General features: G+C 36.5%; 2 protein-coding genes across 5 annotated transcripts in view; both read right to left on the reverse strand.

Moving 5' to 3' along the window:
- Positions 1 to 24936: 24936 nt before the first annotated feature.
- Positions 24937 to 57178, reverse strand: LOC121415836 (ceramide transfer protein-like). The gene is made up of 9 exons (XM_041609192.1): positions 56646 to 57178; positions 51701 to 51913; positions 50593 to 50728; positions 46482 to 46595; positions 34931 to 35088; positions 32613 to 32705; positions 30724 to 30819; positions 28611 to 28691; positions 24937 to 25367 (listed from the first exon to the last, which is right to left on the reverse strand). Exons 1-9 carry the CDS (start codon positions 56967 to 56969, stop codon positions 24945 to 24947), a joined length of 1638 nt encoding a protein of 545 aa, XP_041465126.1. The 5' UTR covers positions 56970 to 57178; the 3' UTR covers positions 24937 to 24944.
- Positions 57179 to 63702: 6524 nt separating this feature from the next.
- LOC121415837 (NLR family CARD domain-containing protein 4-like) overlaps positions 63703 to 72089 on the reverse strand; it is a 21595-nt gene continuing 13208 nt past the window's right edge. For all 4 annotated transcript variants that reach the window (XM_041609196.1, XM_041609193.1, XM_041609197.1 and 1 more), the window contains exons 6-8: positions 66210 to 66309; positions 65440 to 65524; positions 63703 to 64873 (exon numbers count right to left, since the gene is read on the reverse strand). In XM_041609196.1, coding sequence (XP_041465130.1) covers positions 64767 to 64873; positions 65440 to 65524; positions 66210 to 66309 — 292 coding nt within the window. In that variant the 3' untranslated portion in view covers positions 63703 to 64766. The remainder of the gene's footprint in view (positions 64874 to 65439; positions 65525 to 66209; positions 66310 to 72089) is intronic.

Raw genomic sequence — 72089 nt, forward strand, 5'->3', positions numbered from 1 at the left:
AAATGTACGATGGAACTAAACTGTAAGCCGAATGCAAGGCAGGAACAAAAATTCCAATTGTAAACATGATTTTGAATCTTTTTCATTTTTAACATCCAATCTTAATTTATTATTTGATTGATTACCCTTTATTTTTATGTCAAAGTTTCATGAACTACGTCCATATAATTTTGAAAGTTACGTTAGGCGGTGCTGAACCAGCCCAAGTTTGCTCAATCTCAAGATTTTAGCCCGATCAGCCCTCTTTCGTGATGAATCTCGAGATTCAAGAAACCCCGTCTCCACCATCGCAAGAATAATTCGTAAAATAGCACGCTATTTTGCAAATATTCCCAAGTTGACTTGGGATTGCAATCTCGAGATTAATCCTACGAACTAGCACGATAATTGCATCTCCATTACAAAAATCTCAAACTGTTCAGATCTGGATAATTTGCCGGATCAGAAATAGCGCGCTAATTTGAAAACTTGGGCTGGTGCAGACGTTGGCATTTCAAAAACTTAACATCCGTTAAGATTCCAATGTTAGCGATGCTGCCGTCGCAGCCGCCATCGTAGTCAGAAAAGCCTTGTCTATGGTCCTGCTCTGCTATGCAAGCAAGACAAAAAATCGTTTTTGTTACAAATATCAGATTGAAACTGAAAGTTAGTACTGAAATAAAAGATAAAAACAAGTCCTTTTAAAAAATACATAACCACAAATTTTACTGTGGGTAAAAAAAAAGGAAGTAAAAAAATATTCTGTTTCTGATACTAGATGCTGAAATTCAAATGCAGTTGACTTAGATGGTATCGGGTTGGTGTATAAAATGGGTTGATGTCACTTTTAAGGGTAACTTTGCTTTCATTTTTGAAAGGAAGGAAGGTGTTATCGAGGTGCCCTGTTAATGTATGTGCTCAGCAATGTTGTTAAACAGAGCATGCAATCAAAATGGTGTTTACATATAAACTAGTGTATTGGGAGTCCAACACTCAAACCTTCCAAACAACAACTATAAAAAGAAATAGGCTAGAATATCAATATGTACCATTATGAATGGAGCCCCCATGAGCAAGAATATATGTAAAAAGTTCGTATTACACTTTTTTGTTATATTGATATAAAGGTCAGGGGATCAAATGAACACTAAGGTTAAAAACCACAAAGAAAATGGGCTCAAAGATTATTTGTCAAAATTCCACAATTCTCATAAGTTTCAGCACCAATGGAGTAATAGAAAGGCAAGAGAGAGAGAGCGAGAGAGAAAGGGAGAGAGAACAATAAATTAAGTGGAAAATCTTGGAAGCTTTTCAGGCTCCAGATTATGGAGAGGTGGAGCTTCACTGGCAAAGCAGGCCACACCTCCAAACTGTTACTGGGGAGGAGTGATGAATATTGATAACTTCAGTGCTAAGGTAATGAATATTCATGAAGGGTGGGGAACTCTTTTTTGAATGATGTGATATAATATAGGCCACAACTTATCCTGAGAGCTGAATGTGGTAATGAAGCAAGGATCCTGTATGTGACAATGGCAGCAATGTGGAATAATATTCATTGAACAATAGTTGTTTAAACTCCAAAAAAAATTTGGGTTTTCCCTGATAGTGGTTTTAGGCCCCTCCAAGTGAGTATCCTACTTCATTCCCATCAGTAAGAAATATGTAGATCAGGGTCCTGTAACACAAAGATTAGCAATTGATCGTACGCTGGATATTCACGATCGATTGTACATTGTAGTCAATGCAATCAATCGTAGAAAAATGTTCTACGATCATTGCTAAACTTTGTATCGCGGGCCCCAGATTTTTCCATCCTGTGTCATGTTCAGACAGTTGTAAGTAATGTCATGCTTTTTATGCTATTTAAAATGTGATTACTGATGGATTTGAGGCCTGGGGAAGGGGGGGGGCAGCTCATATCATAATTTGTGTACCTCAAAAATTCTTGAAATACGGGTCTACGTGTAAAAAAAGGAACTAAGTAGGTGTAAAATATAAGGTACTGGGAACTTATGGCACAGTCACATTTTCCCTGTGGCGGCCGTACGGAGAGTCGAAAGTGGCCATTTTAACATTTTTTGCAAAAGCTTCATATAGGTGGTTTGAATAATAATTAATAAAACAGCTATTTTTGACTCACCGTAAGGCTGCCGTAGCGGGGAAATGTGACTGCAGCGAAAAGTCTATTGGGCAGAGTAAAAATACGGTCTGAGGAACTGCGTGTGTTCCCTGTGGTGCTACGTACATGGTCATTGCCCGCTATCGAAGTAGGCACGATTACTGCCTGCACGCTCCCTATTGCACCAAAGCAGATATATTTTGTAACAGGGCTCTTCAGGGTGGGGTCGTATTTGTACAGCTTCTGAGAAATTTAATGGTGAATTTTAGTCATATACTTAAATATTTATGATATATCCCCCCTCCCTGAGCCTATAATCTGGGAGGCTGTAGCTTTTGTCTTTGCGTTACGCAAAACATAACAAAAGTATTTTCATTCATTATGTTTTGTTTTAGAAATAGAAATGATGGAATTTATATTTCATGATATGAGGCTTGCATATGACATCAAAAATTTAAGAAAAAATCAATTCCTCTCGTATTCTTTGATAGATTTTCATCAAACCTTCGCCATTACTTTTTTTTCAAATTATTCTGCTTTTATCAAAACCAATGAACTTCCCCTTTAAAAAGTCAAGATTAAAGGACAAGTCCACCCCAACAAAAACTTGATTAGAATAAAAAGAGAAAAATTCAACAGGCATAACACTGAAAATTTCATCAAAACGGATGTAAAATAAGAAAGTTATGACATTTTGATGAAATCTTCAGCATTGTGCTTGTCTGATTTTTCTCTATTGATTCAAATCAACATTTTTCTGAGGTGGACTTGACCTTTAATAACAATAATAATATAAATTTATAGAGCACAGAAGCTATCATATAAAGTACATTCTACTGTGCTTTATGGGAATCCTAAAATGCTTGTTATAAATTGAAATGATTACTAAGCCTATGGGAACGCATAAATTAGCTGCATATGGTAATGTTCTTGTGATGTTGGACAAGTAACCAAATGACTAAAATAACATCTTTTTCTAAACTTTTATTCCCAATGATATTTTTGTTCATGAGGCAATACCAAAAAAAAAGTTATCTATGTTATCAAACATTTCTTCCAATGTATCTGTTGCCTAGTAAAAAGAGTAATCCTGTACGAACTGATTCATCACCATCCATGTGTCATAACATTAACAATGATATTCATTGCTAAAGACTAAGTGCATTGTGTGTGATATTAAAGCATTCCAATATATTAAATCAAATAAATTCCCCCTTGTTCAGTTCCATACAGAGAGGATGTTTCCCAGGTGGGGGACTAAACTACATTAAATCCACCCTTTTCAAAATGAGCTAACAATAAATGGTTCAAGCATGCATGCATGAGCAGGGCCTTTTTATGTACATGTACTTTTCTGTGTACATCATGAAAGCGACCGAGGGGGAGGGGGGGGGGGGGGCAAAGTGCCTTTAATAATAGTTTTGATAACTATTTCAAGGGGGGGGTGAACTGTGTGTGGTCTCTCATTGGCTGTGTGTTATAGTCTTAAAATATATGTTTTAAGATGTCTACTAATACTACAGAGAATAAATTGACCTATAATTGTATTTGTCTAGAGAAACTAAAATGTTTTGAGAGGAAAAATAATTGTTTCGCTACTTGGTAACATAATTATTGTGGTATAAAATATTGAGTAGTTACTTAGCATGTTATCATTCAAGTGGGTCTATGCATTCCTGGAAAACACCAGCATTATGGGTCAGGAAACGGGCCAGGTATGAGTAGTTGATGACTCAAGATGGCGCTATTGGTTTGTATCTGCTTTAAAGTTGTTTGGAAATTTTGACAGGAAAATGTTTCTTTATAAAATAGAGGTAACCTCTGATGTCCTGTCAGGGATTTCCAGGGACACCACCGTGTACAATGATATTGTTAAGAAGCCCCCCCCCCCAACTTTTCTTCTTCCCCCAAACCAATTTGATGTATCATAACAAGTTATGTGCAATAGACATATGTATAGCTCAGAAACATTAGAATCGCGTTCATATATGGTAGGATAAACTACTTTAATCAAATGCATTATAACATTCATTTGCAAAAAGTCCCTAACTATATTAATGACGAAGTTCCAAAATGCACAAACTTAAGCACTCTAACCATTTCATTATGTCAAGAGTTTGTAGGGTAACTTTGGGTGTTATGTCATCACAATCATTTTGGACCCACATCCCCCCCCAAAAAAAAAAAAAATATATATATAATACGAATAATTGAACAAAATCAATAATCCCAGAACTAAATGAATAAAGAAAATATATCAGAATAAAAAAAAATTGAATAAGTAAATAATGAAAGTAATCAAAATGAAAAACAATAATACAAATAATAACATAACATCATAGCTGAGTAACAAAATTTACTTTTTCATTAGGAGTCTTAGGATATATTCTATGCCAGATAAAGTAATTATAGAAGTGGAAAAATTGAATATGCATGTATTATCCTGCATACTGGTGGCATAATTGGATGCAAACATTATTCACATTACTGTTTAATGCATTAAGTTACATATCCATTAACTTTTATTATGGGATATAATGTTGGACCAGTTTTACCTTTAATACAATCTAATGTAAAATGATTTTAAAAAGTCAGAAATAAAGTGCTTCATATCACATTTTCATCATATGAAAATGATACATAATACTTAAAACTGCAATAACTAATGAAATGAGACATTCGAAAAGACCTGGTACTTCCTTGTTTTCCAGACACATTCAGCTTTGGTGGTAGAGATACACCATGTAAAGTTAAGGGCGGGCCGAATGATAAAACGCTTGGTTCCCGGACGCGATTGGCGCACTCAGGAAGGAAAACCCAAATTCCTGTTTATTTGCCTAAACTTAACTAACACCTAAAAAGAGAGTGAAACTTGCACCACTGACGAGGACCCCTGATTACCAAGCATCTATTTCCTGCCTCAGTTCTTTATTAAAGGCCAAGTCCACCCAAACACACAGATTATTTGAATAAAACACATAAAACCAAACAAGCTTGACACTGAAAATTTCATCAAAATCGGATGCGAAACAAGAGAATTATGAAATTGTAAAGTTTTTCTTAATTCCACAAATAGTCATTCTGGGTTGTATGTTAATGAGAAAACCAATGTCTTCACTTACTCTTTCTTTTGTATCCATCGTAAGAATGAAATACTTCATTTGTTCCACATCCGATTTGATACATTTCATTGTTCTCTGAACGGATGAAATTGTCATTGTTTAATTCAATGAAGGGTTTCCTTATAATCCAATCTTGAAAAATCGCACAATTCATATTGCAAAATACAAAAGGAATAATGAGCATGTGATCTATAAATTTCTATCTTCAAGCACAGGCCTTTTTATGGTAAAACAAGAAGTAATTCTGAAAGTGGATGACAGAGTTAAAGGAGGCACTTCTCCACTTTGACATATATTATTCTTTGTTTTTCTGCAACTTCTAGTAAGCATTGCTTAGTCATTTATATCAATAGTAAGTATTACAAATGATGCATAAAAGCAAAATATTTTGTATCAAAGAACAAATCTTTATAATTTTGTTTGATGAAACCGAAGATATAGCTGAATATTTTCTTCTAGATGAAACAAATGTTATAGTGCAATATTCAAAGTGACATTCCAAATGGTCAAGAGGTGTACAGAAATACAATATCATTGCAATTTGAAATAATATTCACAGCCTCCTATGTTTCTATGTAAATTAAAAAGAGGTACTACAGGTTGAAAATGCTGCAATTAGACCAGATTAAAATCAGAATTAAAAACTTAAAACTATCACTGAAGGTGATTAATACCCCCACTCTACCAAGGCAACAGTTTCCAACACATGGAAAAAAAATGTCTTGCCCATCTTTACCCCGAGACCTACAGTATGTGTGACTTGAAAATTGGTTTAAACTGATCAATGAAGTAGTTTGAACTGCAAGATTTTTGCCTAACTATTGACAGATATATGTTCAATATTCAAAGTGACATTCCAAATGTTACCATGGCAACACAATTTCAGACACATGCAAAAATATGTCCTGCACATCTTTACTTCAAGACCAATGTGTGAGCTAAATTTCATGAAAATTGGTTGAAAACTAATCAAGTAGTTCAAACCCGAAGGAGTAGTTTGAACTGCCAGATTTTTACCTTATTTTTGCCAAAATATACCATTACCATGGCAACACAATTTCCAACACATGCAGAAAATGTGTCTTGCACATCTTCACTCCAACACCATCATGTGTTCCAAGTTTCATGAGAATTGGTAGAAAACTGAGGAAGTAATTCGATGTGTAAGATCTGCAATGGACCAACCGCCCGACCAACATGACATAATCAGCCCAGATTTTGCATATTACTAACATACATACATTACTGATTTGAAAAAATATTAATGAAATTTTCATCATTTTGCTTGTTGAATTATGTGTACTCTGTGTAGGAACCATTTATTATGTTCTCTCTTGTATCAAGAGTACATGTATATACACGGTTGCTATGTGTCTGTAGTATGAATAGTGTAGGAGTAGTATGGTGGTACTCCTAGATTGGGGCCCTGTTTAGTCTGTGTCAAACAATTAAAATAAAATGGTATTTCCAAACAGAGAGATGAGACAGAGCAAATCTATACTGCACTCAAACTATACTTAATTCAGCTAAACAGCAAAATAAAAGGTGTAGAGAACGTCCTTGACTATTCAATAAAAATTGTGATGTATTGTGATTTGCCCTATGTCCTGTTTCTCTGGTAGTGGTACACAAAAAAACATTAAAGCAGATAGCTCCATCCGTTCCATTGTGGTTTGTTCAGGTTCATAAAATTCAGAATTTACCCATGTCATGACTGTAAAGAATGACCTAACAGGGATAATTGGAGGGGGAAAGGGGGGGGGGGGGGAGAACGAGGTGCTGGGAAAGGAGAGAGGGGGTACAGAGAAGGGGGAGGATGAGAGATTGAAGTGGGGTGGGGTGGGAGAAAGATAGGGAGGAGAGAGATGAAAGAGAGGGGTAGGAGAGAGGAGAAAAAGGATGAAAAAAGTGGAAGGTGGAAATAAGATAGGCAGAAAGGGGGGGGGGTGAAAACTACAGAAAATGAAGGTGGGTGTTTCATGAAGCTGTTTGTAAGTCAAGAGCGACTTTAAGAATGACTGGTGATCCTTCTTAAGTGCTAGATAGTCACCAATGAACATTTTGATGTATACCAATTACCACAAGAAAGAATCACCACTTGTACTTAAAGTCACTCTTAACTTACGAACAGCTATATGAAACGCCCCCCCCCCCCCCCAGTGTGAGGGTTTGAACGAATGGCTAGTGTAAAACGCAGGAAGGTACAGAGCCATAGGAACCATGAAGAGAGATCAGATATCTTCCTGTCAGAAAATACTTTTGTCCTTTTATTCTCTCTATATGGGATAATCTAAAGCTTATAAACTGTAAGAGGATTGGTAAACAAGAGGGGGCTTCTCACATTGTAACTCTTTTTTTCTCTCTCTCCTCTAAAAGTTTTAGGAATTGGGTAACCACTGTATTGTCACTGTCATCAAGGGATCATCTGAACAATGCATGAGCCAGAATGAGATCAAACACCAGAGGGAGCTATTTCACTTTTTACAATGGGACACAGTATTGTTGTAAGTTGATCCCTTCTACTCGATATTATTTTCACATTGTTACAATAAAAATGATATCTCTACATGCAGATAGTTAGATATAGGGCCTCCATATATTTCATCAACAATCTAATTTTAGAGTTTTGGCTGCTACCGTCAGGAACATACAGAAATTGGCAGCATAATATCATGATTTTGTTGTCGAACACCTATGAATTTCTTCCCAAGCATTATGCAACTCATAAAGCAATTTACCAAACAAAATGATTGTCAATATGTTTATTACTTAAGTACTTAATGAAGGTCTATGACAAGTAGTACAATAAAGATTTCATTGCTTTGTATGGATGACCCTTCTTCAATTCAATGTGGTTGAGTATTCCACATATCTATCGGGAAATTACTATTGACCTGTCAGGTTGAGATTGAGATTACACAATCATGTAACAGTCATTAGTAAAAAAATGAACAAAAATTAGAATGCGGTGAAAAATGAAGAAGCAGTTTCATAAGAGACATGGAGATTAATAATGTGTTTGATAAACCTGCAATTGATATGAGTCCATAAGACAATCCCTGGAATATGTGAAAGTGATTATCATTATTGGCAGCTTCACATATTTTGTTTTAATTTTGTCTCAAATAGTTTAGAACCACATGACTGGATATGTCGATAGGATTTTCTTAATTTCTAAATCAATTTAGATTAATGAAATAATATGTACCCCCCCCATGATAAACATTCTTGAGGTGACATTCTTCTGTGAGAGCGGTGCAAAATGAGTTGGGCTATTCTGTTTTGTATATTGATTGAATCCGATCATTGGTAGTTGCACACTTGGGCAATGAAAAAAAAACTTTGTCATTGTCATTATATAATTAGAGAACTACATCTTGTAGAGTTCTGGGCCCCGGCTTACAAAAGGGCCGTCTGCACCATCCCGAGTTTTCAAATTAGCGCGCTATTTCTGATCCGGCAAATTATCCCGATCTGAAAAATCTCGAGATTGTTTGTAATGCAGACGCAATTATCGCGCTAGTTCGTAGGATTAATCTCGAGATTGCAATCCCAAGTCAACTCGGGTTTATTTGCAAAATAGCGCGCTATTTACGAATTATCGCGCTAATTCGTAGGTGCAGACGCACTCGGGTTTGGACTCGGGTTAATTTATTCATGACCTTCAGTCCATAATGCAATTCGCGTTCCATTTCCGCCTTGGTAAAAACATAAACAGCGATTATACCGAACGCATGCGAAAGTCAACTTTATCATAGCGTTCATCAATTCCCCAATCAGCAACGATGGTGTCAAGCCCCCCGTGAATGGATTTTGGGAGAGACCAGACCGATGGGGGAGGCGCTCATTATCGACGATGGTCATAGTCAATAACAATACTGACAGCATTGCCCGACAGCATTGTCGTCTTATTCCTTCGCAAAATGTGAGCAAATACGTTTTCTTTCCTCCCCTCTCTCTCTCTCCCCCTCTGTCGTTGCCTCGGAGTCCGCCATCATATTAAACGAAGAATACTTCACTCGCTTATAATTATAGCGCGGCTGAGCTGAGAGGATTGTTGCATAACAACGGTCGAATTCGGCGAAACAGTACATGTACTTGATTGCATATCGCGGGAAGTTATTCAAAAGCGCGGGCCGTTGAAACTCCAAGATCGAAAGTGCGCATGCTCGGAATATCGGGCTTGTTGCCTCGCTCGAGCAAGAATCGCTCTTCGTGCGATGGTGGAGACGGGGTTTCTTGAATCTCGAGATTAATCGCGAAGAGGGCTGATCGGGCTAAAATCTCGAGATTGAGCAAACTCGGGATGGTGCAGCACCGCCTATAGAGTTGCGATTGACCCAATCAACCACAACTATGGATGGCCGGCAACAACATCTAAAATGCAAATTTGTTCAAAATATTTTCTAGATATGATGTATATTCATACATTCATCGTTCTTTTGAAGAATCAGTGTGATTCTCTTTGATTAATAAGGAGAAAAATTATGGTATGGATGGATTTCCATACAGTTGAGATTTATTGGACCAATCGCAACTCTTTGTAAGACGGGGCCCTGGTATGAATAATCGTAATGAAAAATAAAAACTAGCTAACAGTAAATTCTCATCAACACAGATAGATTCACAAGGGCAAGTGTAAATCTATAATGGATTTGAGAAATTCCCATCTCCTAAACCATGGATTAGGACAGTACATGTAGGTCCATTTCTGAACCTACCATAATCTGTGATAGTTTCTACAGCTTGAATCAATTTCCACAGACATTTTTAAAAGGATCTTTGAAACATTGTTCACTGATTTAACTTCTAATTGGTATAACTTCTAACTTAATTTTAACATTGAATAAATACACAGAATATTAATTCAACAGTATGAAACTTTGAAACATGTGGGTGTCATGTACAAAAAAAAGTACCATTGATTTGGACCTAATATCCTTTTGATGATCAAGGGCAATTTAAATGGTTAAATGGTTTCCTTTCTACCTTGTTTACTTCTAGGAATGACAGCATATTTCAATGCATCAGAAATCCTCAAAACCACGCCAAGCATCCGCTCACATGCACGATCATTTCCTCATTTTTTTTTAAACAACATCATAAAAAAACAAGCTATACAATATATGAGGAAAGCAGAGGCATAAAGTCTATAAGGCTGGTAATAAATGAGTTACATAAATATGAATGTAGCTGGAGGGACATGCATGATTTCAGCAAATGAATTAAAAATACAAACCCTGATTGTAAGGTCACTCACATGAAAACCTTGAAAGTCATCAAAATATTAACATAATTCTATTCCTAAATACACAAGTTATTTGTTTCTGAAATTCTCACTTTGTACTTTGATAGCTAATGAACATTGTTGTGACCCCCCCCCCCTCATACACTGCCTACAAATTGAAATGCGCAAGTATTATGAGGGGGGGGGGATGTCTGCACACCTTAAATTTAACTTTAAAGGTAAATTCCAGTTCTGGTAATGATCTCAAAATGACTTTTTACAGAATCCAATATAATGACCACCCAAGTGTCTGTTTGTATGAATGAAAAATATGTGCCAAAGGATTCTGGAAGAAATTGTGTAATTGCTGAGAAAAAAGCAAAATAAGCGCGGATTTGGTCACTTCCATCGGGTCTTTATTCCAGCAATAATAATACACTATCCCACATGTGACTATCTGTGTTGCACATCTTCAGTGTGATCGTATTTCAGCTTAGATTTCATGATTTCACAAAGTTCAGTTTATGTAACTGTACCAGATCTAGATCCACGATGATATAGTCATACTTAACCTTGGTTTTACAGACTTTCTCACGAAATTAATGTTTTACTGCAATTACTATCATTTAGCTTTAAGATTAAACCTGAATTTCTTTTTATTCCACAAAAAACAGTTGATAATGTTCCTTATATTCTGATGAGTACGTGCGCCAAAATATTTCACAGAAATTGGAGAGAGATACATGATTATCTTGGAAAAACCTCGGCCAGTCATTTTCAGATTGAACAAAAAGATAATGCCCCTGGCAGGTGTTTCATAAAGCTGTTCGTATTGAAGTTAAAAGCAACTTTACCAACGACTGGTGATCCTTTTTAATGCGCTAAACTATCGCTTATAGTGTATACCATTTATTAAAAGAAAGGATCACCAGTCGTTCTTAAAGTCTTATCTTATGAACAGCTTTATGAAATGTAATACCCACCAGGCATGCACACCTATTAACTTTTACACATGATTCTGAGATTTTGATGAGGAGGGCTGCATTTTGAGGCAGTCGCATGAAATGCCTGAAATTCATTATTTTCCCACCATTTTTAATTCAGATTTTTGAATGAATATCTGTCTATGTATTGCACATGTACAGTCTGTCAGTCATCACATATCTTCTTTTGGTAGAATCACGCAGATATGTGTATGCGCAGACAAGGGGCCGTGCGCAGACTAAGGGTACCTTACATAGAGTATGTTGATTATCACCATTCACGTAGTATTCATATCTTGTTGTAGCTAATTATTAAGATTCATCTTTGCGTGACAATGGTCGATATAAATCAAAAGAAATACTTGATTCGCTGTTATTCTTTATCTCTCACTATAACTTGACACTCCAAACATTATTGAAACTGAGAGCTTCCAAGTACCTATAATACAGGATATGATTCTTTAAATACAGCCATGATTTTGTTTTGTTTAGAATGATTGGAGGACTGTTTTAAGAACACATTCTCATCTACTTTCTAAAACCAGTTTAGTGAGGACCTGTTTAATGGTGAAAGTGGTCTCAGAAGTGGTCTTGAGTAATCTTGAAAATCAGTTAGGAGACAGGGCACTGGGAACAGATTTTTGTTTACATGGGGTGCTGATGTAAATTTGAAAAGCCAAAAGAAAAAAGAGAATTCAATACAAAATGGTCATTTTGGTCCTAATAAAAATCCAGGGGAAAAAGGATTTCACTACAAAATGGACATTTTGGTCTAGAGAAATTTGACAAGCAAAAAAAAAGGATTCACTACAAAATAGAGAAATTTGACAAGAAAAAAAATAAGAATTTCACTACAAAATGAAGGTCATTTTGGTCCAGAGAATTTTGACAAGCAAAAAAAAGGGGGACCTATGAAAAAAGTAGGTAATTTTGGTTACATTTCACTATTTTGTCAAACCTACCAGGATTCAATGGGGTGATGTCTGTGGAGAATAATATATGCAGCACCCCCGCTTTCCAGGGCCAAGTTAGGAGATCCACCTTGCAGTGTAGTAAATGACAACAGAACTCTTCTTCAGGAAGCAGACTTCAGCCAGAAGTGCACTGCCAATTTCAGATTTTGCACAAACATTTGACCCCTCTATAAAGTGTTCCCATTTAAAAAAAAATGCTTTTTTAAACCAGTTTATAAGAGATTGTGATAAGAACACTAACAAAGCAGTCTTCTCAACTGGTTTTGAAGTTTAGATGAAACTACATGTAGTTCAGGGAATTAGATGAGAACATGACCTAAAATATGAGTTTCAGAGGTATTAAACCAAAATAATGAATGTATTTTTACTTCAATGAGAGCTCTACATCCCTAATGCATTTGAGCTCTGTTCCCTCTGATGTGAACAAAAAGTACTATGAACTCAACAAACACACCAAATTACAATGAAATATTTAAAAATGCATCCTTACGGGGGGGGGGGGGGTAACAGATTCGAATCAGGCTGATTTTCTATTTCATTTGAGGGTACCCTTTTTAGTGCAAATGGCTGTAATCCACTGTACCGTTGCCATCATTTTATCATTTTTTTCATTCAATTTACACGCATCTTTCACTTTATACGATTTCAAATCTGTTCATATTTCTTTATTAGGGTATAACCCCTGCATGATGCTTACCGAGCTTGTCAGAGAACAATATAAATCCTTAAAACCTTCAAATGATATTGTTCTCTTTCATTGTTGAGTTGTCAAGGACAGTGGTCATTTGTTGTATGCATTACCTCACAAAAGGAGGATTGTAGCATCGAAATATAGGCCTTGAATAACTTGAGGCACAAGCCCTTGGTTTGTAAACAGTAGAACACACCAATGTGTTTTCAAGCCTTGCTGGGGCTGCATGGGTTGGCATTTAGAATTCTTGTATTGCAATGCATTGCGGAACAGAATTAAAGTGGCATTCTGTCATTACTGTGATAAACAAAACAATTTTTATCATTGTTTTGATCAATTCATCATGTTTCTCATATGATTATTGTCTTAAATTGTGAATATGCAGGGCTCTACATTAGCAGTGGCCCGGTTGCCCAGGGCAACCAAAAATCAGTCGGGCCACAAAAATTCTGTAAAAGCCAACACTTGTTTGCCCATTTGGGCTCCCCAAAGTTTTGATAAATTCTGTTGTTTTCTATTGTTTTAGGGCCATTAAATTTGCATTTCGGGCCACCAAGAATATAAAATTGATGATATTGGTGGACCAATCATGCCACCAAGAAAAAAAGTTAGTGTGGAGCCTTGGAATATGAAATTCTTTTATTTCTGTACCGGTACTTAGAAGAGCAGTAATGTCACAACACCAACACCAGATTTCAACACCATACTTGAAATCACCCATTGAGTATCACGTGCCATGACTTGCGAGAGCAAATCATTAGTTTTGGCTAGACTTGTCTTCGGACGCACACACTGGTTGAAGCATCTACACTGGTCTGTGCCTTAGGACTATGCCTCAATCAAAAGTCCAGAGATTTGTGTCACAATAAATTTAGTGTTTACACCAATATCTCAAGGATCAAAATATAAAGCTATGGTCACTCATGCATGTGTCTGTGCCATGATCCAATACTAAATAATACACAATCTCCCTCTTTAAACACACAATAACCTTGGCACCATACAGCCCATATTTTGACTGAACAAAAAAAATTGTATAATGTGTAGTTGTCAACTGCCTAATATATTTATAGTTGCCAAATGCCTCTTTCACACACCCCACACGATATGAATAGGCCCCACTAATAGGCCCCACATATTACTACACTACACTTAAATAGACTAGCTTAAATTCTCACAACTTAAATAGGTTTTGAGGGTTCATCTTATTCCCTGAGCAGCACAACTCATATGATATAAGGCGTACAATCCAAAGTCTCAATTGTAAATTTATTTTGAATAATTTTGTGAATCAAACCTGCATAACCATTAGAGTAATGACAAAATTGTGCAAAATAGATGTTCCTGAATTAAATACAACTTTGTAAAAGGTAATTCCTTTTTTTTTATTCTTTGGTCCTTTTCTACTGCTTACCTGACTTTTCTGCTCTCTTTTATTGCAGGTCAGTCTCAATTTAGTAATGTCATATATAAAAATAGACTACTGCCTCATAAACAGAGAGGTTCTTTCATTGTAAGACTATAAGAGGTCCTTATAGATAAAGTATGAATTGTCCTTTACCTACAGTAGGCTACAAAAACACTTTTAGACTCTTATGACTCTTAACAGAACACAAACCAAACTTGGTGTGTGGTAATGACACTGCATGTTGACATGTTAAGAATCAAACCTCAACGACTCATCAAGCGGTAGACCAATAAACATTAAAAATTACTATATTATTGTTAAACCAACTTTACTGTGTGGTCTAGTGTTTGACAAGCAATTAAATTTGGATTCAGTAGTAGTTCATTTCCGCATACTTATTACAATGCAATATTTACAAGGTAGTGATTACCAAAATTTGTATTAAAATCATGGAGCTAGTGCCAATATTCAATTAAAATCCAAATCAGAAAAATCAATATTGCAATCAATATTTCACTTTGATGATATAAAACCGTAATAGTTAACTTTGGTACTCAAATTCATAAGTATTTTCTAACCTTGTACATTGTATTTCAGTTTCCTCTAGAGGAAACTTAATATTTTGGATGTATTTGTAGGAGTAGGTTTTTACACGAATACCCTGAACTGCACAAAATTAAAATGTAACATTTTTGGTACTAATATGTATATTTTGTTTCACTTTCTTTTGCCATGACAATTTGACTTTACAAGGCTTTTCAAGATGAACTTTTGGTTTGAAATTGGCCTACCAAACTAAAACAACTTATTATTGATATTATTGAAGTAATTCAGTGAAGATGTTTAATACTTGAAGCATTGAATCAAACTCTTAATTACAAGTTTACAATCAGACAAATCATTGTTTGATGTTTAGACACTTTTTATGAAAGCACTATTATCATCTGTCTTGCTAATCATTTGTCTTCAACATAAATCAATATCAATATCATTCAAGGGGAAGGGATATTTATTGTAAAAGAAGTAGATTTACATGTATTCTGCTCTTTCTATATATTTGTCTTCTGACTATCTACCGGGTAAGAATCTGAACTTTTAAAGGGAGAGTGAACTGTGTATGGTCTCTCATTGACTGTGTGTTATAAATACATAGTCTTAAAATATGTTTTCAGATATCATACTAAAGAGAATAAATTGACCAATAATTGTATTTGTACAGAGAAACTAAAATGTTTTGAGAGGAAAATTAGTTGTTTTGCTACTTGTTAACATAATTATTGTGGTATACAAATGTATTGAGTAATTAATTAGCATGTTATCATTTAAGTGGGTCTACATCACGAGACTACACTAGCTTTAAGGGTCAGGAAAGTGGCCATGTATGAGTAGTGAAGACTTGAGATGGCACTATTGTTTCGTATCTGCTTTAAGAACATACTAATTATAATTTGTGTTTAGGACATTGCACTATTCATGTATTAACTGTTTCGATCACTCAATTCATCATGGATAGTTGTGGTAGTCTTGCACAATGCAACATGGAATGAGGGCTGGTTGAGGAAACTTTAAAGCAGCATGTCACAAGAGGTTTATTAGAGGAGTCAACAGGACAATCCTCCATTTATTTCTCGTGCTATGATCCCTCATACAAAGTGATTAATTTATTATGTCTATATATCTGTATTTCTTGGCATGTGATTCTGATTCAACATTTTATATAAAAGCTCTTTTTTTATATCATCCAAGGTTTAGGAGCTTTTGCTTGAAAGCGCAGCTGGAAAACCTTTTATCTTATCCTGTACTTTGTTCACACTCTCTCTGCAAGGCCATCCTGTAGGGTTCACATCGATCTAGGGTGTTCATAACAGTACCATACCAGTACAAAGTCAAAGTGACACTTCTTTGTTTATCTTACACAAAGCTTTATAAAAGTCATGCATGACATAACAATCGGCATATCATGGTGACATGTGTGAAAGTTTATCTTTTTACAAAAGTTTGATTGTACTAAAGAAAATGTTCCCAAAATCCTCCAAAAGGTAATAGTGTGTCAATTGATAAAAATCATAAGTTTTTAAATATGTTAATATGCCAAAGTTCATACTTCTAACGATATGCTTTGTGTAATTGCATAGATCCTACCAGTAAGATCCATAGTAATTCCAACAAATATATCAAGTATTGTAAAGTTGTGCTACATGTAGTAGCTTGCTCAAAAGCTGGCTCCCTTTGAGCACAAGATGGCGCTAGAGCACTCAAGTCATCAGATAATCTGACACATGCATGCATACGGAATGAGCCATTCCAACACTAAATTAAGATAACAGATACATGTATATCAAAAGTTGTGTCTTTTAAAAGGATTTCCGTATGTCTCTAATCTTATCCTCCGACCTTAGTTTAGAATATCCTTTTTCTCTTAAGGTTGATTGTACTCTTTCAAACTTGGGGAATTGAACCTTTTAAAGGTAAAAGAAAGCAGTTGCAGAAAACAATCATTTCATAAGAATTTTTTTTAATATCAAGGTTAAGTGCCAAACAAATTTATCCTCCCTCTAGTTCTGGTACACTGAAATAAACTAATATCGTTCTGAAATAATGAAATCGTTGCTAAAAAACTGATAATTCTGATGATCACTAACACAAAAAGACATATGTGGGACTGACAATGTATTAATATTGTTTGGAAAAATACCTGACATTTTATGGAATTCCAGACTTCTTTTGCTCATTTTTCAGCAAATTACTTTTCTTCTTCCAGAGCAATTTGGCACATATTTTTTTATTTATACATACAAACACTTTGGTATGGAAGCTTAAAAGTACCACCGAGATGTTGAGATAATTATCTCGGGAAGTCGACATCTTGATAGCAAAAGTTAAGATGACGAGATCCTGGATCTCATCATGTCAACATCTTTTAGAAGAGATGTTGAGATGACAAGATCCCGGATCTCATCATGTTGACATCTTTTAGAAGAGATGATGAGATGACAAGATCCTGGATCTCATCATGTTGACATCTTTTAGAAGAGATGATGAGATGACAAGATCCCGGATCTCATCATGTTGACATCTTGTAGAAGAGATGTTGAGATGACAAGATCCCGGATCTCATCATGTTGACATCTTTTAGAAGAGATGATGAGATGACAAGATCCTGGATCTCATCATGTTGACATCTTTTGGAAGAGATGATGAGATGACAAGATCCCGGATCTCGTCATGACGACATCTTTTAGAAGAGATGATGAGATGACAAGATCCCGGATCTCGTCATGACGACATCTTTTAGAAGAGATGACAAGATCCCGGATCTCATCATGTCAACATCTTTTAGAAGAGATGTTGAGATGACAAGATCCCGGATCTCATCATGTTGACATCTTTTAGAAGAGATGATGAGATGACAAGATCCCGGATCTCATCATGTTGACATCTTGTAGAAGAGATGTTGAGATGACAAGATCCCGGATCTCATCATGTTGACATCTTGTAGAAGAGATGATGAGATGACAAGGGCCTGGATCTCATCATGTTGACATCTTTTGGAAAAGATGATGAGATGACAAGATCCCGGATCTCATCATGTTGACATCTTGTAGAAGAGATGATGAGATGACAAGATCCCGGATCTCATCATGTTGACATCTTGTAGAAGAGATGATGAGATGACAAGATCCCGGATCTCGTCATGACGACATCTTTTAGAAGAGATGATGAGATGACAAGATCCCGGATCTCGTCATGTCGACATCTTTTAGATGAGATGATCTGACAAGATGCTTGCACCTGCACGCATTAACACCGACAGGAAGTTGGTTGATATTCGATTTTCGATATTCAAACTGTGAAGTTGGTTCGATATTCAAACGCGTGTGAATTTGGTTGATTTTCGAAATTCAAAATTAGGGGCTTTCAAAGCTAAATAGGGGAGTTTAACAGGTGCAGCACATCTCGGGCAACCATAAATACACTGGCTTGCCCTAGTACGAGGACATTTAGGGGACAAGGTCAGTGAAGAAAAGTGCATGAGATTTTTGATTTTTTTTTTCGAGGGACCCCTAGAGATATCCCGACGGCTTAGCCAGGGTAACCACGTATCTGAACTTGTAGAACTCGACTCGGGCAACCAGATAAACACTACCTTGACCCGGTGCATGCACATTTAGGGGGCTCAAATTAACAAAATTAAAGGGAATAAAGGGCTATTTAGAGCATTTTTTAACTAAAAAAAGTATTTTTTCAAGAGGCCGGCCCCAGGGATATCCCGACGGCCTAGCCATGGTAGCCACGTATCCTAACTTGTAGAATTCGACTCGGGCAACCAGATAAACACTAGCTTGACTAGCTTGACCCGGTGCATGCACATTAAGGGGGCAACTCGGTAAAGCATCTCATGAGCAGATCTTAATCTATTATACTCAGTCCTCATTCCTCCGCCAATAAAATATTCCGAAAGCTGAGTGACACATGTATTTTTCTTTTATTTGCACAAAATATGTTTAGTGGTTGCCCATTCTTTGTTTTTAGAATCAGTCTAATCATTACACATACTCTTCATTGTAATCAGTTTACAAAATTAAAAAAAAATGAGAATTGGTTGGGTCGAATGAATATATTTAACCTTTTGTTGTAGATCGTCATATCTTGGAGAAAAGATGTCGACGTATATCGATAGAAAACGTATTGTCAAAATATAAAATATGAGTATAAAGCTCCTCTAATCTTTGAATGATTGTCATGAGACATTTTCTTTTGCATGTATCTTTCAATTCAATTAACCAGCAAGGAGTAATACCCCTCCAATAAAACTTTCATGAACGAAAATGTCTCTTTTAGACAATATCGCGTGACTAATTTCAAAGCTCTTGATTGATTGATCGACTAAATTTCCAAAGCGACTATCACATAATTAGAATTTAATTTCAAAATCATTTTAAAAGGCCAAAATTTTCTAGCTCGCTTCGCTCGCTTGCGACTTTTTCAAATTATTCCACATTTGCTATGTTGTCGTGCCTTAGCATATTTCGTTTATTATCCGCAACTGCGTTGAACTTAATATAAGTGTGGTGTATGTACCCGCGATATGATAAAAAAATTGGCCATCTGCAATATTTAAAAATATCACGAGGTTCCGGGGGCTCCGCCCCAGACCAGTGGCGCCACCGAATGGGGAGGCCCCAGTGAGTTCCCCCCCCCGAAATTTGAAGAAAAAAGTGTGTTGTAAACGTCATAATTCTCAAAAATGTTTTTTGTTCTTTAAATTTTATTTTTTTTCCTCCATTCAAAATGTTGCTCGCGCTACACGCTCGCAGTTATTAATGATTGAGATAAGTAAATTATCTGTTCACATGGGGCTTAAAAATCATACGTTATTAGAGTTTTCATTATTCGTTTTAGCGAGATACATATCCTGCGTATTCATAATTTTCATAAATGAAATATTTTCAGCTAATTAGATAGCCATTCAGTTCATGATTAGTATTACAAAAAGTGCTTAGAACGTCCAGGTATCATCCCGGATATCAAAAATTTTCAGCTCGCGCTTCGCGCTTGCATTATTTATTTGGTGAGATATCATCTTTATGACCCGATCAATGCAAACAGCTAATCCTTAACAGGTCCCTTTTCAATTCAGTATAGGGACTACATTTTCGAGCTCCTCACTCGATTTTTAAAAAATTGTGTGTCACACCCCCGGCCCCAAAATGTTTGTTTTTCCTCCTCCTAGGTTAAAAAACTTGGTGCCATCATTGCCCCGGACCCGATCCGCATAGCACTCCCCCTCCAAAAAAAAATATGATGTCATTTTCTGCATACCATGTCAAAATCAATCTCAAAGTTAAAGGTGACTTTTTTGTCTCGCTCACTTCGCTCGCCTGAGATTTATTATGAAGCAAATTTTTGCTGCGTGCGCCATGGTGTGTCCTCTCTTTTTTGTCCTTATCACGCATTGAGCTTCGCCCTTATGCTCGGGGCATGATTATAAAATATCCTGTTCATACAATGATACGATCAACCCATCAGTTCTCCCTTTCCTTTCTCTCCCTCCCCCCCTTTCTTTCCTATTTCCCCTTTCGCTTCTTTCTCTTTTTTTCTATCTTTCCTTGTTTTTTTACTGTACCCATTGGCGGTACCAAGGGATGGGGAAAAAGTCAGGACCGTGGTTCCCCATGCTTGAAATAGCCCTATATTCCTTTAATTTTGTTAATTTGAGCCCCCAAAATTTGCATGCGTCAGATGAAGCTAGTGCAAATCTGGTTGCCCGGGTCAAGATCTTCAAGTTAGGATACCTGGTTGTCCCGGCTATAGGCCGTTTGTATATCTTGGGGGGCCACTTAAAAAAATCACTTTATTAATATAAAAAATGCTTGATATAGCCCAATATTCCTTTATTTTAGTTAATTTTAGCCCCTCAAAATGCGCATGCACCTGATCAAGCTAGTGTTTATCTGGTTGCACGGGTCACGTTCAACAAGTTAGGATGCCTGTTTGCCCCGGCTAGGCCGTTGGATATCTCTGGGGGCCCCTTGAAAAAAATATACTTTTTTAAATTAAAAAAGATGCTCTAAATAGCCCTTTATTCCCTTTAATTTTGTTAATTTGAGCCCCCTAAATGTGCATGCGCCGGGTAAAGCTAGTGTTTATCTGGTTGCCCGAGTCGAGTTCTACAAGTCAAGATACGTGGTTACCCTGGCTAAGCCGTCGGGATATCCCTAGGGGTCCCTCGAAAAAAAAATTAAAAATCTCATGCACTTTTCTTCACTGACCTTGTCCCCTAAATGTCCTCGTACTAGGGCAAGCCAGTGTATTTATGGTTGCCCGAGATGTGCTGCACCTGTTAAACTCCCCTATTTAGCTTTGAAAGCCCCTAATTTTGAATTTCGAAAATCAACCAAATTCACACGCGTTTGAATATCGACCCAACTTCACAGTTTGAATATCGAAAATCGAATATCAACCAACTTCCTGTCGGTGTTAATGCGTGCAGGTGCAAGCATCTTGTCAGATCATCTCATCTAAAAGATGTCGACATGACGAGATCATGGATCTTGTCATCTCATCATCTCTTCTAAAAGATGTCGTCATGACGAGATCCGGGATCTTGTCATCTCATCATCTCTTCTACAAGATGTCAACATGATGAGATCCGGGATCTTGTCATCTCATCATCTCTTCTACAAGATGTCAACATGATGAGATCCAGGATCTTGTCATCTCATCATCTCTTCTACAAGATGTCAACATGATGAGATCCGGGATCTTGTCATCTCAACATCTCTTCTAAAAGATGTTGACATGATGAGATCCGGGATCTTGTCATCTCATCATCTCTTCTAAAAGATGTCGTCATGACGAGATCCGGGATCTTGTCATCTCATCATCTCTTCTACAAGATGTCAACATGATGAGATCCGGGATCTTGTCATCTCATCATCTCTTCCAAAAGATGTCAACATGATGAGATCCAGGCCCTTGTCATCTCATCATCTCTTCTACAAGATGTCAACATGATGAGATCCGGGATCTTGTCATCTCAACATCTCTTCTAAAGATGTTGACATGATGAGATCCGGGATCTTGTCATCTCATCATCTCTTCTAAAAGATGTCAACATGATGAGATCCAGGATCTTGTCATCTCATCATCTCTTCTACAAGATGTCAACATGATGAGATCCAGGATCTTGTCATCCCATCATCTCTTCTACAAGATGTCAACATGATGAGATCCGGGATCTTGTCATCTCATCATCTCTTCCAAAAGATGTCAACATGATGAGATCCAGGATCTTGTCATCTCATCATCTCTTCTTAAAGATGTCAACATGATGAGATCCGGGATCTTGTCATCTCATCATCTCTTCTAAAAGATGTCGACATGATGAGATCCAAGATCTCGTCATCTTATCTTTTGCTATCAAGATGTCGACTTCCCGAGATAATTATCTCAACATCTCGGTGGCACTTTTAAGCTTCCATACTTTGGTGATCATTTTATTGGATAGGGGAAGGCGGGGTAAGTTGTGACAGTTTTTGCTTTTTGCATGTTAGAATTGATATGATTAATAATCTTGTCGAAATAAGTACCTTGCTTTGAAATTTCATTCTTCTGAAATATTTTCCACCTATATATAAATTTCTACCCAACACTGAAAGTCATCGTGACCTTTGAAAAAACCGATGTCAAATGGCTCAACTTGCCCCATATATGGGGTAAGTTTGAGCCACCTTCTGGGGTAAGTTGAGCCACAAAAACTATGTACAAAATGTATGGGGGAGAACCAGCATGTCAATTTTTTGTTTAAAGTCTTTTCACTTGCTAATTCTCTATAAATACTAACATCCTGTAAAAGGAAAAGAGCAGTCATGTAAATTTGCTCCTTTCAGCCTGCATTTCAATCGATTTTTATGGTTTGATTGTTTTTTAAGATACATTACCATAGGAATTACCATGGCTCAACTTGCCCCATGCTGTTTGGCTCAACTTACCCCAGTCCGAACTTAGTGCGATAATTTTTTATCCACACATTTATTAAGCATCCATCATATAAAAGACTATGACAAGAATGAAGATCCATACCTGGACTAATAATGTTGTTATCATGTCTTTATTATATTTAAAGACGTGTGTGTTTATAAAGCACTTATATATTTTACACTCTTTTTTACTTTTTTGGCTGAAATTCACATTTTCCCCTCTAAAAAACTACTTTTTGTTTCAAAGTTGGAAACAATGTGGTGGGGTTAGTGGTTATGCTATGGGTCATCAATACATGACACCACCACAATGTCTGACTCATTCATTATTGGCCTGGGGCTGGTGGCTCAACTTGCCCCTATGCTCAACTTACCCCGCCTTCCCCTACTGTTCGAACTCATTTTGAGACCATTTTACCACAACTGGTATAATGTAAGAAATAATCTGAGATATCATCAGGTTTCATCTTTGTTGTGGGGATGGTTTATGTAATGACATTCAGTAATATCCTCACAGTCAATGTCCAAACAAGGCATTTAATCTAATTTGATGCTCCTAACCCCGGTGTAGAAATTGATACCATGTGTGGTTCAATTGAGAGATCTCTAGACTGCGTCTCACTGATTAAGCCTTAGCATTCTTGGCAAAATAATTTCCATATAAGATCGCATTGTAGCCCAGAGGATTACTCCCTGGACTTGTAAATAGAAAGTCATAGGTTCCAATGCAAGACATGGCATTATTTCCTTCAGCAAGAAATTGAGCAACATTGTGCTGCACTCAACCCAGGAGGGGTGAATGGGTACCCGGTAGGATTAATCCTTTGAATGTAATGACTGTTGCTGATGATACAGCAGCTCCAGCTAGAGCAGGGTAATAAAATTTTTGTTTTGTATCCTCTGGCAAAAAGCCGTATTTAATCCATATATTAATATTTATTATTAGCCACTTTGCATATTATGATATAAAGTAGTCATGGACTGGAAGAGTGACCAATATCATTGATTTTTTTACTTATTTTTTTTTTTTTTGAGGGGGGGGGTTACAATACTACAGAGAGGCAGAGCCTAAATGATATAGATATGCTTTTTACAAATAATGTAATAATGATTATAATAATCCGCTTTATATAGCGCTTAATACATGTACATTGAAACGACATGTGTCTAAGGGCTTTACAGATATATTATTACCCCTGTCATCGGATTCAATCAGTCATTACCACACACAATGTATGCACATCCTCCACTCCCTTGGGAGTATTCCAGTCAGTCGCAAGTAAACTACACACAGTACTGGACAAGCTACAATGACTTTTACATCCTACCGGGTACCCATTTAGCACCTGGGTCGAGAGTGGCAAAAGGAGGACGCACGCCTTGCCAAAGGACGCCAGACCGTGGTGGGATTCAAACACACGACCCTCTGTTTACAAGTCGAGAGTCCGAACCACTACACCACAGCTCCTCCACAATGTAAATGAGGAGGTAATGATGTAATCTTACCAGGATTGATATGCACATCAAAAATGTAAAATGAGAAATGAATGTTGGTAAAATGAATACCCAATAAATAATGGTTTCTTGAAGTGCTAGAGTACTGTGTTAGTATGGATGTTAGTACTGGTTGTAGAATGCATGAAGTATCATATCTAGCAGAGCAGAACCCTATATAATTATCATTATCATCATCATCATCATCACCATCATCACCATCATCATCATCATCATCATCATGAGGCGCGATAGCTCAGTCGGTAGAGCGGGGGATTCGTATTCCAGTGACCCGGGTTCAATTCCCACTTGGTGCGCTAATGCCCTTTGGTAAGGCATTAATCCTCATTACCAGGTCCTTCGGAGAGGACCTTAAGCTGCGGTCCTCTGGTTGCTTGCTTACAAGCATTCATGCTTTCTTAGCAATCAGGTAAAAAATCCCCACCAATCAATCATCATCATTATAATTCATTCAATACCGAATGAAAAATACTTCCCCCCTCCTTTCCTCCATTTCCTTTCTTCCACTTCCTCCCTCCCCCCATCTCTCTCTCTCCTTCCTCCCATCTTCCTCCTTCCTCCCATTCCTTACACTCCCTGCATCCTTCTTTATTTCTCCCTGCCCCTGCATCCTTGTCCATACGAACAAGTGCACATCCCTCACCACATCCTTGAATGAATTCTCCCTCTTCCTCTCGCCGAAACCACTTCCAGATCCTGAACCCTTTCCAAATGCTCATCAAATCAAAATATTTCCCCCAAAAGGGGATAAAATGAATGATCAAACCACTTACCTTCATCTCGCCCTCTTGGTGTATCAGATCCCATGTACTCTCAATGTTTGAAAATGCATACTTGATATTCTCTTCCACCTTCTCATTGCACTGAAAAATCAAATCAACAGTTGAAATGGCATAATTTACTTAAGACATCACAAAATACATTTTCCTTCCTCTTCAAAAAAATGTGCATAAACGGCATGTGTCCAGAGGTAAAAGCCAAATGGCAGATAATTGTAGAATCTGCACAACAAGGTTGGGTAACGGGATGAGTGACAACACTGTGAGTGTACTTGTACAGCGTAAATCTGGGTTTATATACAGGAGGCGTCTATCAGTCACATGACTATGGCTGAGAACCATTCAACCATCTTCATCTGAAAAACTAATTTCATGATCTTAAAATTACTTGCTAAATAATTCTGATAGAAAAATTGTAAAAGCTAAGAAGTTTGCAAAGTAAGCATGCCTTCCTTCCAGCTGTCAGGCCTTTTTCTAAGTAATAATAATACACGGTCCTATACGTGCTTATTTGTGTGAGCGATTTTAAGTGTGCTCACTGTTTTCTCACGAGTTGAAAAATGCAGATTTATGTAATATATTAGATCTAGATTCACAATGATGTGGTCACAATTAACCTTGATTTTAAAGACTGCTGAAATAATCATTTTCCGTGATTACTTGAGTCTAGCTTTAACCCTAACAAGACTGGGGGGAGGGGCTAGTTCAGCATTTTAGGGGCCTTATTTAGTTAATCAGAGCAAAGTTTTGAGTTTGCACATAAATTAGAAATTATATTTTTCGAAGAATTCAATTGTACAATTTTTAAAGATTATGCCATGGGCAATGCGCATGCGATTTTTATCGTGAACGCACGATAGATCGTCTAGATCATAAGGGGGGCTGATTCAGCCCCCTCCAGTCTGCTTAGGTGTCGAAATTGTCCAGTCTTTTTAAGGTTAAGCATTAAAAGAATATTTGTCTGTGAATATATTTCACTTCGAGTAGAAGCACATCTATAGTACTTTCCGATTTTGTCTAAAGCCTTGTGATTAAGTCTGGTTTTGGTCTTATTCAATTTCTTTCATAAACAGTCCACTTTCTATTAACACTTTGTGATCTTTTTGCCACTATTGCCTAATGATCATTTTGTCTAACACCTACTTGGTTTTACACCAAATAGTCCATATGAATTGAAGTACAGCAAATAAACAACAGATGACATAATGATTACCAAGTTACAAATTGGCCATTAGCTCAATAGAGAAAATTACCATTAGTTTCAGTAATTGCACCAAATGTAAATTCAGACTAAATGATATCAGACAAACTTGGTTTAGATATCTGGGAATCACACCAACTTCTTTTCAGACCAAGCACATATGAATCATTATATTAAACCTGGGCTATTTTTTAAAAAAATATTAGTTACCCACAAGTTTATCCAGGACTGCAAAATGCTATTTATATATTTTTTTTTTTATCTTGGGGGGTTTGTTAACCCGGGGTACCCCCATCAGTGAATTAAACATGGGTCAACGAGGGGGCCCTGCACATGAAAATGTTTTTAGATGCCAACTCCGATTTTCATTGTCAATTTTGTTGACAGTGGCTAAGATGAAATATGATCTTGTATATCAACTTTTGTTGTTTTTAGCAAGCATATAAATGTGAAGTTTATCATTTACATCCCTATTTTTAGGTTGTTAAATGCTCTTTATTCTCAAGGCAGAGTATCAGAAGAGATAATTGTTGAGTCATTTCACCCATTTTTACTCTGAAAAGTAACTGTACATTCATATGAATCCAAATCCTAAATTTTCTTTTGAATGTCAATTCATAAGGTCTATTCGACATTAAAAAATGCCCACAAAAAAACCCTGTATCTTCCTTTTCTTGGGGGGGGGGGTCAGATATGGTATCCTGCTTTTATCCCATCACATTTCGGATGAAAAATAATTGCATTGGAGAGGTTCCTCTGTCTGGGTGAATATTACAATGAAATTTCTTCTTTGCACAATAAACAAGAAAAGATGATTGCCTCTAGAGACTTGTGCCTACTATGTTGCTGTAAGCTTCTTCAGACAGCAACTTCAGTAATTAGCCAAAGATGAGTTTGCAGCACTAGCAAATTGAAAGCCCTAGAAATCACTAATACCCTTTTTCATAAACCCATCCTCCAATTAGCCGCCTAAGAGTAATGCGGATAATTCAATAAAAATTGCATTCACAAACTCCGAAAATAATCTCCACTATTTTTACGAGCGCCCGTCCTGAAAAAGGTGGATAATCGTCATGACAACTGCACACGGCCCCCTCCGATGCGGTTGTGTTGGAAAAGGGTGACCTTGTGACCGCACCATGGCAATTATCCGCTGCCATGATGCTATTATGCGGATAATAGCAGCATCAAAATAATGCGGATAACTCTGGTCCTCCTCCAATTTTACGACCAAATTATGCTGCTATTTGCCGCATAATTGGGTTTATGAAAGGGGTATAATATTGATAGACGAATAGTGCAGTGGGTTCTTAACGTGCAAACGTGGTGACTCTCCTCTACACGGGACCTCCATTATACGTCCTATCGAGGGACGGAGTGTTTTCCATTGTGAAATAGCCTGCATCTATGAGACATGGGAGAGACGTTTACACAAACGCACTGACTTCAGTCATCCGACTGGGGTGGACTCGAACCCACGATCTTTGGTTCGACGCGTTACCGACTGAGCCAATGCTCTCTCATTGTAGTAAAGAGTAGGATTGGTGTGAGAAACAACAATAAATTCACTCATTGGATCAGAGTCAATACACATCAAAAGTAGTCTGGAAATTCTACGAATCATGGCATGGACCAAGACAATTTATCAGCAAGGTACAATCCTCTTCACCTGTCAATCTGCTAGTGCCGCAACCTCATACCTGAACAATCACCTCAGTCGTTGTCTGAAAAATCCAACAGCAAGATAGTTGTTAAACTTTTCATGAAGGAATTACCAAACTTACTTGGTTTTTTAAGGAAGAAAGTTTATATATCAAATAACATCACTGTTCACAATTGTGCTGAGAAAAGATATGGCATCAAAGTTTGTGCTACTTTTAACAGAATAGGAACGATGAACAGCTTTTTGTAGCCAGGTAGCAAAAATGTCTCCCATTTCGTCAATATTTTTTCTGCCAACTCATACCCACAGATTATGTGCACAATCATATTGCACAGATTTGTTGAGGGGATGGGATATGGAATGTCTGTGGAAGTCTTTCAGAGTAGGTTTCATCCAGGATGGTGGTTCTTGGAGGTGGTCTTTGGTCCAAGGGAATGGCCATTCTGGTACCAAGTGAACCTACCTGCTGTGATAGTTTGTGTTCTGCTGGAGGCTTGTCTGCACATATCGTCCTGGCATACAACGTATCTGGATTATCTCTCACCTAAGAATCAGAAGCAGAAAATTCACTAAGGATCATCAATTGGTTATATTATATTATCATCAAATGAAAAGCACTCAACTTTCCTTTTTTTCAGATTTTTTATCAGATACAAATCCCTACCCTATCCCCGCTATTTTTATAAGATATGATTTGGAAATTCATTTTCTGAGAGTTCATTCTTTTATTGCAAATGTTCAAGTGAATCCCCTTATAGAGTGCAACAGATCCTCTCAATTCAATTTAAAAAAGAAAAAAAAGACCTTTTTTATCATGACTTTGGTTAACTTTTTCCAATGCTTAATATTGAATATATTACATTTTACAAATTGTCCTACGTCTCACAACATCCAAAGTGACATCTAAACCCACACGTAACCCTCATCAAGATCCTATTCCTAATTTGGGAGCCCCACCGTGAAACCAACAGCCTAAATTACCCATCAGTCATTATGATTTTACAGCAGGCATTTTGGGGTCAGGAATCCACAGCACTTAGCTTTGCACAGCTAAATAATATTAGCTAAGTTATACAATTAATGAATGTTCATTTATGAAGTTTACTCATCTGGTATGAGAATATGGGGCTGACTAACAAATGAATGTGTTGCTTCTTATCTCCCAGGGTATTTTGATTGTCATTCCCGGGGGGGGGCCATTATGGCCCCCCCTTAAGATCTCGGCTGCCGATCGCGCGAGCGACGCAAAAATTTGCATACTGGTAGTGTGCGATGTAATCTACAAGGCTGTATGGTAAAATTTTCCAAAATAATGAGATTTTATTTCATATGAATTAATTATGCTAATTTATGCATAAATCATACTGTTTGCTCTAATTCACTAAATAAAGCTCCTAGAATGCTAATTTTTTGTAAAAATTTTCTTTGTAGCATTCTTAACAATCGTAATTCAAAAAAACTTTGGTTTGGAAATAAATTTCTTATGTATTTTATTGTTTTATGAATTTCTTATGTATTTCTTTGTTTTTTTACTTTTTGTTTTTTATTATTTTTCAATGGAAATTGTTCCAGACATAATTCTGATCATAAACAAGGCAAAATTAATTAAGTTTAATCAGTAAAAGTAATGATACATTTATGAATTTTGGCTAAATACGCAATTTGCATTGGATTTGTACATGAGCAATTTTGGGTCTGACATGCACTTGCATAATGTTGCGTAATGTCGTAACCGCGTACCCGGGCGTCACAACTTTGGTCTCAAAATTTGTGAATGTAAAAAGTCAGTGAGCTGCGAGGTGAAAAAATTTCGCGGAGCAGATATATCGCGAAAATTGTTGAGGGGGGGGCCATTATGACCCCCCCCCCGGGAGAATTAGGGTTAAGAAAATCAAAGCCTAACACAGAAGACATTCGAATCATAGCATGATTACATATATCACATGGTTCATGCTCTTAGCTCATGCCTGCACAAAGAGCATGAGTAGAGGATACATTCCATCCATGTTTTTTTTTTCGTTTGATCTATCAAATTTGGTGATAATCAGGTGATGATACTGATAGTATTAACACTAATTTGACATAGCACATAGTGCAATTTCTACTCAAGAGCATGTTGTGCTAAACCCTACAGGTTCATGTGCATTGAAGGTATCCTCCAGACCTCATCATCAAGATGTGTCAATGTTTTAATACACTTCTTCAGCAACTATTTAAAATTAAACTCACATTCTGGGAGAGGAGACAACTAATTGTGAGCTTTTAAATTCTCATCAAACAACCAAACAGGAATAACATTACAGCAAAAAGATCCGCTCCCCAGGATAACTCTCTAATTATTTAAACATCACCATAAAAACAACTGGAATAAATAGTTGCACTGAACTATCTGTAATCCCATACATGCATTTTGGTGTGCAGCACAAATGATCCTAAAATGAAATTTTTTCTGATAATTTTGGCAATTCTAAATTCTAAGACCAGATGCATTTTAATCAGCAATGCCAATCTACTTGAGAAAGTTTCTTCCAAAATTGGATCTCATTGCAATAGCTTATCTTGAACACACAACTCACTGTGTTTCTCTCCGAGTCCTGTTCATCATGGATGTCTAAGGCAGCTTCGATGGCATCAAAGAACTCCTCTTCTTTCATGATACTGTGGGGCCCTTCCTGTAAATGCAGAGGAAAAGAGAAGGTAAAAAAAAACCTTTAAAGCAAATCAATGTAACAAAGTAGCTTAGAATATGACTCCATTGAAAGGGATTAAGCGTGATGACTGGAATACATGAGTAATTAATACAGCCAGTATGACTGACAGATGAAGCAGAACTTGATAATTCCTGTATCAAGTAAATGAGAATGAAAAGATTTTGGTGGTGAAAGGGTTAAGATTAGCTACTGAATCACAGGGAATATACTGGGAATTACTGAGAGTTAATAATGATAGATTTCAGTTTCAGTTTGGTTTATTTTTCATATATCTCATAAAATATCAAATACATTGTACAAGAAAAGACAGTAAATCATTGATAATAATATAATACAATACATCACCATAATTCATTAAAAAAAACAGACAAAATGTTATACAATTGAATGTTTGGATTGGAGACAGATATATCAATAAGATGAGAATATGAAGGGCGAACTATTTAAAAAGCAGAGCTTGTAATCTATAGTTTCCCTATAAATAAAATCATAAGTAATTGTCAACTTGTTTTAATATCAATATGTTACAAGAAAAGAAAAAGATGGTGTTTAGAGTTCTAAAGGCACATCGCGAGAACTTTGCGATCAATTGTAAGTCAATTTTAGGTCCCAAGTGATGCAATTATTTCAAAAATCATGATTGCTGGGTTTTTCTTGAAATAAGAATAATGATTTCTTTTTGTAGCTGAAATTGATTCATCAATCAAACTTTGTACTTAAGATTTAAATTTTTTTTTTCTTTTCCTTTGCAAACAAGTTTCTTGCAGATTCCGTCATTATTACTGGTAAGATAAAAAGGACCCAATGTTTAACTTGCGGACTACTGGAACTTGGGTATCTTTACATCAGTCTTATGGGAATAAGAGATACATTTATTAATAAAGTTAATAAGTTAATAAAGTTGATAAATAATAGCAGAAAAATAATTAAAATTATTGGTGAGGATTTGAGGAAAATCCATTAAATATCAAGTAAGCTATTAGAATTTTAAGTTTTGGATTTGTGACATCATAAACAAGCAGCTGCCCCATATGTATTATAAGATGCATATATTTTAATTTTTTAATGGTTCGTGATGACTTATTTTTGTTTTCATTTTAGAAACTGGTGTGAAAAAATTTGTCTATTGATATACTGAAGGTACAGTAAAAAACCATTTGCAATTTTTTGAGAAAACGACATTTCAATGATTTTTTTACCATTCAATATGTTGGAAAGCTGCTCGCAAATGACGTCACAAATCTAAAAATCAAAATTCTAATAACTTTTTTATTCTTTGATAGATTTTTCTCAAACCTTCACCAATATTTTTAATTATTTTTTCTGCTATTTTTACAATCAACTTTTTGTCAGAGTGAACTACCCTTTTAATTTATCATGTACATTGAGATCGAGTCCTTTGATGCTACACATATTTGTTACAGCTGACATTATTCATGTTATAGCTTGCGTCTACTTTTCATGAAAATCAATCAACGATGATGTTAATACCATTGCAACAAGCGTTAATCAATTTTTCTGTGACAAAGTGTACATTCATTATGGATTATCTTTCAATATAAAAACTATTGATGAAGAATAATGAATGCATGAAATCTGCATGAAATAAGTAATAAGTTTAAACCACAGACTTAAAAACCACCTTTGTGAATTTGGGCCAATGAATAAAATAAGACTGGCGTACCATCTGACAATTATATCATTTGGTAGAGACCAAGCGGTAACAAACAATAATAAGACCTCACAGATCTCACCTCGTAATCAGGGCCCCCTATCCTGGCTTGGTGTTTGCGTTCTGCAAGGACCTGTTTGTACGCCTCTACAGCTCTCTTTCTCCTGTCTTGCTCCTGCGTTCGGATTTAAAAAAAAAAGTTGAAGCATTTTTAAAAATGATTCTCAAAATTCAAATTGTAATTGTAAAATACTTTAAAATTCAAATATTTGCAGTGAGCAATACCTTTGATATAAATTCAATTTACGCATCATCACAGATCCAGGTCTATAATGCAGCAAGTATTGACACAGTATGAATTAATGAAAACTAGATACAATAGAGAATGCTGATAATGGCCAAACAGATAAGCACACATGGGTGTATGTACTTCCACAGCTTGGAAAATAAAACCTCATGGCATGCTTACTTTGTTCGTATTCAGAGCAACTATTCCTTTCTACCTGAATCACATCATACATGATTTCTTATTTATCAAGGAACTTTGTGGAGGTTGGAGGCTTGATCCAAAACACAATTGGATCATGGTGTTTTTGTTTAAAGATGATGAATGAATTATCAGCAATATTAAGCGCTATATATTCAGTCAAGGAATGCACTGTGAATGCCTCTTTATCATCAAGGTAGCTTTATTAAAAACAAAAAGTGAGTTTTGCTGGTTTTCTCTGATTCTGCAAGGTCCAGGGCAGCGTTTCATGAAAGGACTTATGAGACGATTTATGTCTCATAAAATCCAATTTTATCAAACAGGTACTAAAATAAAAGTGCTTCTCAGCCAATCAAAATCAAGGAAAGTTGTCAGATCTGACAACTTGTTGGACAAAAATGTTGATGAAACGCTCCCAAGAATCAAGTTGTCTATGCTGAAACAGAAAGGCAAGGGGAAAGATGCGACGAGCTTAGATGCCTCTGTGATCAAGTGTGGCATAGGGGTGCACCTTTTGAAAGGAATGTTGGCTGTTTTCTCAGACAAAGTCTGTTTGATCTGACAGTCACCATTGAACAGTCAGAACAGCAAGGCAAGGGGAAAGATGCGATGAGCTATTAAAGATGCCTCTGTGATCAAGTGTGGCATAGGGGTGCACCTTTTGAAAAGAATGTTGGCTGTTTTCTCAGACAGTCTGTTTGATCTGACAGTCACCACTGAACAGTCAGAACAGCAAGGCAAGGGGAAAGATGCGATGAGCTAAGATGCCTCTGTGATCAAGTGTGGCATAGCAGTGCACCTTATGAAAGGGATGTTGGCTATTTTCTCAGACAGAGTCTGTTTTATTTGACAGTCACCATTGAACATTTAGAAACCTGTGTTTTTCAGTCAATCATAACCAAGGAAGGTCATCCGACAACTTGTCGGATGACAATACTTCCCACGATCTTTTTCTGTGGTTCCCTAGACAACTGCGATTGAGCCACTGTTCTTATAAAACTATATTTTACCAGCCAATGACACATCCTGATTTCATGAACTTTGGACATTATCACATTTTTGAATTCATACATTTTATGGAAAGGGATACTGGTGCATAAAAACAAAGTGCTTTGTATTGAATATTATGTGCTACTCCATTGTGTGAACATTGACCCAGGGGGCCTGTCAAATACATGTATATTGCTGTACACATGCATGACCAAAAAAAAAATGTTTAAAGGGGTGTTTTTCAGTTTTAGCTGCAGGCCGCATGTAAACTCGTTATAAGGGTATCAAAAACACAGATTCCCCCCCCCCCACCCCGAAAAGGTGGTTTTGAAAGACTGGTCAATGGTTAATCGCGGGGTCAAACGTACTTAGGGTATTTTTTTTTTCAAGACTAGCAAAATGTGTCTATGGTACATGTATGTTTTTCCCAAAGCTTTTACCCCGGGCTTTTCCCTCCTCGTTTCTGAAAAGTGTTCCGGCCCAAGACAAAACTTTAGGGGCCAAAATGTGTAAATAAAGCGTTTTTAAAACTTGTTTAGGGGGTTATTTTGCACACAGAGAAAAACTTATTTAGGGGGTGTTTGGAAATAATTTGGTCACGCATGTGTACAGCAATACATTTGACTGCCCCCCCCCCCCCCCCGGACTACTGACTGGTAAGCATTCAATAATAAAGTACCTTATATCCTCTACTGAAGCATTCTGGGGAAAAAAATGGAGTGGTATATAGGAGAAAAAGTTTTCCATTGGTTAATCATATCACAAACTCTCAAACAGTTTCTTCCATATGTTCAGGTGCAAAAGGATTCTAAAATTCGAAAAGGTTGTTTGACTGCTTGTGCTCGCATTCGACTTTAAACTAGTGCAAAATACTTTACGTGTGGCATCATTCTCTTTATGATTGCACTCTGAGGGACACCAACCTTTTCTAATCGTTTCTGCCATTGCTCCTCCCTCTGCTTCATAAGGTCAATACAGTGAGAGAGTGTCGTCAACACACCTTGCGTCGTCGCCTTGAACGTGACTGCCTCTCCTCTAAAATCTACACCCATGTACTGCGGGACAAAGGAAGCCTTGTCTCCTGTAGATAAGAGGAAATACAGAAAACAAAATTATTTTCAATGCACATACAATGTATTGTTTCAAGTGAAAGCTACTGTTAAAAACAGGAAATTCTTTCAGAAAACCTGATAAATATGGTTATTCAGTAGGGATATGTCAATGACTCGTGGCATGAATATCAACTACTGTAGATCATATCATTGACTCAATCCTGTTAGATTTTGTAATGGGACTCCAGTGTCTTCACTTGACTTGCATCCCAAAACTGACTTGACTCAAAACCAAATAATCTTGTAACATATTTCAATCTAGAGAAGTTGGCAATGATGCTATATAAGGCCACATGTAACTTTGGCCAATTTAGGCCGTGTTTATGCTTCCACTTTTCAGGCCAGAATCAGCGTTTCCAAACGTGATTAGTCCAAAACACGGTTGTGTCCATGCTTACTTTCATTTAAACGCTGTTTCAAAACGCCGATCGTAAACTCACAAAAAGGTGCGTTTGTAAACGTCGTTTGACCAGAATCAGGCTTTCTGGGGAAGCATAAACAGAACGTGTTTAAATGACGTCATTTGGTACATGCTTCCGGTGAGATGAAAATCCGCGGGCAAATACAGTCGTATTGCTCCATGTTATCTCTACGTAATAACAACAATCGGGAAAAAAAAACTTTCGAAAAAAGGCGCGCCCAATTTGACCTCGCTTTACGATGCAAAGCCAGCTGGAGATCATGATTTGCTCTGAAAAGTGAAGCATAAACAGCACTCCCAGAACCACGTTTACGATCGGCGTTTTGAATCGACGTTTGAAATCGCTGATTCTGTCCTCGCATAAACACACCTTTACTTTGATTCAAACTGGCACCAACACATTCAAGAAATTTCTGCTGGGTTGACAGCAAAAGAAGATTGATTATCTTGCCAAAGAATAAAGAAGAAAGTGCAATGAGATATTGATAATGCTGTACAAAAGTCATGGATGAGCAAAAAGCAAACAGGATTTTCAGGTTTTGTCTTGAAAATTTTTGAAGGAATTAATTCAATTTATGTACAATAAATGAGTGGAAGTACAGCCCCTTCAAACTGGTCTCTTCAATTATTCCTGGTGAAGAAATATATGTACCCTATCGCACTGACATCTCTTCCCCAAGGAAAGTCAGCGGGCAATTTGCTCGCGCGGGTCAAAGTGCAGACCCGGTTTTACCAGGGAAGTTTTCCTGTGTACCTTTCATACGGGCACTTTCTACTTCGCTGGCAAAGTTCACAGAGGAAAAGCGCAGTATGAAAGGGGTAAAAGAGTTGGGGGACCTCTATAGTGTGAGAGTGAGGTCAATGCATTGGGGTCAGTCTGTTCATTGAAAGGATGTAATTATGGAGTCATAAAGCTTTATCTGTCATAGATTGTCACTCTGTAGTGTTACATAAGCTCTAAAATTGATTGGTGATTCTCTTTCCTAGGGATCAAGTAATAAGCTATTCACATTACCTACTGTATTATGTCTTACATGTAAGGCAAGCTTTGGCAAGTTTACAGTTGTCGGGAATATCCTTTATTAGAACTCTAAACGTTATTTGCAGCAAAGTTTATTCTACATACATGCATTGTAAAATCTGAATAGGAACAAGCACATAATTCTGCATTTAAAAACATGCAACTTATGAGTTTCTCCGCCTGCCTCTCCCCACCCCCCCCCCTTGTCTCTCTCTCATATGCTTTTCACACTGCATTTCCTTAACTCCATTTTATCCTTAACCCCTGAATATCCTTAACCACATACTATCTTTTTTTTTGTTTTCACACTGTTTTTCTTAACCCCATATTATTTGCTTAGCCGGGGTATAACGCCTTAACCCCAGACTATCACACAGCCCATGAATATTAATGATTTTGCCAGACAGAGCCTGATTAACGTGCAATTTCGACTTCTGTTAATGGCGTAGTGTGAAACCAAAGAGGGCTATAAAGCTAAACCCCAGGATATTGATGGGGCTAAGACCCCTCCCCCCACCAATTTCGCAGGGTTAAAGAAAATATATGCATTGTGAAAAGCACATCACATTCCCTCTTGAGTCCCATCCTTCCTTCCTTCACCTTTTCTCTCTCACCTTAACTTCCTTCTTTCTTCCCCTCTTCCTTCCTCCCCCTCCCACTCCTTCCATCCTACATCTCTTCTCCCCCCCCTATACACCTTGCCAGACCCCAAACTTGGCTCTTGTCTTGTGAAGAATTAGGCATGAAACAGGTGGTTTCAAACCACCTCGATCACAAGAATCCCCGTTAAATTACGAGAACTTTTTAAGGCTAAAAAATACCCGTTAATTATTCCTGCATTCATACCGCCCCGAAACACATCCTTCGGGATAAGTTCCCGAAGTTACGAGCATGCGCAGTATGGTCTGATAAGCAGGCAAGGCGCGAGATTCAAAATCACTAGCCCAGCAGCCACCCACGCCGCCGCGCCCAATGACACGCTGGGCTAAAAGTTCCCGTAATTTGCTTTCACATCGCCAAAATACCAGCGACCTTGGAAAAATCCCCACGAAAGTTCTCGTAATTTCACCAAGTACCTACTATTTAGCGGGTATTTTCTTTCGGGGAAATTACGCGTAGTTTGCTTTCACATTACCAAAATACCAGGTATTTTCTGATCGGGGTAAATTTCCCGATCAGAGAATACCTGGAACTGGCGAACTTCGAGGCGGTCTGAAACCACCTTATCTTGCATTCACAGCTCCACCTCCTTCCCTACTTCTCTATTCCTCCACTTGCAGTACTCTGTACCGAATCCCTTTGGAATTGAATTCATTTTATATTGAAGCCAAGAATTTGAATAAATGAGAAAGTTGAAATTAAATACATTATATTGGGAGCTCTGATTTCTGAAAAAAAAGACAATTTGTACACAAACAAAGGTGAAAGTATGTTGTGAAATAAACAATTTCAGTTTTCTCTAACGAGTGTTATCACTGAATAAAGGAAGGAAATGATGACAATCCCGGTGACTGAAGATTGTGGTCAATAAAAGGAAAGAAAACATGAAATGCACCAATTTGTTGTGGCTTATGTTTACGGATATTTGAAGGTATCAGTAGCTACTGAGGTTTTCAGGCAAGAGTGAAATTAATCTTCAACTTCAGACTCTGTATCATGCACTAAGCAAAAAACAATGGTACATGTATGTGCCTGCTCACTATTAAAGGTAAATGCCAGTTTTGGTAACGATATCAAAATGAGTTCGTACAGAATCCAATGAAATGACCACCAAAGTGTCTGTTTGTATAAATAAGAAATATGTGCCAAAGGATTCTGGAAGAAATTGTGTAATTGCTGAGAAATTAGCAAATAAGCACAGGATTCAGGTCAAGCGTCGGGCACGACATTCAAAGCAATAATAATATACTGTCCCACATGCGCTTATCTGTGTTGGTGATCTTCAGTGTGAACATTTTTCAGCGTAGATTTCAAGATTTCCCAAAGTTCAGTTTATGTAACTGTATCAGATCTGGATCCTCGATGATATACTGACAATTAAGCCTGGTTTTACAGACTTTCTCATGAAATCAGTGTTTACTGCAACTACTGGCATTTCTCTTTAAAGAAGGCAAAAAGAGTTGTATATTGCAGGGTAACATACTGTGGCACCATGAATGAAATAAACCAATGGCATAGAGTATCTAGGGACACCATCCTCAAGGAGCACAAAAGGAATGAGAAATATCAGCACCTATTGCTGCTTTTCCTTGATAAGCCAATGGCTATATCAAGCTAGAATGGACAAAATTAAAGGAAGGATTTACCCCCACACAGTGACGGGTACAGGAGTTTGAAATAGGGGGGAGGCGGGGCAAATAGCAAATTTGAAATATAGAGGGGGTGCAGGCAGATAACAATTTATTTAACAGATTTAGCTACATTCATGTTCAATGGCCAATTCTCACAATATAGTGGGGGGTCCATGCACCCCTTGTGCCCCCGCCTTAATCCCGCACTGCCCATGTGTGTGTCTTGCTCTCGCAGATTCATGTCTGGACTTCCCTAATAACCCCCATCCATGTATAATAGTCAGCCTCTAATATTTGAAAACACAACAATCCTTTGACATCACAGTATTTTAATTGGTTTTTCATAATAAAGGTACATAAATGTAGGGTTCCATCATTATCTATAAGATAGTTACCGAGTATTCAAAAAATATTAATCTATATACAGTGCGTATCAAAAAAAAAGTTTCAACTTTGAAAAAGCCCTGGGAATTAAAAAATATGCAATATGTGGGTAATTTTTTCACATATAATTATGGGTTTGGGTCTCATCTATCCAATGAAAGTAAAAGTTTTGACAGAATGTTACACTTGAGTGAGCACTGTCCATTTTTGTAAAGCTCGCAGAAATCTGTTTGCGCAGAAATGCTTGTTTTCACGCTGTGTCAAGGGGAAAGGGCGAAATCAAACTTACCCTGCGAAGCATTTCTCATAAATTTCCCTAGCACTTTTAGCCAATTGAAATAAAACAGATACATTCAAGCATTTTGTAACAATTTTGCCGCCCAAATTTGAAATTTTAACACTTAGTAAGCACAACCTTTACCCTTTTTGTGCCAGCTGGATCTGAGGACATAACTGAATCTGAACAAAAGTTTATATCAGCCATCTCCAGCACTTTTCACTAAGTTTTTATCATTTAAAGTGGCTTTACATTTCATTTTTCATTTAATACTTGTTTCTCCACACTTTTCCCAAGCTTGGCAATGATTAACAATAACAGCTCAGTGTAAAGCAAATATCGTCATGATGGACTCGGTGTGTGGGGGTGTGGGGTGGGGCGCAATGCACTCTTTGAAGTGTTTTGGGCAAGGAAACAAGTTTAAAAAGGTAAAAGATATCTTAAAATCAATTTTAATAGCTAAATTCCAAGTGTTCTTCATGATTAAGGTCTACTTTTATTCGCATAACTATTTCAAAGTTCTGCGCAAATCATTTTTCACCAACTTTTCAAAAGTAAGTGGTGCTCACTCAAGCGGAAATATTTTTCGACAGTTATATCGTCATTTGCTTAAATTGATCTGTACCAATGCTAAAATGTGGAAAAATCATCAGGATATTACAAATATATAATTTTACAGGATTTTTTTCTAAGTGTAAACTTTTTTTTGATACGCACTGTATAGCTCAAAGGTAATCACAATTTTTTAAGGATAATTTGGCTCAATTGTGATACAACAAAGAGCTACATATCTATTCAGGGCTCTTGTAAAAACATATACATAAATGCACATGTTCACGTCCAAATGACAAAGTAAACCCTATGTGTAAATTGTTTTCAATTTTTGTGATACCGCAATATGTGATTATAATTTATTTGACCTACATAAATAGATTTCACAGCAAAGCCGAAAGGTAAAATGTCATTTTTGCTGGTACTGTAGTACATGTACATTGAGTCATGTACAATAAAATTTGGTGTCAAACAGAATCAAGGATTCCAGGGGTTGAAAAAAAGCATGATTGTATACAAACTACAGTACAGATGATGATAAAGAGCAGAAATCTTTACTCAACTAATCTGTTCATATTCTGAAGCCCCGTTTAGCTTAAACTTAGGTTTAAAGTTGCGGTTTAAGTATGGATAGTCAATTGTTACATAAATCACTAACAGTAATATACTATTGCAGCTCATTTGGCTCTGAAATCATTCATAATTGTGTTGGAAGTATAAATAAATGATTGTCTCCAACATCGATTGATCAAGAAAGACAACATAAGAAACATACAACTTCATACAAATTTTGACAACTTTGGCTTCCCATAATTTTAGCACAGAGTTAGACCATGGTCTAAGTTAAACCTGACTTCAGAATACGGGCCAGTGTCAAAGATTCAAAGTCGTACATTACACTATAATACTCAGGAGATGATGTATTCAAAATGAAAAGCTCATGCTTTTTTTTATACCGGTACTTGGAACAAGGCAACCTTTCATAAACTTTCCAATATAAAGAGAGTTTTCTCCAATTTGAGTCAATCAAAGCCATAATTCTAGTAATCTTCAAAAGTCATGTAATCGTAGTGATCAACATGTACATGTACGTTAGTGGAAGATTTGCGCAAATTTTGTCAAAATGATTTTAAGTTATTAATTTCATTGAAGTTGTGACCTATCAGATTCATATTTGGCAACTTTGTGAAGTGACATGCAAGTTCACCTTCTTCTTTCAATATGCGGACAGTCCAATTACACCAGTACATGTACATGCATTCTTTTTATAACAGAATCAATATTTCAACGTCTTTTACATGAAATCTCCTACATGTTTTTGCCATTATGTGAAAAATTAATGAACTACGAAATGCCATTCAGTACAATAAATTTTGATGAAATTTTCATTGTAACAAGTCTTATATTTAATTTTGTTTATTGAAGAGAAAGGTCATAGTTCCATGGAGCACAAATAAGAAAAGTTGGGGCACAAAATATTTTTTTTCAAGGGCAATAGGGGTATCAACAGGCCATGGCTCTTGGATTAATAAGCCCGAGTGTTGTATGACTTTTCTGCTTTTCATAAATCAACTTGATGTTGGAGTGAACGTGACCTTTTAATTCGTGGGAGACTATGTTGTGATTAATACTGTCCAAAAGTATTGGGAATGTTGGCACAACCTTCTTCATAGCCTATCTGATATGCGCCGGGCTATAGTGGGCAAGTTTATGGTCGCGCGAAGCATAATGACGGGCGAAGGCGAAGCCCAAGCGCCTATCATCACTGGTTAAGTCATCAAATATGCATATATGGTTATCATATGCGTGACATACTTTTTATTGTGCATTATTCATGAGATAACCCTTATACATGTACATGCATGGTGATCAACTGTATTTTTTAATCAATCAAATATCATCGCAGTCTACGTCACATTCAAGCCTCGTCGCCTATTGTCCGTATTCGCGGACAGTTATGAATATTTATATTGAAGCTTAGTTAGGGGTTCGTAGAATTTCTACGAACGGAACAAGGTAAATAACCAGTGAAGATAGGTTCTCTGGCTGAGCCCTCGCCTGTCCGTAGTTTGCCAAATAGCCCGACGCATATCGAATAGGCTACCTTCATCAAGACAAAATAATTATATGATGCTTTTTTGCTGTCTTCAAACTTTCCTGTGTTTCATATATTCTTTCAAATTCTTTTGATCATACACGTACATCCAGTTGCATTTTTTAATGGGGGGATTCTGGTAAAATTAATATTCCTACGATAAAAAGATTAGTGATACCTAAACGAGCAATGCACAGTAGGAATAATTTGTATTTTTAGGGGATATTATTTTTCCACAATTTTGGGGGCTTCTTTATGTTCAAGGGCTACTATTTTTGCTCAAAAAAGCAATGCTGCATACATAGTCTCTCAATACTTTGTTGTATATAGATTATTGATTTTAATTTTGGCAGATCTTGGGGCCATAACAGAAATTCAAAGGGTAGTTTCATAAGAATGAAGTTGCCCATTGCCCTCAGGAATGTATTTCATACACTGTATTCAGACCATGCTACATGTAGTTGTAAAAAACGGTTATCATCTAGCTCAGCCTTTATTGAGGATGTCAAAACATTCACTCAAGAATCTAAAAGTCAATATTGACGATGTGTCACACATAAACACAAATTGCTTTTAGAGGGTTTGTTGATGTGTTTGCATTTAAATTCTTCAGGCTTTACTAGCTTGGCATGAACATCCTTCTAAACAACTCCATATTTCACATACAAAATATCACGCTATTTTTTCACATTCGCATCATTTCAATGCTGCAATTATCCGCATTATAGCAGCATCGGGACTAGATTTAGGCTTTGTGAACGCATTTCCAAAGTAATGCGGACAATTGCCATGGTGCAGTCACAAAAGGTCACCCTTTTCCAACACAACCCCATCAGAGGGGGCGTGTGCAGTTGCCATTACAATTATCCGCCTTTTTCAAGTCGGGCACTCCTAAAAAAATAGTGTGAATTTTCCAAGTTTGTGAATGCAATTTTCATTGAATTATCCGCATTACTCTTAGGCGGATAACTGATCTGACAATCACTTCGAACAGAATCCCATGTAAAGAACCCAATGTATTAAAAATATCTTAACCAAATGATTTTAATTTCTGGTAGAAAATGTGTAATTGTGGTAAAAATTGACAAAACAAGCATTCCAGCAAGATGTCAGGTCCTTTTCCAAGCAATGATACTACACTGTCCCATATGTGCTATGTGAAGTGATCGTTTTTCAGCTTTATAGATTTCATGATTTCACAGAGTTAAATTTAAATGTAAATTAACCACATCAGGGTCTATTATTACTGTCGACATCATAATTATGGAGGGAATTGACCTTGATAAAAAAAAAAACTTTCTCAAGAAATCTTCAGTTTGCTGCCACTACTTTCCTTTTGGTTTTATTAGACGGCAACGTGCGAACGATGGCCTATGTACATGTTATGTGTATACCTCGACCAAAAAGGTGGTGGGGGTGTGCCACGGGCGAGACAAAAAAGGGGGGCCTTGGAGCGGGCTTATTGTAAAAAGGAGGGTCCTCGGAACGACAAATGTTTGTGAAAACGGGGGTCCTTGGAACGGATTGCCAGCGTGAGAGCATATGCATCCCTATGGAACGGTCATGCGTGCATGATGCAGCTAGCGCGGCCTCCGCCGGGGCCGCTTTTCACCAAAATTGCAGCTCATTAAATGCAATCGGAGCGGGCGTAACGAAAAATATGCGAAGCTTTGGAGCGGATTTCTCTCTTCTTTTTTCTCGATAAGAAGAAAATGCTATGCCTTGGAGCGGCTTTCTTTGTTCTTTTTCTCAACAAGGCAAAAATGCTATGCCTTGGAACGGAAATTTGAGTGTGAAAATGGGGGTCCCCTCCGTGGCACATAACCACTATGCATTATATACTGAGTGCCCCCCCCCCCCGGGCAGTAGTGCATGGCCTCTGAGCAAGATCTCACCAATGTGAGGATGTGTTTAATATATACTGTACAGTACCTCACGCTACTCAAAATTAAACTGCGAATTCAGTCATATTTTAATCATTGTGAAACATCATTTTCAGAAAAAAACTGGGTCAACTTGGGCTGTTGTTACTGTGCCCCTGAACTACGGAGATGTTCAAACAGTCTCTAATCTACAGTGTGTTTTGGTGCTCATCATGTTGACGTCACATCCCTCCTATCTAACTGCCCTTTAAAAGTTTAGTTGATTATTAACCTGATTGTTGATGCCCCTGCCAAGTTGGATAATTGCAAGACTTTTCTTGTACATGTACATGAAGCAGATGGCAAATTAGGTTAGACTCGTTGAAGGAAACAACTCATCAACAAATACTTTTGCCAATATCTCATACAAGTACATTCATACGATGTGCATATTTTGTTAACTGCATATCATCTATTTACTTAATTTTGATAAAGGGCATTTTTCTTTATCTTGAAGTTTATACACAAATAACTGTACAAGATAATGATAACCAGTACAATGTAGGACAACTTCAAATTCCACATCAAGTGTTGGTTAGACCTGATTTTTTTTTTATAGATGTGCATGTACAATGGGTTATTTAAGTTTGATGAACAATCTTTTGTCAATTTTCATGACAAAACAACATCAAAATGGTGATAATTTTTGTAAAATCAGAATCAGATTACATATAGGTGTTGGAGCTATGGTAGGTAATGACATTGTGTTACATGTAAACAGTAACACCAACACCAGCACTAAGAACAACCAATGTCTCAACTCTCAAGCTAAATGTTGTATGTAGCCTGGTTGGAGCAAGAGACAAAAATAAAACTATAATGCAGTGATGTTCTTTCCACATCTAAAACAATTTAGACATCGTCTATCACAACCTTAGCTTCTCATCAACATGTGTGTGTGGATTTCTTGCAAGCTCTACCCTACTTGTAATTGTTTTATCACGTTGAATTGTACAACGCCTATTATTACACTTGTAGCTTTTTGTACGCAAGCAAATGGGAGAGTGATTGCTCGTTCTTGTACTTAATCAAGATTAAGAAATTATATTATTATTATTTGTTTGGCGTCACCTGTGCCTGGGAGGCGAAAAGCGAGCTGAATCACTTTGACCCGCAAGTCTCTCCTGCACATGGAAAAGCTTGGAGCATGTGTGAACCATGTACATCTAATATGAACATGCTTTAAACCAGCATTGCTTCCAGTCAAAGGGGGGGGGGGGTGAACTACAGCTTGAACGGAACCAAAGTCACATGATAGGGAACATTTCTTTTATAACTTCATGATCTAACTTGGCATCAACAACCTCATCACGACCCACAACATCCTGAAAGATAATCACATATGATGTGTAAGCCAATATTTCCTCATACAATTATTTTCACTTTTTTTCTCACTTTTAAAGCATGTATTTTCTGGTCCTGGTTTCGCTTGTGGTTGAAATTGTCATGATGATGAACTACAGAAATTTGCAGTTTTCACCTTAAATAATATACTAAAAACTGTTTTAGCAATCGCTTGTATAGAAGGATGACATGTCTATAACCCTGCACCCTGTGAGGGCATTGTGTTCTAGTGGTTTTAGACACTCGTCTTTCGTCTGAGGGATGTGGGCTTTGATTCCCAGCCATACATGTAACGTGTTTTGCTTCAGCAAGAAATTTACCCACATTGTGCGTTACTCAACCCAGGTGAGGTAAATGGGCACCAACAGGAAGTAATTCCACAGAAAGCTGTGAGCACCAGAATCGGTAGACTGGCTTAGCCAGGGTAATATAGGGGATCCTTGAGCACCTAACAAGGTGGATACTTGCACTATACAAATCCTACATGTATATTATTTATTTATTTGTTTGTTTCCTTTGGAACTTGTTCATGAAGAGCCCCTGTTCATAAAGACCATAAATAGATTTCACTGTATTCTACGGCACCATTCTCACTACTTTCCTAAAACTAGTTTACTTGAAACTAGTTTAACATGTAGTGAGAATGGTCAAAGCGATCTTGGAAGCGATCTTCCAAACCAGTTCAGAAAACCACCTCACCTCACTATGTAGTTTTCAAGATCGCTTTGCTTCGTTAAACTGGTTTTAGCATAAGTGAGGTCACAACCGTTCTTCGGGAAGCGATCTTCGCACATTTTGAGCGCGCTACTCCACACGACAGGTGTAGAATGCCTCTGCTGCAGTTTGCGATTTCTCGCGAAACGTGTCACCTCACTGAGAGCATTTCCGTAGCAATAAGATCGCCTTATGTTAAGTGATTTTGAAATCCACTTTTGTGTGATCAAGTGGGAACGCTAGCAAAGCGATCTTCCAAACTGGTTTCCTGAATCAGTTTCCATTAAACTAGTTTTAGAAAGCGTAATGAGAATGGCCTCTACCTGTATACTTTACAATACCTTTATCCTTTGGATTTGTTGGTCCATTCTCTGTGTGTGTATGATGATGATGGTGGTGATTCGCTCTGGGGGTCACAATGTCATTCTCATCATCATCACCAGAATAATCTCCATCTGCGAAAATGGCAAAGGGGGACACAAAACAAAGAAGAAAAGAAAGGAAAAACAAACACAACAATAATAAAGAGACTAAAAATTTTAATCTGATCATGATTAACCATACAAACAAATAAACAAAGACATCTCAAAAGCTGGAGGAGAGTGCATTCTCAATGGGACTAACCACTGGTATCAGATGTTGGAAAGGGCACAATAGTGCTTGCCAAATTTTTGGTGCTAAATTCATTTTAACATGTATGTTAACTCTTGTCTCTATTTAGACACTAAAAACTCTTGAGAATTTCTCCTAGATGTACATGTATCATCATAGATGCATCTTGGGTATTATTTATGGAACATCTCTCTGGTGGTCAGACACTAGTGGGAGAACTTGTGCTGTGGACTAACTGGCCACTTCCCCTGTCCTACTTGGGCCACAATATATACCATGAAAATAATATCATCTATTTCTATACCTTGCCTTTAGAACATAATCTATCAGTAGGAATGAAAATATAACAGACTTTGAGTCAACTCACTTATGTATGAAAACAAGGAAGCTTTGCAAACAGTATCGATTCAAGGATAATATTTATTGATATGTAACAAAAATTAACAGTAGTTCCTGATTTCCTAAAAACAACTTCTCTTATCTATCTAAGTTATAACATGTATGTGTACACATGCATATATTACTCTCCAGAATGATATGTTGCCAAATTTCCTTTCTTCTACATACACTGTATATTCAAGTTCAAGTGGAAGTTCAGATTTTATATCCAACATGCATGGCAGTACTGATGCATAGACATGTGTAAATGTAACACCAGATATATTTATTAAAAAAACTTCCTCCCCCTCCCCTTTTTTTCAATAAAAAAAAATAAATTAATGTTCATTATTGATCTACATTTCAAATATTTCATTTCATCAGAAGTTAGGATAACTTCAGATAATCAGACAAGATAGTTAATACTCCAGACTATAAGGGCTCCTCAACGATGGGCCATGGCACATTGATGGACAACCAGGTTTTATTTAGTGGGTCGTGAGGTCAGACAATAACAGTCTGGAAAACAAAGACTCTGAAATATCATTCAATACAACATGTACATCATTATTATCATTTTGACACATCATATTGGCATAAAATCAGAAGTTTCCATAAAATTCATGTCATGTGATCAATAGAAAATGAAAAATTTCTACATGAAGTCAAGGACATGCACAGGTAGGGGTTACTAGTAGGCAATGTCTGAATGTTGTAGTTCAAATACCACATATGGCTGACTTGCTGAACTGAGTTATTTTTTCCTTCAACCATACATCATTTTATATCTGATTTTGATGAAATTTTCAACGTTATGAATGATACATGTAGATTTTTCACATATTATTGAACATTCCTACATGTAAGAGGTAGAGCCTTAGAGGTCAAACCAAAAGTGAAATTCATCTTGATTTCAGAAGGCGGTGCTGCATCAGCTCAAGTTTACTCAATCTCAAGATTTTAGCCCGATCAGCCTTCTTTGCCATTAATAAATATATCTTGAATCTTGAATCTCAAGATTCAAGAAACCCTGTCTCCACCATCGCAAGAAGAGCGATTCGTGGTCGAGCGAGGCATCGAGGAATTATGGTGTGACGCTGTGAATTAAGAGTGCATCTGCACCTGCGAATTGGCGGGATATTTTGTAAAGTAGCGCGCTATTTTGAAAATAATCTCAAGTTGACTTGGGATTGCAATCTCGAGATTAATCCAGCAAACTACAGTAGCATGATAATTGCGTCTCCATTACAAATACATTTGTAATCTTGAGACTGTTCAGATCGAAATAATTTGCCAGATCAGAAATAGCGCGCTAATTTGAAAACTGGGGCTGGTGCAGACGGCCCTGGAGAGGATATAAAATCTTCTTTTCTTAGTGCTCATATCTACATGTACTGTACACATAACATGCATTAAAGGGGTGGTCCGGGCTGAAAATATTTATATCTTAATACATAAGGTAGAATTCACTGAGCAAAATGCCGAAAATTTCATCAAAATCGGATAACAAATGATAAAGTTATTGAAGTTTAAAGTTTAGCAATATTTTGTGAAAACAGTCGTCATGAATATTCATTAGGTGGGCTGATGATGTCACATCTCCACTTTCCGTTTTCTTATGTTATAAAATCATATTTTTTTCATTATTTCATACTTGTGTGAATAATATGTCTCCCTTATAATGAAATAAGTTGCAGCAATAAATATCACATGCATTAAATCAGATGTCAATCCAATTTTTCTAGTTCTTGGAGGAAAAAATTTGAATAAACCTATTTTCATATAATAAAATACAAAAGAACAAGTGGAGATGTGATATAATCAGCCCACCTAATGAATATTCATGACGACTGTTTTCACAAAATATTGCTAAACTTTAAAATTCAATAACTTTGTCATTTGTTATCCGATTTTGATGAAATTTTCGGCATTTTGCTCAGTGAATTCTACTCCATTTATTTAACTAAAATACTTTCAGCCCAGACCATCCCTTTAATACCAGCAAGGCATCTGATGAATGTGGGTGCCTTTTTAACCTCATATTTATAAAACAAGCTCATGTTGACCACAAAAAAAAGGACTTCACCGATTGTCTCTCTATGGGATCAAATTACACGTAGATTAATGGCAGAGTGCTAGAAGCAGGTGGGATGATAGATGGACTGATCATGTAGAATCTTTGTTGTAATTAGAGTAAATGTGTAAAATGTAATCAGACATGGTGTTAAACAGTAAAGCCTCAGCTTGCATTGATATATAGCCTAAGGGCCAACCCACCCCCTCAAAAAAAAGGTCACATGAAATATATATCATTAGTATATGAATACATGTGTACATAGACCATTAATACAAATGAAATAACAACTTTTGGTTACTGTGACTTTCCATACATGTACAAATGAGCAAACCTATTTCAGATCATAGTGATGTCATACATTGTACATGATATGCCATCTACATGTGGACTAAAAGTAATCATTACTATCGGGGAAAAAAATCTATATATTTCCAAGGCATTTTTTTAAGCTATCATTTCAAAGTGAAGCTGAGGAAAGGTAAATTGTAGCTCAGTTTGGAAAAATCTACCAGTAATTCTAAATTTATATTGCTAGGGAAGAGTAAAAAAGATACATATTTTGCCTCATCCACTGAACCCAAGTGGTGATAAATCTGTCATATACAGTATATTTCCAAATAAGAAAACAATCTTCATAAATATAAAAAACAAAGAAACAAATGATAACCCCCTTCCCCTGACACCTACATGTACATGTATAGCTGAAATCAATTCCCCTTGGGTCGACAGTGTTCACCCCTCATGTTTGCTTTAATCATGTAGGTGGGTAATTTGCACTTGTTTTACTCATCTACGTGTAGCCTGGGTAACAATACTAAACATACATGTAGAGCAACTCTAATATGAAAGATAGTAAAAAGTGCAATGCACTTTGAGTACACACAAAGCATTACACTTTCATATCTACTCAAGACATTGTGTTTATTGTTGCTCTATAGATCAAAGCTGTTAATTTGAAAGATTATCAGTCTATGTACCATCTACGTGTCATACATATTTAGAATTTATCACTTGATTCATTTTAACACCAATCAGGAAACCGCATCTTAAAGGTATTACGTGGCACATAACTGCTAATAACCCACACACCACTCCACACCAGTGTATTGGCTCAGTTGGTAGAGCATCTGTTTCACAACCAGGAGTTAGGGAGTCCAAGCCCCGGCCGCGTCAGACCAAAAGACGTTGAAAGATGCGAGTTGCTGCTACCCTGTTTGGCGTTAAACAATTAAAGGGATAGAGCCTCGTCGATCTGGCGTTGTACAGCGGCTGCCTAGCCCACGATCAATTGGGCAAAGCAAATTTTTTGAGTATTTCATTTTGTCTATTTCGAACTATAAGATATGGATTTTCTTTTTTTTTCATAAAAAGGAAAATATACTCACATGCTTCCTCCAGCCACTTTTTTGGGACAGCTTCCGCACAAGTGTCAAAAAAGCTTTGCATGGTATCAATCTGACGGCAAAGGATGTCTCGGAATGTCTCCATCTCAGCAAGCTTCTCTGTTAACCCTCTACCCTTCTACAATAGAAGGCAATAAAAGCTTCTTTCAAAACAGGGTACAATAATCAACAGTGCATTAATCAAAATTATAAAACAAGAACCTTACAAGATATTTCCTCATTTCTCATGTTAAAAGTTCACTTTCTTATTCCTCCCAAAGACTCTTCTTTTTCTTCTGATTAATCTAAACCTTTGACTATCAATCTTCACATTCTAATGTTTACTATGAAATAAATGAAATACTCTTATGCAAGACAGTTTATAAAATACAATACACATATTAAAAGAGGTTGTACGATTGCACATACATGTAGATGGTGCACTTGACCCCAGTGTACTGTAGGCTTGAATAAGTTCATTATTACATTAAAGTTAAAAAGTGCAGTTAAAAAGCCAAGTCCATCCCAACAACAGGTTGGTATGAATACTCAAACAACCATAACAACACTGATATTTTCATCAAAATCAGATGTAAAATATGAAGGTCATAAAATTTGTTATTTTTGCTAAATTTCATGAAAAGATATCTAAGATCTTGGCCTGTACTGCATGCAATAAGGGGGGTGATGATATCACACATGCACCATTTCTTTTATGAAAAATACCAAACTTTGTACTACAAACTACATGTATATAGCATGTAGCTACTACATGTATATACATGTAGCTATGGTGATAAAGAAGCTAAAATTATTCACTGCTTCCACAAAGAAACACACCAGAATTTACATTCTAGATGGAAAATCTGATTTCATATTTCAAATCATAACACATAAAAGATATGAGTAGGCCTATTTGTAGTATAATCAGCTCCTTATTGACAATTGAGCGTATCACTATTGTGAAAATAAATGAGAATTGAAAATAGCATAACTTTCTCATTCAGCATCCAATTTTGATGACATTTTCAGTGTAATGACTAACATTTGCTTGATTTGTATCATTGGGGTGGACTCGACCTTAAAGGTTCAGGTAAAAGTTGCAACTCACCTTGAATGATGATGACGATGTAAGACTAGCCCCTGAGTGTAAAGAGACCATTGAGCCATGTCTCTGGAGACTAGTGCTCTCTGCTTCAGCCATAGCCTTCTGGGATTCTAAGCACTCGATCCATCTCTGTCGGGAGTCTCTTGACTTCACCCTCAGGTACCACACACTGTCGTTGATGCTTACATCAAACCTCAGATGATCAAACTCATGAACCTGATTGGAAAGAAAGATGGAAAGAAAATGGCTGAATATGTTGCCATCACGGAGCACCAGCAGTGTCATATCTGAGAGACATGAGCGCTACGTAGAACTTTCATTAACTTTTTATCATCAAATCAAATATTAAAGTAGGAATAGGAGTAGTAGTAGTAGTAGTAGTAGTAGTAGTAGTAGAAGTAGTAGTAGTAGTAGTAGTAGTAGAAGTAGTAGTACATGTAGTAGTAGTAGTAGTAGTAGTAGTAGTAGTAGTAGTAGTAGTAGTAGTAGTAGTAGTAGTAGCAATAGTAGTAGCAATAGTAGTAGCAGTAGTAGTAGTAGTACATGTAGTAGCAGTACTAGTAGCAGTAGTTCATGTAGTACATGTAGTAGTAGTAGTAGTAGTAGTAGTAGTAGTACATGTAGTAGTAGTAGTAGTAGGAGTAGTAGTAGTAGTAGTACTACTACTACTAGTAGTACATGTACATCACATGTAGTAGTAGTAGTAGTAGATGTAGTAGTAGTAGAAGTAGTAGTAGTAGATGTAGTAGTGGTAGTAGTATAGTAGTAGTAGTAGTAGTATAGTAGTAGTAGTAGTAGTAGTAGTAGTAGTAGTAGTAGTAGTAGTAGTAGTAGTAGTAGTAGTAGTAGTAGTAGTAGTAGTAGTAGTAGTAGTAGTAGTAGTAGTAGTAGTAGTAGTAGTAGTAGTAGTAGTAGTAGTAGTAGTAGTAGTAGTAGTAGTAGTAGTAGTAGTAGTAGTAGTAGTAGTAGTAGTAGTAGTAGTAGTGGTAGTAGTAGTAGTAGTAGTAGTAGAGCATGGTCTGAAAAATATTGATGATTCATAATTATTCATGCATGACTGATCGTAACTTGCAACTACATTGTATAGGAGAAAAACAAAGGCTATATTTTTCTCCTTCAAAATTTTATGAAAGTCAAGTTGGGAAGTTTTAGTTCCACCATTGTTCATTTTGTCCTGTTAGAAGGTCATTAATAACAAATAATTCCTGGGAGACTCAATATTCCCAACTTGCATGTTGCAACCTGAGGCAATTGGCTACATTCACTTTCAAAACTTTTTTTTTCTTTGTTTATAATTTTCTGCCCCCCTCCCTCGTGGATGGTCTGAATATTTTCTTGGTCAATGGCCAACAAAATATCAAAGCCAAGAAATACATGTAAACGGCTGCATTTAATTCCCTGGAAAGGTTTGTTTTCACAAATTGAATCACAGATTTTATTTTTTTACAATATGAAATGAGAAGTGTATTAAAATTCATACAAACCTTAATAAACAAATGTGCTATTCAATTCCTAGTAATAATCAACACTTTATTGAACCCAATTAAAAATGGAATGACAATTACAATAATAGTAACACAGCCTACACAAAATAAAACTACATGTACACTTTCTCAAGTGCAGATTTATAACGTTGAAAATATTGGGGGATACATGTAAAGCTTTGTTATTCCATAAAATATAAAATTCAATGTAATGACTGTGAAGTAGATGACAACTAGAAACAAACATTAAACTGCATCATTTTATTGTCATTGGCAATGTATGAAAACTATCAATTATCAAATTATCAATTTAAACTTAAAAAGGAAAAGTAAAATATGTTATTAAAAATAACATGATAGATGTGTGAAATTGAAATACGGTAATAACTTCTTTCAACAATTATGTTTATAATGAAACCAAGCTGCTCCCATCTTCATACTTTGGTTCCTTACATGTATATCGAGCTGTTGTTACAAGTACTGGTACATGTACTTCTAAAAAAAGAAATGATGAACTTCTCATTTCAATCATGTATTTTTATAGGACTTCCTGAGTGACAACAGTTCATTATTAGAAGTTTCTACATGTAAAAAATTAAATACGGTAATCAAATGATACAATACATTGTGGAAGGTTTTAAGGAGCTCTACCATTAGTCACCCTAAAGAGAAAAATACTTTCATGTGAAGACAAATGACCTTGGATGTTTGCTGGTACATGTACATGTTCAGTACAGTTTTTTTCTAAATGAGGATAATGAATTGAAGATCATACATTTAATTAAAATGCACTGTACTCAGTAGAAAAAATGTAGATGTGCACATGTTTGTAACAGCGTATGAAAAAAATCTTCGACAGAATTTACAGAATTTAATATATTTTTTAAATGTTGGGATTCTTTCTTACACACAATATATACCAACCCTATTAAATTTTTGGGTCATACTGATCCTACATGTATAGCAGATTAGCACGCCATACTGTACTTCAAAATTTAATCATTTCACATGCATTAGGCAGGGTCCTACATAAGCACTTGCCCGTTTGCCCGTAGCAGGTACATGTAAAAGTTAGTCGGGAAAGTGTGTTGAAGTAAAAACCAAATATACTTGCCCAAATTGGGCAAGCAAAATTCTCACAGTAGAATGACCAAAATTAGGGTTGATATATTTGGACCCTAATTTTGGTATTGGCAAGCAAGATAAAATCACATTGGAAAAAGAAATGCAATAACAAAGGAGATCAGTTCATGTCAAAAGAGAGAAAAAAGGTCAATGGCTTATAAAGCCGCAAAACTTTCTCTGGAAGAGGTAAAAGTTTTTTTTTCACTGATTTTTATCGGGCAAATAGATTTTTGAGCAATTATATTCCAACTATTTATGAATTTACTTGCCCGACTGGACAAGAGCTTCTAAAAAGTTATGTAGCACCCTGCATTAGGTGTAGATTTGTTGACTGCTAAAGTGTCCCTTTTTACACCATTGCCTCATAGATTTGCTATCCCAACTTGATGACCCTCTACAATACATGTACATGTAGATACATGTATCATAATTAAGAACCGGGGGCCTGTTTCTCAACACATGGACAAGTTTTAGTCATACTGTATCTTTATCCACCAACCACAGAGTTGGTTCCAATCTTACTTAACCTGTTTCACAGAAGGCTTCCTAACTACATGTAGAATACCTTGATATCGATACTGTCGGTAAAAAGAGCAGACGAGATGTAGCCGTAGTCGCAAAATAGCATAACTTTCAAAACTAAAATTATGACAAAATTGCAAACATTGTGATGAATTGGGAAATACATCTTTTCAAAATAATAGCACAAATAAATTATGCATCAGACCATGCAGACTAGTCTACAAATGTAGACCCACATCTGCAGGGTGTACCACAGCTTATTCAAGAATGCTCGCTTCGCTCGCCCTTTCAGGCTGGGTTTGCTTCGCAAACCAGTAGCAGATCCCACCTCACAAGCCATTCAGACTCTGCCTAGCAGATTAATGCAGACTGGAGCATTAAATTGCTGAGAAAATTAAATTATGAAAATTTCATCAAAATGGGATAATAACAAAGTTATTGAATTTTAAAGCTTTAGCAATATTTTGTGAAGACAGTCGTCATGAATATTCATTAGGTGGGCTGATGATGTACTTGTTCTTTTGTATTTTATTATATGAAATTAGGTTTATTCAAATTTTCCCTCCAAGAACTAGAAAAAATTGGATTGACAACTGACTTAGAGCATTACATACATGTATTTATTGCTGCAACTTATATCATTATAAGGACAATATATTATTCACACAAGTATGAAATAATTTTTTAAAATATTTTATGTAATAACATTAGAAAACGGAAAGTGGGAATGTGACATCATCAGCCCATCAAATTAATATTCATGACGACTTTATTAAAAAAAATATTGCTAAACTTTAAGCTTCAATAACTGTATTATTTGTTATCTGAATTTGATGAAATTTTCAGCATTTTGCTCAGTGAATTCTACTCTATGTATTAAGATATAAATATTTTCAGCCCGGACCATCCCTTTAAGAGTATGATAATAAGATACATGTAACATGTAGGAGGCTGTACTGGAAGAAGAACTTACATTACAAATATTTAATAAACAACCACTGATATTGATGGGCCAACACTTTTTGGGTGTACATAACTACATACCCTGGAGGTGTCTGGGCAGTGAAAGTCATATACTATACGTATGGTCACTCCCCACTGATGCCTGGGATCCCTACCTACTGTATATTTCCCCACGTACGGGTACAAAACCAGAAACTTTCGCCCCCGAGAATTCTACTTTCCCTCTAAAAGATCTAGCCCTAAAACATGTACATGGGGTCCAACTTCATTTCCAACATTTCTGTGATATTGATCATATTTTTAAAGAAGAATTCATTAAAAAAACGAGAAATTTAAAATGAAAGGATGGGAAGAGCTTACAGCCGTGTTTACGTCGCCATCTTGATTTGTCTTCCGCTTGGCGACAGCACGCAAATCGCGCAATTTGCGTGCTGTCGCCAAGCGGAAGATAAAGAAATCATAGATACCTTGGGAAAATCTTAGATTAGAATTTAAACATAATTTACCGTACTACCTCAATAAAGGCTCAAAACTGATGTGACTCACACTGCAGTGCAGTATACGTACAGAACTTTTAAAAAATATCCGTTTCTAACTCAAGATGCAGTGAATTTTTTTGTCATTGTTTTTGTTGTAGGTGCCTAACTATTACTCTTGTCTATTTTTCATAAACACATTGGCCTCAAAAATGTAATTTTTCGTAATAAAGGTTCTTCAAACTCCTCAATTCCATGAAATTCTTCTGTAAATAAAAGCTTAAACCTGGAAGCTCTTCTGACTTCTCCAACCCCCTGCCCCCCCCAAAAAAAAAAACAAATGAGCCTTGACTCTGCACTGTTTCCATTTTGACTTGCCTCGATAACTGCTCTTGCCAAACTCATTGATCCTCTGCATCCGGACTGCATCTCGTGCCTCGACTTGAAATATGATAATGTTCCATTTTTCAACACAACCCATCTATCCTGCCAGCCATGAATGTAATTTGTCCATTTACTCATCGTTTCTTCGAGTTCATCTTCCCTCTCTGTCTCCACTTCATTTTCATCAAACTCATCATCATCCTCCCCTTCATCGTCGACCAGATCTTCACTCAACAGGCTCTCGTTGCTTGCCCCGTCCGTCAGCATCTTTTGCTGTTCGCTGGAATCACCGTGATAATATCGTTCCCTGTCGTGCATTTCTTGTGAATATCCCTAAGAAATCGTGTATCTACAGTATTATTTTCAGAAATGTCACATTTAAATTAACGTAAAATGTCAAAAACAGTCGTACAGTAGCTAATTCAATCTCACAGATTTGATCTCGCTTGAATGTTTACGTTCGTTCGCCCATTTCCAATGTAGTCATGTGCAAATTACACGCCCCGTAAGTGCTATTTGTAGTCAGAGTCCTTCTGTACACTCATCGATATGAAATCATCACGGAGTCGTCTCGCAGACAAAATCAGACAAATGATAACGATTTTGAGAGAGAACCAAAGGTTTGACAGTTCGACGGGATCACTTTGAACAAAAAAGAAGGAAAATAAATGGAAATGAAGACCCCAAGCCAAGTTATAGTACTTGCCATTCCTATTTCGAATGGTTATAATCTAGCGCCTACATTTTCCCGGGGGCCAGTCAAAATAATGCATTGCCGTACACATCCCGGTACACATGCGTAACCAAATTATTTCCAAACACCCCTGACTATTTTTTTTTCTCTTTGTGCAAATAACCCCCTAAACATTTTTTTTTCGCGGGCTTTATTCACACAGTTTGGCCCCTAAACAAGTTATCACCAGAATATGACCCCGGGGGAAAAAGCTTGGGGAAAAAAATACCCTATATAAACAAGTTTGGGTAGTCTTTAAAAAAAAGCTTTGGAAAAAAAAACATACCCGAAATACGTTTGACCCCTGATTGGCCATTGACCAGTACAGCAATATATTTGACTGCCCCTCCCCCGGGATATTTTTTTTTCATTTGTTATTAATCTTCATGAAACAAAGAAACTGGAGATTGAATGACATTTGCAAACATGATCGGATAAAAACAAACGATAAAAGATATTCATAATTTTATAATCAATTCTGCAAATCTGTTCAAACTTTGAAAACTAAAAAAAAAAATGCCTGTGTGAATCTCGTGCATATCTTGCATATTTACACTTGACTATATATATATATATATATATATATATATATATAGGCCCTACATGCATATAATTAATAAAAATGACCAAAAATATGGATCCTAGAGAAGCCTATCTAATCAAGTTTGATTGAGTTTGGGTCGATAAATGGCTCAAAACTTGGGGTGCCAAACAGGTGCCTAAATAGCTCACTCTTTTCAATGAAACAAATATTCATGACAATTCTATGATCAATGTCTCGTGAATTCAAATCGAGAAAACGCCATCTAGAGTGTATCAATAGAGGAATGTCAGATTACTATATTATTCTTTTTTTTTAATCAACGATGTTGGCTCATTGGCTTAATTTCATCCATCCAATGGGGCAATAAGTCAAACATTTTTTTCGGGACAGAGTGGTGTATATAGTAGGGGTGGCTGGAGGGGGTGAATGACCTATTTTGTGTGTGACAGTTTAACGTATAATATTAGAAAATTCATTTCAGATTCTGTCAATTTCTATTCCCTTTCTTGTCCTTCTTTCTCAGTTCTTTATTTCTGGGTCGTAAAACTGGTTTGTGCAGTTTGCTACATGACTCGTCGAGGTCCGGGCCCACAACTTTAAGTTGGCAAGTGGTGAATCACAGTCCGATTTGTTTTATAGGAGCAATTAAAGCAGTCGATTTTAGGGGGTCATCGTGCCCCTTCTTGGGAAAGGGGATGGAGAGCATGTTATTTTCTGACAGTGGATGGATTTTTGGTAGTATTTTAAGTGAATGATTTGCTGTGAATAGTCCATATTAATACACATTTTAGAAAGGGGGCAGAAGCAAGGTTAGGCCTATACATTTTGACCTGACGAGCATAATGTCTAATATATATACGCGATATCAAGGTTATAGAGCATGCAAGACAAAAAAAAACTTCCATAACCCTATGAGTATTTCTTATACGGTTAAGCAAACGAAGCGAGCAATAAAAATAACTATTTAAAATAGAAAAATTGGAACAAACACTATGTTAAATAGTTTCCATCTTGCAAGCAAGTGAAGTGAGCGCCGTGAAAATCATAATGTTACTAGTACTTGCTATATATAACGAAAAGCAAAATGGACCAATCAAGTTAGTGTACTGGGGAGCGTTTCATCAACCATTAAGACTAGTGGTCACATCAGGGTCCTGTCTTACAAAGATTTATGATTGATCCAATCAATCTCAAGTATCATGGAAATCCATTTTTTCCTTTGAAAATTTCCTCATTGTCCTTTGAAAACTAAAAGAACTTCTGAATTGTCAAGAAAACAGTGTATGAATATAAGTCATTTCTAGAAAATATTGTTAATAATGTATTTTACATGTTGACGTTGCTGGCTTTCCATAGTTGTGATTGATCGGATCACTCACAACTCTTTGTAATATGGGACCACTAGCGTACCTACGGAGGGGGGGGCACGAGTCACAACCCATGCAAGGGACGCATCTTTGCCCCCCCCCTCCCCTGACGATTTTTTTTATGGTACGAAGTCCTTGTGGTTGAAGACCTTTTTTTTGCTTGTCAAATTTTTTGGCGGACAAATCCCCCCCCCCCCTGTGGAGGGGGTTCACATTATACAAGCTATGCTTTTGAGTGAATCCCCCATTTCCACAGATACTTTTCTTTCCAAAGTATTATAATTTTTTCTATAAAATATTTTGTATTTTTTTTATATCTTATTTATCATGATTATGGTACGCCACTGGATGGGACCCTGCAGATAAATTTCCTTGATTTTGATCGGATGAGGATCAGTTCTTTTGTGGTAACTGTGGCAGACTTTGTCGGATTAAACATCCGACAAGTCCTTTCATGAAAGCATCCCCCGATATATACATGGAGGCATATTCAGGGAAGTTGTGTGTCCTGGTGCCCGTTGCTGCAGAAAGAGTTGCAATCAATCGCAACTCTAAAGATCATGCGAAACTTGATTTTTTTTTACCAATCAACAGCGCGCATTTGGGACTTGCATGCGATTGATTTTTTGCCTTGCGTTTAAACGCAACTCTTTCTGCAACGGGCCCCAATGACTTTGCTGTCATCAGCGTCTTTTGGTGACAATCTTTCATCTGCCTCTCAACCTCCCGACCACAAACGATCCAAGGAAAATGATTTTCAATCAGTACTCCAAATTGGATATTTTTTCCATTTGAGAACGAGACAAAAAGAATCATTAGAACTAACCGTTCAATCAGTAGCAAAGAATGATGAACGAATGTCAAGCAAGAATTTATCTTTCTTTTCCTTATTTCTGTCAATGTGACTTTAATTTGACATCTTATTCTGATCCGAATCCATACTGTTATAGATGATACGAGTGAGTGAAGCGAGAGAGAAAAACCCGCTAACGCTAATAACCAATTGTTTTTTTTTTCGGTTACAGTAATTCATTGCCATAGGATGCATTCTATCTGTCTCTATCTGGGCGATTCCACACGTGTCGTACGAGACATTTTGACAACAATTATTTCTCGTCTCTTTGCTGATCGCTTGAGCAATATATAATTTTCTGTCAGTAATAAAGTTATAGTAGGTAGTCATCTGAAAAAATGATTACTAACAAAAAAATGTTTGATTATGGGTGAATTAAAGGTGAGAATGTTGTGTGTCGTACGAGACTCAGAAATGTCCCGTACGACACGCAACATTTTCACCTCTAATTCACCCATGGACAATGTATTTTTGTCGGTTGTCATTTTTCGTATGACTTTCCAGTATACTGTATTATTACAACAAACAAACTGAAGTTCTTCGTTTGTTTGGACAGTAGGTTTAGAAATGTTGCGAAAATGGCTGATTTTTTTTCTAGCAATTAGGGAATCGCCAATTTGCTGCACTAAGTCACAGACATTCACTGTACGTACAAGTATTGAGGAATTGAGTTTTGAACACAATGAATTACTTCAAAATACGAGCGAGCAAAGGGAGTAAGCTACAACTATTGGCAAATGAAAACATAACCTGTTGATTTGTATATAGGTGTAAAAAAATAAAATAAGGTAGATACTATAAAAAATATTTTTCAAAAAAAAATATGGTGTTGACAAATTATGTATATCAGACAGCTCAAAAATGCCCGAAAATATCCAAATGGATTGCTGCAATTTCTTTTTAAAAATCCCACATGGATGCGAACTCATATCGAAGGAAATGTATATGTGGGGTCTTCAAAACACGAGGACTTTGTCTAATTATCTCCTAACTCATTTGTCGACTATGCATGGATCTAATTTTAAAATATTTAGGGGAATATTGGATGCACAGATTATGACCATCTTACATAATCATAATGGCGAGACGCAAGACTCTGTTTCACTTTTCCTTCTTTTTTTTTATAGTTTTTTAAATATTTGTTTGGAAGTGAATCTCGGTTTTTAAAGTGTCCATCTCGTGAAAAATCGGAATCTCCAGGGCCCCGTTTCATTCTTATGAGGGGGTGATAGAGCCCCCCCCCCCCCGACAGAATTTTAATGATCTTCATTAGATTTGAATATTATTATACTTTACTTTTGCTTTTCGGAAAATTGTGGAAGGAATTAAGGGCGCTTTCGAAAGTGGTAGTCATTTTATTTATTTATTTCGGTATAAAAAACATTGAACATAGCAGCCTTACGGCTGATTTGGGTACAATTTACAAAGATACAAAACACAAACAATAGTTGATAGAAATATAAGATATTGAAATAAGACATACATAATTAAACTCTGATCTATAATCAATAAATCTATGATTTAACAAATGAATTTACTAATGAATATTTTATGATATAATTCGAAATGGTTGCTTTGGGATGTATATGTCAAATAAATATGCCATCTTTGATATAATTCATGTACCCATTAATGCAAACCAATCACATCTGTTGCAATGATTATATTATATGAAGCCAACTGGTCTGCGTGTGTTATACGGCCATTTTTTCGGTGCAAGTATAGGATTTTGGAATACAAAGTTTAAGGTAATATAATTCATACAATATGAGTGTAAATGAAAATATCGACAAAACACTGATGAATTGCATTGGCAAACATAATAACGACTTGCGATATATCCAGCTTGAGATGTATAGAAGGGGGAAAAACTGTGTCCAAGAATATTAAGATTTCTCGTTTGAGCATAATTTGAAATATAACCTCTTCAAGTAGTGTAAGACACTTTGATAATATATATTGAACCTTGTGGAAAGCTGCTTTGCCGATTTCGAGAGTTAATCTAGGCAATATGAATTACAAAAAATATCAAATAATAACAAATACTATTCGAATTCTCAATAAAAAAATGTCTTTACTTATACGCAAACATCATAACATGACGCAAATATCGTACAGCGAAAACAACAGCGCTTATGCTAAAAACGTATTTAAAAATCCTTTAAAAACCCCAAAATAAATGCATTCACTTGGAATATAATGTTGATATGGTGCATGTAAGCAGATCATCAATTACTATAGATACATGTACATTCAAAATAACGGACTCAGGGAGAAGGCTAAAATGATGATAAAAGTTTTCAACCTTTGTTGAATATGTCAATTAGAATACGGCGAAATGGAATGTTAGAGTGATATTTTTTTAAAGAAACCCTGTCTGACAGATACACGATATGAAAATGATTTAGTGCAAGTTCACTCTCCTCAAGAGTTAAAACAACTTAAAAGGTGTATTAGTAGTTGAACTGTTTTGTATATACTCTTCAGGGTTTTATTTCTCAAGATTATATTTCTGCTACTATGTTCAATGTGGGGGGTTGTGTTTTAAGGGCACCGCCGTCCATTAAAAAATACGAGGGAACGTAATGACCAAGGAGAAAAATTTCAAAGGTGAAACTTGGTATCTTGGCATTTGGAGCACTAAATATAGACCGACAATATTTACAAACTCCTGACTTGGATATTCATCATGTGAAAAGGGACATGTCTAGGGTAATGCCGCCCTAAAATACTCGAGAAAATATTTTGTAGAAGATAATTAAAACAACTTTTGCATTGGTCAGTAAGAATAAAGCGACCGTTAAGTTAAAGGATAATTAAAATAACTTAAGTCTAGGTCAGTAAGAATACAGCAAAAGTTCCGTTTTAACAGAGAAACTACGCGCATTGCAACGATTCAGAGCGCTTTTCATGATCAAATTATAGACATGGTTGACAAATTACGACACATATAGTCAAGATTTTCACGGTTTGGAAGAGAAGGATTATACCCGGGGGGGGGGGGGGCCACTTCCATTCACGAGTGGATACCATGCGCGACCATGGGGTCTCGAAAAGCACCCTAAACACGTAATTTCCATATTCTGAAAATGCACCCCTTAACAAGTATTGGCGTGTGAAACCCTACCCTTAACAAGTATTGGAAACAAAACGATACTCTTGGCAAATATTCCCTGAAATGAACCCCTAAACAAGTACAGGAATGTTTTATTGTTACGGGTCCTTCGGTCGTCGGCTTTACCTTATTTGATTTAGTACGACCCCACCTTCTACACTGACCTCGTGCAAATCGGACTCTAAACACGTAGTGTTGGGGCAAAAAGGACATCCTTTTTAAGACATATTAATTTTGTCTCATCATCCCCGCAAATTCGACCCTAAACACGTAATTTTCCTAGTGAAATAGATACCCTTTTTTCATTATTTTTGCGTTTTTGACACCCTTATCACGTTACGTACGTAACGTGCCCTATCGTGAAAAAGACATCCTTTTTACGTGTTTTTTTGGTCGCGCATGGTATCCACTCGTCAATGTAAGTGGCCCCCCCCCCCCCGGGGATTATACATTTAAAACAAGAAAGGTTTGCTCCTTATTGTATTGCTGACCCTAGACCATATCCCAACAGGGTGTTTGCACCGCATTAAATCGATAAAACATGCACTTAATGACGTTCAAGGGGTATAAAGGGAATATACATAATAATTAATAGGAAATAAATAAGTACGTAGAAATTTTTAGTAATTTTAGACATATGTTTACAGAAAAAAATCCAAGTCAACAATAACATCAAATACATAAATCAATACCAAAAGAATCACACTATAGGCATGATAGGAAGACTTTCTTCCTGGCATTGCAATGATTACAAAATATTACTCCTAATATACAAACGCTTCATAGGTTCTTCTTCTTATTTCAAAGAACTCATTGAGCAGTATGAATATCCAACAGGGACTAAATAGCAAATCTTATAACTTCTAAACTCAGTTCTGTGACACTTATTCTTTGAAAATCAGCCTTACAATACATGTTAGTGATTGCCAAAGCTAGTACACAATTTTATATTTATTTCACTCTTCAAGTGTCGAAATGGAAGCTGACTTTGGAGTGCAACTTTTTACCCTGAAAAGCTTTTTGAACCATCAGGGTACATTTTGTACCCTATAATAGGCAAGGTGAGATCTAATTGCCATCTAAATACAAAAAGTCCCATACCTTTAAAGTGTAAACTTCTAAGATTTGGGATGTATATCAAAAGCAATCAAAACAATGTGGAGTGCACGAGATCATCCGAAAAGATGCTATATATATACCTTTGGGGTACTAGTATTTTAACAGGAGATCCCTAATTTAATCTTGGAAAAACGGAATGGTCCTGCATGGAGGTTTAAACTATATACACTGCGGGCACAGACCCTGATTGACAGTATATTATATTCAACAGGTTCAACAATAGGGGGTCTTGAGACAAGATTACCAGAAGTACAACTTGCTGTAGTTTCAATTTTTGAATGATAGTGCTCATACACACTATAAGTGATCGGAAGAGACCTTAGGTTGCACATTCAGATCAATTTCCTCGAGAAGGGGTCTCTCACAGCGAACATGAGTAAAGGCTTAAACAGTGACATTATGTTCTTTACCGGTGTCGCTGTTGGCGCCATCTTGGTCGCCAAAGATGGCATCTAGGTCAGGACAACCTATGGATCTCCAGTATACGGCATCTGAATAGCGAAAACGAAAGCTCTCGATAAATTACGAAATATATTGTTCTCGAATACAAGGCAAAAATTCGTTGCAAGCAATTTTGTATGTATACCCTGAAAATAAAGATGTATAGAAAGATGAGAAATTTTACCCCCCCCCCTTCTCATTAAAAAACACATTGATTCCCATTCCACCACTGCTTTTCCTTCCTTTTCTACCTTTTCCTTTCATTTTCCCCTTTTGATTATTCTATTCCTTTTATTTTCCCCCCTATCCTACTTCTTAACAACTTTTATTACATTCTTCTAAACTTACCAGCATGTCATTCTCTTTCCGCCTTCTCTTTCCATGTTAGTGCTCTTTCTTTTACCCCATCCCACCATGAAAAAAAATGGTGGAAAGGGTCACTATCTAGAATGAAGACCCCCTTTGTATTCCTTAGATTCAGGGGAAAGAAACGAATGGCCGATTTCACTCGTTTTTTTTGCTTGGAAGAATAACCAATGTGCCCTTGTTTACCCCAAATCTTGAAAATGTTTAGGTTTTGGAAAATATACATTCCCACCTATGAAACGAAGCCTACCTTTAGCAGTTGTTTCGAGGGTGACACCGCACATAATGGATGAAAACTTCGGACCGGCTCCATCATAAAACTCCCCATATCTCACCTGTAAGTTAAATGAAATGACGATTAGATTTCGTATATAAGAACTTTATAGAAACAGAGAAGGCATTAGCATTTCGATATTTGTGGAATGATGCTATAGACAGGGCAAGATAATTTCCGCAAACATGATTTAGGGGGTATCGTTGATCTTGAAATTAAGGTACCAATATTTCTCTATTTATTTCTCGATTGTTTCACAATAATAAACGCCTTTTACCAAAGCGATACCTGTATGCGAAAAACATCATTTATTTTATTTACATTCGAATATCCATATCCCCGCTTTATAATCTGTGCATGCGAACGTGCGATTTGGCTGAGTGGGAGAAATTGTTTCTGCCAAATTCAATTAAGACAAAAATCAAATTTTCTAAATCGATTTGCTTTCATTTACAAACAAACGTTTAGTTTTATTTTTCAATTTGGTTCTTCAAAATTTTATTATTGTTTTACTTTATGATGACCTACAATATTTACACTCCCAATAGGGCATATAAGTTTCTATGTTTCGGGTTATGGCTATGATCTTTTGTTCCATTGCCAAGAATTCAACAAATAAATAGCTTACATAAGAATGAATGGGGAATGAAAGGCTATTATTATTTTCATTATTGTTAACATAGGCCAACTGAATAAACTCAGCTCCAACATGTTCCGCTCATTCACATAACTCCACATTGACTCACCACTTTGTCGGGTGGTACCAATGTGACATAACCGGTATCCCTACCGACATCTACTGCGTTGTAAACCTCCCAGTCACATGGCAGATGGGGTCCTGTAAACCTGTTAACCGATATCGACCAAAAAACGTGATATTTTTTTATCAAAACTTTAAAATGAATATTTTCCTCTTTACATAGGCCTGTAACTGTGATCTATTGCGTTCCGTTTCATGACAGAATTGTGATTAAGAGAACTGTGGTAACTAGGTACTGCATCATACAATTAATAAAAAAAAATCAAGGTTTTAGCACAATGGCGATGTCATCATAATGATAAGGTTCGTATTAAAGACCACGATTCATTCGCATATTTTAGTGGGGCAATGTTTCAATGTATAGCGAGTATATGAGATTTGAGAAACATGTGAGCGGGAGCAAGATCTATACAGGGCTGTGATATTTTGTTTTAGAGTAATAGGAAGAGAGGAATGCGTACTGAACAATGGTTGCAATGACCATGCTGGATAGCATTTTAAAGTTAGCCGTTATACAGTAGAAAAAATATATCACGCTGTTTAAACCAGTCACTCTAACAAGTTGTCTCAACTTTTACACAATTGTTTAATTTTTTTAAAAATTCTCTAAACTTTTCAACATATTGTTTTAAAATCAAGCTTTGAAGGTCAAGTCCTCAGAAAAATGTTGATTTGAATCAATAGAGAAAAATCAGACAAGCACTATGCTGAAAATTTCGTCAAAATCGGATGTAAAATAAGAAAGTTATGACATTTCAAAGTTTCGCTTATTTTTAACAAAATATTTATATATGAACGAGCCAGTTTGAAGTTTCATTGAAGTCCCGTAGAAAAAAAATAAGCACTTGAACCTATTTCATTTTTTGCATTTTCATAATGCATAGATAGCAAGGTAACTCTCTAAAATTTTGTGAAAATAACATGGACGTGGGACTTCATTTTAACCGTGGAAAGTTCTTAAAATATGTTTCATGTATTCCAGTTAGACCTGCACTGTAAAAACGCTGTTAAATTTTTTATCAATCAGGTTTTTTTAGCCCGTCACTCTAACATCAATTCATTCAAGCTTAATTTTTTAGCAGTATGTTGAAAAAGTTTAAACAATTGTGTAAAAGACAGGGGCGGATCCAGGATTTTGAAATAGGGGGGGGGGGGCGCCAGCGGCGAGGGAGCGAAGCGACCGAGCGGGGGGAGGGTGTGGGAGGGGGGATACCCCCCTCCCACGGCAAGGACTTTTTCAAAAAATCATGTCCAAAAGTCGTATTTTGAGAGCACCTTTAGAAGAAAAATGCACACTTAAATCACTGTAACTTCATGAATAAAAGACACATACTGACTCATTTAGGAGCTGGTTTCCAGTCACACACCGTATAAGCGGTTATTCAAAATATACATTTGGCAAAGGCTCTTCACTTGCATCGTGTGATTGAAACGTCAAATTTAAATGATACGAAACTGAGACTTGTAATCGATAAGTTCCGAATAATCCATTCTGTTTATTGTCATTTGTGTATTTACATTGTGTGTTTCAAACGAGAATTGTTTAGTCGTATGGCAACATGCATAAAATTTGGTTCTTTTTTCCCAAAATGCACAGTAAATTGTTACAAACTACAGAAAAAAACGACATCATCTTCTGGTAATCAACCTTTTCCCTCGTATTATTTTCAAATCATCTTCAATAATCCAGTCATTCTGCACAACCTCAAAGTAATATAATGCTTCTTAAGGGGATTCTCATCATTTTTATTGTTTACGTTCAAAGTCTCTCATCGCGTTGCCATCTTAACTTATGACCAGCCAGGATGAAATTGTATTTATATTTATTTTAACATAAGATAATCAATTTTTTCGAAGCACTTGTTAAAACTATACCACAAATAATTAAATAAGGTCAATGATAAAATGCTAGAAAATACATGTAAGGAGCTTTGATATCCAGTCCATAATTGTATAAGTTATAAGTTACTTTTTAACAATACACAATGTGTCCTCGGGACGTTTTTCCCCAGCACGAAAGTATTTTTATTCTCCCCCCCCAACCCCCCCCCCCCCGTCACATAAAATCTTCGCTCCTTACGCTGACATATAGCTGCCTATACACAGCAAACGCGGAGTGGGGTCGACTGGTGATTGAGAATATACAATTTTGCTCCTTGATAATTCGTTGGAATGATTGCTTCGGCGAAACTTAGTTGGGGCGCCCTGGATAATATGCCTCTGAATCTACCAGAAAGTGTAAAAGTTAGTTTACATTAAATACAAATATGTCTGACCAGTGGCGTACCGTAGGTCACGGCATGGGGGGCACCAGCAAAAATTTCGGGTCACTTAGGGAGCGCGCGAAGCGCGCTCAGTTGTCAGGTATACTGACCTAATAGAGAAATTTTAAGGACATGCAGTGCCATCAAACGGATATGTATCTCACTGATTAAATAATGCGAGCGCGAAGCGCGAGCTGAAAATTTTTGATATTGACGGCTAAATATTGACATCATAAGCAAATTGTTTTGTAATCATGATACTTATCTGTCTCGCTAAACAAACAATGCGAGCGCGAAGCGCGAGCTAAAATTTTTGTATATATTGACCCTAAACAAGAAAATTTTAAGGATTATATTTTAGAATCCATTAAGAGTATAATTATCTCACCATAGTCATCTAATGCTATTGCCATCTTTGCTGATTTTGTTAGAATTACTTGAACACAGTCATGAAGCACCTTTTGTAGTCATGTAATCATGATTATCATACGCATCTTACTAATCAAATACTGCAAGCGCAAAAGCGCGAGCTGAAAATTTAGGAAATATAGACCTGAAGAGGGGCATTCTAAGGGTTGTTTGTAGGAATTCTCTAAGACCCTACGTATTTGACTAACCAAATGATGCGAGCACGAAGCGCGAGCTGAATTTTTTGTATATATTGACCACAAACATGGATATTTTAAGGACTATAGTTACGAATCCATTAAGACAGAGTATACATATCTCACCATAGTCATCTAATGCGAGTGCCAAGCGCTTGCTGATTTTGTTAGAATTACATCTAAACACATGGAGCACTTTTTGAAGTCATTGTAATCATGATTATTATACGCATCTCACTAATGAAATACTGCGAGCGCGAAGCGCGAGCTGAAAAATCTAGGAAATTCAGACATGAAGAGGGGCATTCCAAGGCTTGTTTGTAGGAATTCACTAAGACCCCACGTATTTCACTAACCTAATGATGCGAGCGCGAAGCGCGAGTTAAAATCTTTTGATATTCAGATCAGAAAAATTGACATTTTAATGACTGATTTTAGGAGTTCATGAAGAGCAAAAATCTCACCAATCCACTAATGCGAAAGTTAGCACGGACAGGAAATGTTTTATATTAAGACCTTAAAATAGGGCAATAACTTTCAGTAGTCATGAAAAATAAGAATATATCACTACTTAAAACAATAACTCTAATTGAGAGGAAATATATTATTTTGTTGTATATTGATTTGAAAACGGGAGGCTTTAGTACAGCAGGTTTATATATCTCGTTAAAAAGTCTATGCGAGCACCAGGAACAATGAAGACACAATTAAGCAAATAATGTTTCATAAAGTTGTGAAAAATGCTTCGTATGTTATATAATAATATAACACTATGATAACAACAATTTCTTCTTTCCCCCACTACGTTTCTCTTCCTTTTTCCCTCTTTTTCTCCTTTTCCCCGTATTTTTTTTTTTTTGGGGGGGGCAGCCCATGGGGGGGGGGGCACGTGCCCCCATGCCCCCGTAGTTACGCCACTGTGTCTGACCTATACATTTCAGTGAAAACGTACATGACCAAGGCAGAATGATAATGCTGCGCACGTGGCGCCCGATATAGGGCTTCATCTTTGAGTGAAGAATAATCTCGGGGATAGACATTATCATTCGCATCGTTGACACTTTCTCTCGCGATCTGTTACTTACAATTTACATGTATTTGCCATAAAGACGGACAAACGCATGTTACAAAAAACACAAAATTTCGGGAAAAAATGATATACAATCCAACATCTTCACACTGGTCACTGCACTGCAACTCCCGATTACAAGTGGTGCAACTTTCCAACCAATCGACTTGCGCGCCCTGGAATTCCGGAATTTACATATTGCAATACAGTATGACAGAGGTGCATTTGTGCGAACACAAAGGCCATGAGCGTAAGTTAAAATATAGTTTTGACTAGATCTAGCCCTTGAAATTGACTACATTGTACCAATCCAGTAAATATAACCATCCAAACAAAAAAAAAAAAATCCGGCGAAAAAAAGGGGGGGGGCGCGCGCCCGGGGCGCCCCCCTCTGGATCCGCCACTGAAAGACTTGTTAAAGGACAAGTCCACCCCAACAAAAAACTTGATTTGAATAAAAAGAGAAATATTCAACAAGAATGACACTGAAAATTTCATCAAAATCGGAAGTAAAATAAGAAAGTTATGGCATTTTAAAGTTTCGTTTATTTTCAACAAAATGGTTATAATTATGAACGAGCCAGTTACATCCAAATGAGAGAGTCGATGATGTCACTCACTCACTATTTCTTTTGTTTTCTATTGTTTGAATTATAATCGAATTTGACGATTAGGACCTCATTGCCTGAAGCACAAAATGTTAAAATAATGAAATTCCACTTGTTCAGGGGGAAATGAAAATTCATTTCACATGACAATGGCGAGAAAATAAAAATATTTCATATTTCATGCAATGAAAAAAAAAAGAAAATAGTGAGTGAGTGATGTCATCAACTCTTTCATTTGGATGTAACTGGCTCGTTCATAATTATAACCATTTTGTTGAAAATAAACGAAACTTTAAAATGCCATAACTTTCTTATTTTACTTCCGATTTTGATGAAATTTTCAGTGTTATTCTTGTTGAATTTTTCTCTTTTTATTCAAATCAAGTTTTTATTGGGGTGGACTTTTCCTTTAACAAGTTGTCTCAACTTTTACACAATTGTTTAAACTTTTTCAACATACTGCTAAAAAATTAAGCTTGAAAGAATTGATGTTAGAGTGACGGGCTAAAACAACCTGCTTGATAAAAATTTTAACAGCGTTTTTACAGTGCAGGTCTAACTGGAATACATGAAACATATTTTAAGAACTTTCCACGGTTAAAATGAAGTCCCACGTCCATGTTATTTTCACAAAATTTTAGAGAGTTACCTTGCTATCTATGCATTATGAAAATGCAAACAATAAAATAGGTTCATGTGCTTATTTTTTTTACGGGACTTCAATGATTGACGTATTTGAATGATTTGAAATGTTGCACAATCAAGAGATTTATACCTCTCTTAGAAGTCACGAATCCACCAAATGAGTTTGAATAATTTCTACTCTGTCGATATCGCATCAAACTTCATCAAACTTTCAGGATATGTAACTAAGTAGATACCAAGGGATAGGGGAATATATTGGCAAACTATATCTATTTGGAGTCAGCAGCGCCCTCATTATGAATAGTGCATATAAACTTCAAAAAAAAAATCTTGAAAAGACGTGAATCTACTCGAAAATTTAAAATATATATATATAGTTTAAGTTGCACTTTATTCAAAATCCATGTCATTTTCATCATATTCTGCAAAATTGTTGAGGAATGCATTATGTAGGTGAAGGGAAGTTAAATATATGGGGTCCAAAGTGTTGCGAGTTGGCTTGAAAATCGCCTTAAACGAGTCGAAAACATGCAAACGTATGTACCGTCCAAAATGTCTAATGTACGAATGGTTCCTTAGTTCTGCTCCCAAACATAAAAAAATCCATGTCATTTTCACCAAACTCTCTAGATTTGTAGATGAATATATTTCAAAGACGTAAAAATATCATAAATA

The sequence above is a fragment of the Lytechinus variegatus genome, chromosome 5 (genome assembly GCF_018143015.1).
Source record: "Lytechinus variegatus isolate NC3 chromosome 5, Lvar_3.0, whole genome shotgun sequence".
Lineage (NCBI taxonomy): Eukaryota > Metazoa > Echinodermata > Echinoidea > Temnopleuroida > Toxopneustidae > Lytechinus > Lytechinus variegatus.

Bases quoted from the DNA above. Each gene is read 5' to 3' on its own strand.
- LOC121415836 (XM_041609192.1), bottom strand. From the start codon at position 56,969: ATGCACGACAGGGAACGATATTATCACGGTGATTCCAGCGAACAGCAA. The intron at 32,706-34,930 runs GTTGGTGTCCCT...ATCCGAACGCAG, and splicing joins GGCAGAAACGATTAGAAAAG to GAGCAAGACAGGAGAAAGAG. The intron at 28,692-30,723 runs GTGAGTTGTGTG...TCTGATTCTTAG, and splicing joins AGGACTCGGAGAGAAACACA to GTGAGAGATAATCCAGATAC.